This window comes from Pelecanus crispus, chromosome 16 (genome assembly GCF_030463565.1).
Source record: "Pelecanus crispus isolate bPelCri1 chromosome 16, bPelCri1.pri, whole genome shotgun sequence".
Lineage (NCBI taxonomy): Eukaryota > Metazoa > Chordata > Aves > Pelecaniformes > Pelecanidae > Pelecanus > Pelecanus crispus.
Genome location: NC_134658.1, coordinates 9,616,763 through 9,685,367, shown reverse-complemented (window position 1 = coordinate 9,685,367; position 68,605 = coordinate 9,616,763). Strand labels below are relative to the sequence as shown.

At 50.4% G+C, this 68,605-nt stretch overlaps 3 protein-coding genes across 4 annotated transcripts; 2 read left to right on the top strand and 1 right to left on the bottom strand.

The window, feature by feature from the left end:
* Positions 1 to 12,708: 12,708 nt before the first annotated feature.
* Positions 12,709 to 17,909, bottom strand: UTP11 (UTP11 small subunit processome component). The gene is made up of 8 exons (XM_075721972.1): positions 17,846 to 17,909; positions 17,669 to 17,730; positions 16,960 to 17,062; positions 16,597 to 16,710; positions 15,766 to 15,859; positions 15,330 to 15,460; positions 13,670 to 13,780; positions 12,709 to 13,030 (listed from the first exon to the last, which is right to left on the bottom strand). The coding sequence occupies exons 1-8, from the start codon at positions 17,906 to 17,908 to the stop codon at positions 12,947 to 12,949; spliced, it is 762 nt and encodes a 253-aa protein (XP_075578087.1). The 5' UTR covers position 17,909; the 3' UTR covers positions 12,709 to 12,946.
* Positions 17,910 to 19,262: 1,353 nt separating this feature from the next.
* Positions 19,263 to 49,163, top strand: FHL3 (four and a half LIM domains 3). Its single transcript, XM_075721848.1, has 6 exons — positions 19,263 to 19,290; positions 45,123 to 45,307; positions 45,388 to 45,562; positions 46,202 to 46,371; positions 46,553 to 46,739; positions 48,009 to 49,163. The coding sequence occupies exons 2-6, from the start codon at positions 45,152 to 45,154 to the stop codon at positions 48,158 to 48,160; spliced, it is 840 nt and encodes a 279-aa protein (XP_075577963.1). The 5' UTR covers positions 19,263 to 19,290; positions 45,123 to 45,151; the 3' UTR covers positions 48,161 to 49,163.
* Positions 49,164 to 56,909: 7,746 nt separating this feature from the next.
* SF3A3 (splicing factor 3a subunit 3) lies at positions 56,910 to 65,111 on the top strand. Of its 2 annotated transcripts, XM_075721846.1 has the most exons (17): positions 56,910 to 57,020; positions 57,120 to 57,167; positions 57,358 to 57,410; positions 57,894 to 57,999; positions 58,215 to 58,287; positions 58,689 to 58,780; positions 59,244 to 59,326; positions 59,709 to 59,847; positions 60,196 to 60,264; positions 60,632 to 60,699; positions 61,053 to 61,160; positions 61,482 to 61,551; positions 62,281 to 62,445; positions 62,557 to 62,667; positions 63,113 to 63,203; positions 64,138 to 64,193; positions 64,814 to 65,111. In XM_075721846.1, the coding sequence occupies exons 1-17, from the start codon at positions 56,925 to 56,927 to the stop codon at positions 64,889 to 64,891; spliced, it is 1,506 nt and encodes a 501-aa protein (XP_075577961.1). In that variant the 5' UTR covers positions 56,910 to 56,924; the 3' UTR covers positions 64,892 to 65,111. The 2 variants fall into 2 exon arrangements, with proteins under 2 accessions (XP_075577961.1, XP_075577962.1); XM_075721847.1 differs by lacking the exons at positions 57,358 to 57,410; positions 57,894 to 57,999.
* The last annotated feature ends 3,494 nt before the right edge of the window (positions 65,112 to 68,605 follow it).

The following is a 68,605-nucleotide window of genomic DNA, read 5'->3' as shown; positions in this document are numbered from 1 at the left end:
CACTACCCCTGGACCCACCATCGCTCGGCAGCCTGGCCCCCTCCTGGCCTTCCCCCAGTGACACCCCCCTGCTGTCCATGGGCATTTCCAGGCCCCTCATCCCTGCTGCTCAGCCCCATGGTTCTCTGCCCAGACTCCTCCAGCGGGTCCCTGCCCACTTGTCCTCCTCTCTCACGCGGTGCTCGGCTGGCACCAGCTGTGCCTCGTGCCAGGAATCTTTGAGTCACCTGGACTTTCCTGTTCGGTTCCCAAGATCCCTGCTGCTCCCCCGGTGCCAGCACTGCTGGCCCTGCCACAGCAGCCCAGGTGCCACCCCGCCGTGAGGGCACCTTCCCACCCAGCGCTCCAGCCACTGCAGCCGGTGTCGAGGGTGGGGAGCCAAACATCCCAGCCTTTTCCCCTGGGTTCAGCTGCAGAAATTGGAGCCGATTCCCTCTGAGCCCCTGTACGCTGATGGGCAATAGCGGGCAGGTACGCTGCTGGCAACACCTTTCGAGCCGGCAGACGCTGTCTGAGCAGTCTGGTCCCAGCCAGATCACAGCTGTCCCGCTGCCTGCCCCAGCACCGCCGTGCGTGAGCACGCCTGCAGTCCCTTCATCTTGATGCTCCCCCTCAGCTTTCCCAGTCACCCAACAAGACCAAGACCCACATGTGAGCGTCTGCGGGCTGTCCTTGAACAGCAGGCATTGGGGGTATTTCACAGGCTGCCAGTCTGTGACCACATGAAGGTCTGTCTGCTGCCGCTTCCCCTTCCCCAGCAGGAAGGGTTCAGCAGCCCTGCTCTCCCTGCAAGGCTAGAGCTCAGCCCCACTCTCAGCTCCTGCTCCGCATGTATTTTTCACCTTTTAATGAAAGCAACTGAACTGTCTGAAGTTGCCTCTCAACTCTTCTCTGGGGTTTGGATTGCCAAGAAATGATTGACGCATTTAATAGAGGCAGTGGGTGCAGAGGAATTTGGCAGGAGTCCAGCCTCATGATACACAAAGGACACTGCCGTTCCTGCTCAGGTTTTCTGAGCTCCTGCTGTCTTGGAACAAGCCGTCCTGTGCAGGGTTATTTCACACTCGCTGCATAGCTCTGTGAGCTCAGCAGCAGCCCTGGGAACAGGGCAGAGTCTGAGCGATGAGGATGGTGGGGGATAGCCGCGCATGTGCAAATGTTTTGGGCAGACAGGGGTTTGCAGGGGCCGCAGCACACAGACTGGGGAAGCCAAGCCTTTCTCAGTGCCTTTCTGGTTTTTTCACCGCTGCTTTGAGATGTAAACAATCTTATACCCATACTGAGCGTGAATGCGTATGGTGGATACTTGCATGTTTTTGCATATACATGCTCATGTGTGAACCTGCATGTGAGAGTGTTTTTTCTTACATTTCCTGGAGAGAAACCCCCCCCTGCCATGCATAGACTAGTTTGGGAACAGTCCGCACAGATTGCATTCAGCATACATACCTCTGCATGCATGTTCCTAAATATGCTTGCATGCACACAGATGTGCTCACGTATACATGCTCACCCTGCACCACCACGTCCCTACGGACTGAGCGGCTGGCATATGCTGTGTGACAGTTGCATGCAATGCAAATGTCAGTCTGAGCTAACCCATTACTTAGCAGTAAATAATAGTCATTTCTTGACTCAGCCAGCCTCCCCTTAGCAAAGGAACACTTTGTCAGCCAATTCCAAGGTTTGGGTGAATACAGTCTGAAGGCTTTCGTTTCTCCAGCCTTCCTGGGAGGTATCAGAGAGTGACCCTTAGCCATTTCTTAAGCTCAGGAGCAGAGTTAGGAACAAAGCCCCCTGTCAGTGCCTGACCACAGTATCTGACCTCGGCTTAGCTTGATCCCATTGAAAGGCACCATGAAGCCAGCGCTGACACTACTCATATCTCTCTACAGCAGAGGGAGCTCCCTTGGGTCTGTTCAGAGGGGCACCCATTTCAGGTATCCCTAGAGAGTGACTTCCAGGAGCAGACTAGATAATGGGTTTCTTGTGCATTCAATGTGTACATTGCTCATCCCCTGGAGCTTCCCATCTCCTACAGATATAAAGGGCAATTTGTGAAGCTTACACAGGCTTATTATAATATCATTGTGAAAGGGTGATGTAAGTACCTGAACAGAAAATAATAGAAAAGATTTGTCACGTTAACCAGAGACTTATAAGTCGTTTCCTCTTCCTTGTGTCCTCTTCCCATAGGAGTATAACAGTCATTCATTATCATGCATGGAAAAAAAGCCTTAGCTCTTTGGAGGATGTGCTGGTTTCTTGCAGGAGAGTAAAACCACTGTATCTGACTTGTGATCTGACGCAAGCAGGCTGGCAAAGTGAGCGGTGCCTGGTGCTCAGATGCCTGGCACATTCTTTCAAATAATGCCAAATGAGCAGCATTATCCTGAAAGCAGTGCAGCCTGAACCTTGTTTGTGTGGCCATGGCAAGTGTGGGCTGGAATACAGCTCGGGCTATTATCATGTAATGAACACAACAATTACTCTGTAAGGAGGGGGGAGAAAGGGCTAGGGCCAGATAGAGTCTTAAGAATAAAGGCTTGTTTGGGAGAATTATTCACTGGGTCCCTGCTGTAGGTGGACGGCAGCAGATTAGAAGGAAACATTATCTCTCTGGGCAAGTTCAGAAGGACAAATGAAGCTGAACTGGCACGGGCTGAGAGTCTCAATACATTATTCTCTTTGCTCTACAAATCTGTGAGAACAAAGTGCTCAGTGTAAATGCTCACCAGGGCCTTTTTTTCCCCTGTAGAACCACAAAAGTTCAGCATGAGTCGAAGGGCCACGTGTTGGCTATTAGTCCACTACAAAGAGCATTTGAGTTTAGAATTTAGAGTCTCATAAAAACATTATTGTCTGCATCCTGGGACATTTGTTTGTTAGGGCAACAGGGACCGAAAAAATGTGACCCTCTGCGCAGCTGTGTGCCTCACCGCTCTTGTCATCGCTGGCCCACCTAAGGGGCGACCTCAGGCCAGCCCCCCCCCAGCCTGGCTTCACCCTGCAGACAGCCCCTGCGCCCTCGCTACCCCAGCCCTCAGCAGGAGTCCCGCACCGGGGGAGCCTCCCCACTGGGCATGCCCCTCCTGGCCTCCCTAGCCCAGGCTCCTCTTTGCTGACCTGTCTCCGTCACAGGACTGCTCTGGCTCAGCTGCGCAGAGAGCCCCGAGGGGCCGTGCAGTCCCGCGGGCGCAGGCAGCGGAGCGGCTGGTGCTCCGTGCTGTAGGGACTGTCAGCGAGGAGCAGCTCCCCAGACCAGAGGGACACCCAACTGCTGGAGCAGCTCGCAGGAGAGGCTGAATTCGTCCTTCCTTGGACACCTCCTGAAACAGGTCTGACACCCGCTTCTGGAAGAGATGCACGGGGAAGGCTGACTGAACTCGAAGCAGTGCCACCTGGCCAGGGACCTCTGGTCATCCACCAGCTTTGCAGTGTTAGCAGGGAACAGGGAGGTTTGCATTGCCCTCAGCAGGCCTGTAATGCTTGCAGCTTATACAGGCTTATAATCAAATCTCCTGCTTTGGGTCTGTGTCCTGTCATCTGCAAAGGTGAAGAAGGATTTTTGTGCCAATGCTGGCCTGATGTATTTTGTTGGGGCAGGAGGTTGCACCTTACCCAGAGGCCTTTCACACTGTGCGGACTGAGGCACAGGACATGCACTACGGAGCAGAACCCTGAAGCCTCCATTGACATTTCTGGCTATGCTTTGCTCACATACATCTGTGGTTTGTATGTTCACCAGGTTTGAGGCGAGGAAGAAGTTTACATCCGAGTGAAAATACCAAGGACTATAGAGGTCTTGCCTTCCTCTGCTCCAGGGGTCACAATTTTGCTCCCGGGAACACCCAAGCATCTTTCCCCTCAGCACTTCTCTGCCATCACTGAAGCCCTGGGTGGGGGTGAACCTCCTGCCTGAGGCTGCTGTGGCTCAGCCTCCTGAGGACTGACATGCCAAAACCCAGCTGGAGCTGCTGGACTCAGTTTTGGCTCTCTGAGTGAAACGCAGTGGATGGCAGCATGCAGGCGATCAGAACACAGGATCCGACAGTCCCTCCTGGACTTGCAGTCTGGAATCAACAAAATTATGGACAAACATTTGCAAGTACAGCTATGACACTTCTGGGTTGTAAGCTGCTTGCTGCCTTCCTAGTTTAGAATGATTTTGACAAAACGCATCCGTATGATTTTGATACAGTTAAGCCCATGGCCAGGCTTTATAAGATGTTTGGCAATCTATGGGACAGTTTTTAGAAGCATTTTGTTTTGCATTTGGATTGTCTAGAACTAACAAGATGATCAGCTTTGGGCTTATCAGTACTGGGAGGAAGGGTTTAAGGACTGTCTCTCTTTTGCAGCAGGAGACATGGGACTCAGCAGGGCCACTCCAGGTCTGTGGCTGCCCTGGGATGCTCCCGGATGGTGCCGTGAGCTGCAGGCAGGCAAGTGAGTGTGGTTCAGAGCAATCTGCATTCCCCCCAGATACGTCTGTCCTCCTAGCCTTCCAAGGCAGCCTGCACGCAACAGCCACTGCTTCCTCCAACTGTGCTACAAGGAGCATGTGCTTTTAAAAGGCTAAAAAAAAGGTGGAATATATTATCTGTTCACAAAGTCAATGTAAATATTAAAGAGCCTGTGAGGGGAAACGTCTCTGGTGATGTCTTTTCAGGAGTGTGGGAGAAAAATCCATCCAAAGACTCTATTGAGGGGTATGGCCAAAAGGCAAGCAATGCTTTGAACTTGTTAAAAGCCACAGGTCAGCAGTCTTTCTGGGACTGCAATGGGAAGCAGCTGCCTACCTCTCCTCGGAGTCAGCTGAAAGGTCACTTCAGCAAAGCCACAATCTAAATAAAAGAAAGTGAATCCCAGAGAGCCATTTGAAAACGAAAGGCATCAAACGTGAAGATAGATGCAGTACGTCTGGGTGGCAGATGACCTGGAGAGCTCTGGCTGAAAGAGTGGGTGTCTGTGCGGTGCAGGGAGAGGACAGGTACCTTGGGTGCTTCTGCACGGTGCACCAGCGAGCACCTGCCCTGCAGGGACAGAAGGGGAGCCCCCATCCCCCTGTCCGCAGGGTGCAGAGCAGCCTGGGCCCTGGGAGACCCTCCTGCCCTGCCCACCAGTGCCCTCGGGCTGGGGAGCCTTGTCCGTGCTGTCGTGGGCCGGCATCACAGCCAGGCTGGAAGAGGCGTCTCCAGAGTCGTGGGGTTGGGGGGGGGGGGACTCGTTTCCTGTGCTCCCGAGCTGTACCAGGGAAGGAGGACAGCAGGTTATTAAAAACACCAAGGAGGTACTGAGATTGGTAAAGGCAAGCAAAACAGTCTGTGGTGTTATGTAATGCAGCTCTGTTGAAACAGTGCAGGAAGGTTGCCTTGTGCCAATAAATCAGCAGCGGCCACGGAGGAGCAGATGTGAATCACACCTTGCTTCATATGCCCTGCAGTGTTTTCACTTATTGTTCCAGTTTTAAAGATTAATGGCACTCAGAGATGAGTATTATCTACGCTTCCATTTCATACTTGTTATCAGAAAGGCTTTTTTCAGCATAATTAGCATGGATCAAATTTTCCAAGTGGCTCGGCAGACTTGCTGCTATACCTTGGCTGCCCAGGATGCCTGGGACATTCCGCTGCTGCCGCTGGGCACGCTGGACCCCAACTCCCCGCAGTGCCCTGACCCGTGCCAAGAGGAAAGCCGGGGCTGGGGGCACCCAACCGGGGTGCAGGTGAGCAGCCCCCCCCCGACCTGTGCTGCTGCCTCTCTCACTCACTGCTCCGGGACACACATCCTCATCAGAGGGGCAACAAGGCAGGTCAGGGCAGTTAACCGTGAGCGGTCCCCCTCTGCGCTGCCCAGCGGAGACAAGCAGCCTTGGGAAGCAGCTCCTGGGGAAGGACACAGCAGTCCCACCGGTGCTGGCCACGCTGCCCGCACCCTGCGCCACAGTCCCGAAGCCAAGCAGCTGCGGTGGGCACGCAGAGGGCTGTGCCCTGCCTGCCCGGCTGCTGCCCCGCAGCCCTCGGGAGCCCGCTGCTCCAGCTGACCCAGCGCAGGCTGGGCTCCAAATGCCAGCCACAGCAGTGCTGGTGTGGGCACCGCTCTGGGCCCTGCGCCAGGACATCCCTGTGGTCCTGGGGGACGAGAGATGGTGGCACATCTTGCCTTGGGTCTGAACAGGGTTTGTAGCCTTTAAACATGGAGAGAGAAAGGTCACTGCTGTCTCCTCCATCAAGCAGTGCTGCAGCTGTTGCAACCCAGAAACAAGGGTTGCCTGGCCTGCCAGGAACCTCCGCGGTCTGACACAGCACCCCTGCAGAGCACAGAGCTGCAAGGGGCTGACAGCCTCTCTGTTTCCAAACAGGAGGAGAAAAGGTTCTTGCGGCAGTGGATAGACCAGGGGCAGGTGCTGATACTCACCCTGCCTCTGGCTGGCCCAATCAGCAAAGGCAGCAGAAGGCTTAAAGCCCCTGCTGTGGCTGCTGGGGTGCAGGCAGATAGCTTTCCACTTTAGGCTCCTTTTTGTTATCTGGGACTGGTGCCTAGGTGATCAACAGAAGATTAGGGCATGGAGTATTTGATTCCTGGAGGGGTAGTGGAGCTGGTTCCTTGTCCCAGCAGCCCAGCCTGGCTGTGGGGCAGGAGGGTCAGGAGAGGGTGGAGGTGGCATGGGAGGGCTAGAGGAAATGGTGGCTAGGGAAGCCTGCTGGCATCTTCCACCTGGCTTATCTGGGGCTCCCAGGGCTCGTGCATGCTGCGAGTGCTGTGTCTTGCAGGTAGGTGTGTGAGGGATGTAGGGGTATGGGTTGGTGTGTGCTGTGTCTGCCTGAATGCAGAGGTATTGGCAGTGTGTTGGGGCAATCAGTGGGGAGCAGCTGGGCTGTGGGGTGCTTGTGTGGGGCTGCCACTGGGCTGGAGAAGCCCAGGGAGTACAGTGCTGAGCTCCCTGCTATGTACAATCAAGCCATGATCGTTTCTATCATGAAGATAAACTGGCCATTGTTGCCAAAAATAAATGTTAGTGTTCCAAATCCACACTTCAATAGCACCAGCTCATTAGAGATGCATATCATTTGGCTCCAGTCCCACACCTTCCAGCTCGTTATAAATATGCAGTTGCTGCTGGCTCTACCCCAATCATCTCTGCAATCAGAGCTTTTAATTAGGTTAATTAAATTGTATCAAACCTCGCAGGGACGCAGTTCACTGATGCTGATGAGGCAGCCAAAACAGACCTTAACTCTAGCTCTAATGAAGGCCCTGCTGCCTGCTGCAGCTAATGACAATGCATAATAAATTAGAGCTTCCCTAGAAAGGTGCATCAGGGCTTGTGCTTCAGTAAATTATGATCTATATGCACTAACTTACTACTTCAGTCTTTAGGTCTGCCAAGCCAGGGACATCCTGGGAATATGTTCTCACTAAGTAATGGGCTCCTACCTGCTCAAAGCAATGCTGCTCACCTTGGTTCTCTCAAGGCACTAAAAGCTTTGGGTATATAACCGTAGAGATGGCAAAGCAAATATCTGGTGCTTTCACCTTGCACAGCACTTGGTCTGCTCTGGTGCCTGGCTTCTCCCAACAGAAGCAGGAGTAGGTATTTATTTATTTGAAACCCTCTGTAATGGAACGTGGGCTGGAACATTCTGTTTGGAGGGAAATGGGGGGGCTGTGTCCAAGTGTGCGGGAGGGGGGATGATACCCTGTGCCCAGGCTGTTCCAGGCTGCTAGCAGCCCCTGTGCTGCTCCCAGCCGGGTGGGGAAAGGTCTGGGTGGCCAAGGAGCCCGTGGAAAAGAGAGGTTTAGGGTAGCCATGTTGAGCGACAATTAGTCATTCCTGATTTACATCCTGCTCTTTCACCTCCCTGCTGTGAAGCTGCTCTGGCTTGAGTAGAGGAACTCCACCAACCTTTTCTCCTTGGTGCCCTTGGGCAAGTCACCTTAGCTGAAGCTCGCTGTAAGGACAGCAGGGTCTTAGTGACAGTCAGAGCCAGGGCAGGCAGTCCTGCCAGCTGGAGACGCCTGTGATCCCACAGCCAGACCACGTCCTGCTGGCAACCCAGGACTGCAGCATCTGGGCGGCGAGCAGGAGCTGCTGGGACTCTGGGCCGTCCAGGGGCTGGGCGCACGGTGAGTGGCCTCACAACGCGCGGTGCAGCACCTACGGGCACGGGCGGTGGGATCAAAGCCTCCCTGCTCTGCTCTGCTGAAAGCAAGCAGCAAGGAGGGCTCTGGTGCTTCCAGGTGTCCTCCCGGCTGCCGCAGCGCACAGCCGCCGGTGCAGACCTGGCAGTGGCTGCCCATGGTGGGCTCCGGAGCCTCCCCTGGCATTTCGGCTTCTGTTGCTGTACCCCAGGGATGGGGTGAGAGATCCCACTGTGCTGGTCTCCAGTCTGGTTCAGGCTCGGAAAATGGGGCCTACAGGAAACCACTTGTGAAGCCTAAGGGCTGGTGATGTTTCTCCTGCTGGTACCACATTGTTGCAGTTGCCTGGAGATAATCCTGCAAGCGTTTTAATGTAGCCTGCTATTAACTTTTATAGACAGTCATTATCAATTGAGTTCTTCAGCTTGAAGAACAAATTACGTGAAATTATTATATGGCACAATATTATTCTGAGTCACCTGAAACCTGAGCTGTGAAGCTGTGGGGTATTTTGATATCTGTATCTTGCAAGCTGCAGGGAATCTCCTCGCTAAAGAACCTGTTGGTTCAGCCTTCGATACTATAATTATCACAAGCAGAAAATAGCTGTGGGCTGTTTCTCTCTGTCCTTCCCCATGAGGGCCCAGCTAGAGGATGACAGATCCCACCAATGTCTCGTTTCAAATTTTGCACTGCAGTCGAGTGGGCTGGGTGTTTTGTTCAGTTTTAAGATACTTGCAGAAACATTTCAGTGCTTTAGGATGAGAAAAAAGCTAAGGGCTTCGGGAGTCAAACCAAGAGCAAGGTCTGACAGACGGACCGAAGGGAAGGGTTTGGCCCTTTGCGATGTGCCCGGGAAGGAGCAGCTGGGTCCGGTGACAGACCCACAGGGACACTGCCCTGCGCCAGAGCCGTCCACTGCTCTACCGTGGCAACCATCTCCTAGAACCCTAGACACAAACAATGTTTGTTCTTAAATATCTCTTAGAGATACAGGCTTTTCCAGAACCTCCTGGAAAACATGATTTCCAGCCCAAATTTGTTCCTGGGCAGTTCATGCACAGTTGTGTCTGTGCCAGCACTTTTCTCTCACTTTTTTCATGTCGTTTGCCATCTGTAAGCTTTTTAAGGCACTTGTACAGCCTTTATCTTGCTAGGCTGAAGGAGCCAAGACCCAGTCCTGTTTGTAAGACTCTCAATTCCCTTCTGCATCTTAAAGGCTCTTTCATCTGTCCTGTTGTGAACTAATCTTTCCTGAGTCTTGATGACCTGCATAGGGTGTTCCAGGTAAAGTCTCATGACAGTCCTGTAAGATACTTCCAGTATTGCCTCCCTGATATGTTGGCTTTTTTCCTCTGGCAGCCTGAAGTCATTCTGTGATTGCACCCACAAATTTTGCCTTTTTTAAAAAAAATTCCAATTAGCATTAACAAGGATTTGTGCAAGTGCACACAGATAGCTGCTATATGCATAAGCACCCAACTTCCCTATTAAAGGTTAATTGTGAAGCTGAGGGGAAAGTCCAATGCTCTCCGTAAAACCCTCCTTGTCCTTGTTTACTGCCTCAGATCTTTGTTTTGGAGTGTGATGTTGAATGTGGGAAGCTGTTTTCAGATAGCTCCTGTCCACTTTTCTTTCAAGACGTGAAATGGGACTGGGGATCTTACCGAGAAATGGCCAAATAGAACCTGGGCACCATTTTTGCTCTCCACACTCAAAAATGCACTGGCTTGTCTGCCAAGGGAAAGCAAAACGGATTCTCCCTTCCAGCAGGCAGCCTGTTTCCCATTCATCTGCGCTGCAGGGAACTGGTCTTGGCACCAAAAGATAGTGTTTAACCTATGATGGCATTTTCAGCACGAGCTGCCTGAATGTTTCTCTGGACACTGAGCCACAGTAATACTGTGAAACACAGTGGATGTTGGTCAGATAAAAAGAACTTTGGTTTTGCTCTTTGAGATGGTACAATTTTTTTGCTGGTAGCCACTGGGAGCTCTGCAGGGCAGTGGGTGTTGAGTCAGCCCTATCTGCTAAGGTGGAAGTTCAGGGATCAACACCCACCAAATCCTTGAATGTCGCAGGCAGGAGTAGGTGAAATGTGTTTGTGCACGAGAGCTGGTACCTCATTTCAGTTTGTTGTGGCCACAAGATGATAAACCACTCCACAGCCAACTGGATTTGTACCTAGGCTTGTGGTCAGGGTCCAGTGAGATGTCTGCTCGATGTTACACCACAGATGTAACAGCGCTCCGGTTTCCCTCTGTTAAGACCTTCATGGTTTCCCAGGGAAAAGTAACTCAGAACAGGCACTGCTTTTAGTCCTCGTGTCCTGTACAGCGAACACGAAACTGTCGCATCTGCACTGAAAGCTTGCAGCTCCTGCATGTCAGCGGACAGATGAGAACTACCACTGGGAGAATAAGCGGTATGGCGTGCAACCTATAATTTTCCATGGTGAGAGCACTGACCGCTCAAAGCCTCACAGCTACCTACTGCATCCCATAATATCTTGCTCCTTTACTGGGAAGAGATGGCTCCCTTCCAGGGATTAGGTCATTTGCGCCCATTGCAACACTTGATCTACCAATGGGATCAGGGGCGCACCAGGCTTTTTGAGCATCAGGCTAATTAGCTGTTCTTGTTCAGGTTGTTACTTTTCAGCTCCTGCCAGACAGTAATTCCTTTAGGGTCTTCCAATGGAATTGCTGTTTTTCTTTCCCATCCTTTCCAGTAACTCTCTTGATGCAGGTAAAATTAATCAGGGATAAGGATCAAATATTTACCCATTTAAATCTCAATCTCAAAGAGATTTCACTTTAGAGAACCCAGCTAGTGTAGTGGGGACCTTGGTGTATGTTTTACAAACCATTAAAAGGTCCCCAAAAGCGTAGGCGAACTTGACAGCTTGCTGAAAACCCAGCTTGCATTTCATTCCTCTTGCTTTTCGTGTTACTCTGAATGTTGCCAACCTAAGCTTTCCAAGTCAAGGAATTATGCTTACAAACTCTCCAGGATTCATCCAAACCAGCGACGGGAGAGCCAGAGGCTGCTCGCCTGGCATCGGCCCCGGTCCCGCAAGGCAGCGGGATGCGGGTGCGCGTTGCCCCGCAGCCGCAGGGGCACGGGGCAGAGCCGCGGCCCACGCTGGGCCGTGCCGCCCTTCCCAGCCGCCGGCAGCGGGGAGCAGCGCTCGCCCTCGCGGCCCGGAGCGCTGCGGGTCCGGGCAGAGCCCCCCGGCCCCGGGCAGAGCCCCCCGGCCCCGGCTGCCCCCCGGCCCCGGCTGCCCCCGGCCCCGGCCCCGCCGCGGGGCGCTGCTGCCCCCTGCCGGCCCCGCCCGACAGCGGCCTCCCGAGGCCCCGGCTCCCGCCGCGGCCGGCGAAGCGCGCGGCGGCTGCCAGGCGTGCGCGCGCTGTCCCGCGGGCGAGGAGGAGGAGGAGGAGGAGGAGGAGGAGGAGGAAGAGGAGCAGGAGCCGCTTCCTCCATCCCCCCGCCGCCTGCTGCGGGGAGCTTCAGAGCGTGCGGCGAGCAGCGGGGCCGCAAAGCCCGCCTTCCGCAGGAGAGCACCGTGACCGCTCCTGGAGGCGCAAAGCGCGGCGCCCCCGTAATTCTTCCCAGAAAAGCTCAGCCCACCGTCGTTGCAATGGCAGAAACCGCCTGCAGCTGCACTTGAGCACGCGAAACAGTCGCGTTTCATCTAAGAGAAGCTAGGAAAACTCCCGAAGTGGGAAGAGCCTGAGAAGAGCATCTTTTTTTCCTCACCATCTTGCATGGGCATGTGCTTATTACTGGCAGACACAGTGCAAGTGAGAGAGATAAGAAAAGGAATGTTCACGCCCAGGCTCCCTTAACTTGCCTGAACGGCTCCAGGACACTCAAGGATGCATCTTCATTGTTCTCCGTTGAAACCCCCTTCCAACTACTGACAGTGCAGCAAGCATAGCATAAACGAAGAGGACAAACTTCTGTCCTGCAGCTGGCTTCTGTACTGCCTCTCCCTATATGGGAATTTCCTGTTCGAACTTGATAGGCAACACTGGAAGTTCGACATGGCATGGGCACTACCCCGTCGTACAGCACAAGACAGATTAAGCACCAACAGTTCCTCAGCTATGGAAATCATTCATAAAGGTCGAGTTTTTCTTTTTTTTCTGTACAGTGGAAGAAACAATCGCCCGCTGGTAGCACCATTCCAGAATAGTCTTTGGCTAAGGTGGTGCCTGAATTCAGCAATGCGCCCTTAGCAATGCCTTTCACCTTGTACGTTTTAAAGCTAAATACTTTGTGCAGATAAAGCAGAATGGGAAAATTAAGAGGGATTTGGGGGTGGTGGGGGAGAGTGATTAGAAAAACGATAATTCAACTTTAACCTGATTGAAAAGATAGCTAAAAAAGCTGACCCGAAGTCTCCTATGGTTTTGCACATGTCATGGTCACCAGCCACAGAGCTGAACGTCACAGTCCCAGAGCACCTCTGCTGTCCATGTGCCGTACACAACCCGTCTCCCGGTCTCTTAATTTTGACCTTGACTTTTCAAGGATTGTTTATGGTGCATATTACTAGGACATTCAGGCACCTCTTGTGGCTTCCCACTGTACATACCAAGAGAACAAACCCTCTGATTTATTAATCAATTAATTAGATACAATATATTTATGGCTACCGCAGGCCCACAGTAATTTGTTTTAACAAAGTGCTAGGCTGCAGTGAAAAACAAATTGATACAGTGGGTCAGTCCTTCTTCATAAGGAGAATCCTCTTTCTTTCTAAGCAAAAGGTGGTAACAATTATTTAATGTAATGACTAACGTTTCCGCTGAAATTTGAATTTGTAAATAGCTGGACCATTTGTTGTCTCTTTCTTCACCTTTACTTTATGAGTTTTATCCTGGAAAAAAGAACAAGAAAAAAAATATGTAAGAAGGAAAAAAAACCCAACCAACCCAAACCAGCCCACCCTCATATAAATAAGAAAGTCCCTGTCTGGGACTAACAAGGCATTAGTGATAAATGGTCACTTTCCACTGTTCAGGTGGGAATTATATTTCTGTCCGCTCTTTCCGCCTTTAGGTTGTCAGGCACAATCTGTTTTGTTCACAAGCACCAGTGAATGGTGAGTCCCATTGAGACAAATGATTTTTTTGGTCATGGGGATTTCTAACATCTTCTCGTAACCTACAGAAATGGTTCCTTGCCTCTGCTACTTGAAAGTATTAATTCAGTACTTGAGAGATAGCAACAGTATTTTAGAAAAGGCTTGTGAACACCATTTCAAAGTTGAGTCTTTGCCATTGCTGACATGGTAAGACTTGGACTATAGCAGGACTAAGCAGATATAATTTACTAGCCATGGCACAACTGGAATGCTTCATCTTCTTGCTTTTTCCTTACTAAAAGAGGATTACTTATTTTTAGGAGTTATCTGGAAGTGTCAGTTTAAAATCAGAGTGAAGAAATACATACATACAAAACTAGACCTAATAACAGTAACAAAACAGATTTGAAGAACCAGAATGAAATCCCTCACCAAAAGATCTTTACGTGTCTGGATTTTCTGTGCAATAACAAACATGGCCTTTTCTCTTTCAATGCGCTGCTTCAGGAGGTCATATTGATTCTTCCTTTGCTGGGCTAATTTCTGAAGGAAAAAAAAATAAAGAAGCATTTTTAAGACAGAGGAACAAGACACTATGGTCTGTAACTGACCTACTATGAGGCATTTGGACCTCACAAACTTTTTTTTACATTTTTAAATCATAATCATATTAAATGCTGCTGCTTTAATTATGTAGCTAGATTCCACAGAACCATTTTAACATCTTGATTCTCACACTAGAGGTTTTCTAGTTAGGACTTAACTCTCTGTGCTTGTTTTAATCTCCTAAATGCAAACATAAAAAAATCAAACTTCTTCTACCCTAGTTTAGATACTGTGTAACCTTGTTCAGTAAGTAGCTGGAATTTTGTCTTTCTGAATCCTCTGAATTTCAATGTTAAGTGCAAGATAACATTTAACTCCCTAACAAAAACCCAGTTTATCGGGGGGGGGGAAGGGGGGGAGAGAGTGAGAGAGAGACCAGAGACTAATTCCTGAAGTGCTTAGAAATTGCACAGAGGCCTCCCAAAATGCAACTTGTTTGGTCACGTTTACCTACTAAGAGTGGATGGCTTTCCCAGCACAAAAATGGTATTACTGCAGGTGTGATTTAAGTAATTAAATTAAGGAGAACAGATCCCAACATGCTTAAAATATGACTCAGACATTTAGATGAGAAAACTTGTCAGTCTACAACTTGTCCAACTGCTTTACTGACAAGCCAAACCGAGAAAGCTGGCAAGAAGAAAGGGACCACAGGGTGTTTGTTATCTGACATTTGATTCAGAAAACAACAGGTTACAAATTTACCAATTGGCAATTTTAGACAACTTTATTTTTACCTTACACATACCAACTCAAGCTTATAGGACTGTCCAATATATCTAAACTAATTAAGCATAACTAATTTACAGTGTTAAAGCTGAGTGTAGCTACTTCTAGGACAGAAGTGCTGTGATATTAAAACATCGGAATCGAAGTTTATTGTGTAAGCATCATGAAACACTTTAAATTAGGAAAGCCAGGAGCTGAGACTATAGCTTAAATGTCTTTAAGAAGAAACGGGAGGAGACAAATCCTGAATTTCAAACAACTTCAGGCTCAGAATCTAACTGAAAAATACCGTGAGATCAGAAACCAAACAATAGCTACATCTATGTTGGAATAAGCTTCTTCACATCACTGTTCAGGGGTGCAAGGGTTTTTGGGGAGGTGTGATGGGAGACTTAACAGTGGATGCTGCAAAAAATCACACTTAAAACTGCAGCAATCTAATGAAAAGATAGTCCCAGAGGTGTATGTTGTGTAACAGAGGAGAAATATATCCATTTTGCCAAGGAAACTGCCTAATCAGATCTATACCATTCCTTTCTGGCCCATATGTCACAATTCTTGATTTATAATCCACAGTAGAGTGAGATAGATAACAACTGAACAAGTTCTCCATGTCAGTCCAGGAGAAGATTTCACTGTGTAGGCTCCAGGCACTTCATGATTAAGTGACATCCAATGAATGCTTTTTAGGGCTTATTACATAAAAGATCTAAAACATTAAGAAAAGTATAATACAAATAGTGGCAGTACAAACTACCTTTAAGTGGGCAGGATCAGTAGCTCCTTTCAGTGTCTCTTTCTGCAACGTTGCAATGGTCGGTCGGTTATACACTCTATCTACAAGCTCTGGAACAGTATCCAGGTGAGTTGCAATATCAAACTCCTGAACTATAAATAAAAAGAAATTTAGCAATAAACTCACACGGACTTCTTGGACTAATGCTCAGCAAACCTTCCAAATGTGTAGCTTAAGTACAGTCAGTGATGGCAAGCCCCAGCAACATAGCTCCTGCAGAACTGAGGTCTTATCTAGTAATCGAAAATGATTTCTAGAGCACCTGAATTATTATTCCTGAAAAATAAAAATCTTTTTTTTTATGATAACGGCATAAAGAAAGCATCATACTATTCTAAACAGCCTGCAAGAAAACATCACAGTACAAGTTTTCTGATAAAACCCTTTTCAATCTTACCTTCTTTTTTGGTATCAAAAAAGAACACGTGCTTGTTGGGATTTTTCCCCTCAGCATCCAGCAGATGGAGCTCCGACTTCAGCCTCTCGATTTTCTGCAGGAAAGAAAAGTTTGTCTCTATTTTGCCAAACATCCGTAACAACGTAAGTCATGTCTCTCTGAAGTAAATTCTTGTTTGTTTCTCAAGCATACAAGCATCTGAACTCTTCCTTCCTTTTTAGTCTTTGAAATACATCTAGTCTATATTTATGCTATGCCTTCATGACCTTTTTGAGTAGAGGTTAACAGTAATTTCCAGTATTACCCAGCCAAATACATACAAATCAATCTTCAAAACATTATCTGTATGGCAGACAAAGTATGAATGATTACCATGAAATCACTAGCAAAAGTATGATGGAAAATTCAAAGCTGACTTTCTTTAATTTTTTATCTGCAGCGACGGTGTGTGGATCAACATCAGAGCATAAAACATTTTCAGAAGTGAGTCCTATTTCTGTTGATTGCCTGCATACCATATTCAGACAACACACTTCGGTAACAATAATTCTCAATTCTTTATAAATAACCAAGAGTACATGTTCAATGGCTGAAATTTACATAAGAAATTGCCGTGTTTTATAGTAATGCATAGTATAGTTTTCATTATTCAGTATACCTCTAGTTTCTATATACAGAGCGAGCTCTACTGATGTTTCCATCTATCACTTCCAGTATTACACAAATCAGATTTCACTAAACTTAAGCACAATAGCCAACAAAAACAAAAAAACCACAATAAAAAGAACAATTCTGAGCAAACTGCAAGCCACTAAAAAAGTGAAGTATTACCTTGGCTTCTGCCACTCTTTTCATTTCCACATACTTAATATCCTGTGTCCTCATCAATTTCACCTGTTCAGGGGTCACTTCATCCTTTGGCTGCTTTATTAGATGAACTCCATCCTAAAACCAGACAGAACATAGCACTTACAGACAGATACCATTCAAGCTATAGTGTACTATGGGTCCTAATAATAAAATCAAAAGAACCTTTTTGTCCTTTGCCCCTCATTTTCTTCAAAGCCTTCCACAGGCACCAAACCAAGTGTACAAATTTATTTACTAATTCATAAATTAAAAACAAAACGTATAAAAAAAAATTAGTTAGATAAACAGAGTGTAACCCTGCTTGAAGGCAATTTAGATTCTCACCTGGAGCTCTGCACGTATCATTTTAAAGTAGAACTCATCAGGATTCTTGTCCAGAGCTTTCTTTTGAAGTGCCCTGAGGGCATTCTGTTTCTTGTGATAGTCACTGGGGGGAAAGAAAAAAAAAAACAGTTGTTCAGCAGTTGCTCTATGTTCACACTCCCTGATGAGATGCCGAGTCCTTCAAAGTGGTGCTCAGAGCTTTGAGACAGCAGACGAGGCTCCACATATAGAGCTGGACACCAACAAACGACTTTAGTTTTACAGTTTATTCCTTAACAAAGCTGGAAATGAATAGTGTCCAACAGCAGAGTAATGGGAACAGGTTCACCCATTCTGCAAAGCTTAATGAGCTGCTTAGCACTCCTAGATCTTCTGCAGCATCAGCCACTGAAGACAGAAGGTAACACTTCTAAGATTTTTATCAATCACAATAATAACGACTTTGAGAGGCCTTCGCCCTCCACGCTCCCCTTCCCTCTGACTCAAGCAGAGCATATTTAACCGCCTGCCGGACGGGATCAGGCAGCCCGCCTCTGGCGCGGTCAGAAGGCTGGCTCCGCACACGGCCTCTGCATCCGGCACCGCGCTGCAGGAACCGCTCGGGCCAGAGGGCAACGCTCTGGAGCCCGCCGAGAGCCGTGGCCGCCGCCGGCGCCGGCCACCTCGCGTCCAGCCCGGGGCCGCCCTCCCCTCGCGGCGCCCGACTCACTGGGCGCGGAGCCTGTAGTCCTTCTTCTTCTCCAGCAAGCCCAGCTTCTTCCGGGCGGCGGGCTAGGAGGAAAGGCAGGGAACAGCATGGGCGCCCGCCGCCATCGGCGATCCGCGGCGGGGCCCGGCCCGGGACAGCCCGGCCGAGGCGGACGGCGGCCCGGCCCAGCGCACTGACCTGTGCCCGCTCGCGGTGCGGGCGCTGCCCGGACTTGGCGGCTTTCCTGAAGGCGGCCGACATGGCGGCGGCCTCCGCTCGCCTGACTCGGGCCTCGAGCCTTCAGCCCCGCCGCGATGCCGATGGCGACACCGACGCCGATGCCCCTGCTCTGCGATGCCCCGCCCCGCCCCGCCCCGCCCGCCCCGGCCCGCGGTGCCGGTGCCGGTGCCGGTGCCGGTGCCCGTGCCCGCTCCCGCTCCCGCTCCCGCTCCCGCCCGGCCCGGCCCGGTGCCGCCGCCGCGCTGCGCGAGGGCAGGCGCTGCGCTCTGGACCGGAAGGGGCGGGCCCTAGGGGGTCAGAGGTCGCGCGAGAGGCTCGCCGGGCGGTGGCGCCGTCTCCATGGCGACGGCGGGGCCCGTGCGCTCCGCCCGCCCGCCCGGGCCCCGTTAAGCCGCGGCCGCGCTGCGCGGGGGGGAGGCTGGGCCGATCCCCCTCCCCCGGGGCGGGGGCGTCTCTGCCAGCGCACGACCCTGTGGGTCCGGCCGGAGCGCGGGCACCCGGGGCCCTTCTCGGCCGCGCCCCAGGCGCTGCCTGCCGCCGCGGGCGGGTGCCGTTCGGTGGCCGAACCCGCTCGGGAGACTCGGCCCCGTCCGTCGGGCCCGGGCAGGAGGGGCGCCGGGAGGTCGCGGGCCCGCGGGTGGCCTGCACTTCGCTGTCGAAAGGACCCCGCCGCCGCTGGCCACTCCTGGGCTCTCGCTCGCCCTGCGCGGCCCGGGCCGGGCTTGTCTGCGCTTTCCCGGGGCGCGCAGGCCGGGGTCCGAGCCGCGGCCCCGGTGGGCGGTACGCCCGGCGCCCCCCGAGCCGCGGGGCTTTGCTGCGGGCCCGCGGCAGCCGGCGCTCCCGGGAGGGGGAGCCGCAGGGCAGGCGGCGGGGCCGGCTCCGCGGACTGCTCCGTGCCCAGCACCGGGAGCCGCCACCTGGACTCTCCCACGGGGCGAGAGCCGGTACGTTTCGCTGCCGCCCGTTCGGAGGCCGAGGAGCCCGCAGCCGGCCGGCTCTCCCGGGCCGCCGCCGCCGCTGCCCCCGTCCCGCGGAGGAGCCGAGTGGCGGGGCGGGCGGGCTCCGCGGTAGCCGGGCGCTGGGATGGCCGCTCGGAAGCGAACGGGGAGGCGCAGGGACTAGCGCCGGGCCGGCTGCCCCGGGGAGGGCTCCGCCGCGCACCGCTGCCCGACGGCGAGCACCGCGCGGGGGCCGGGCTGGCGGCGGCGTAACCCCCTCCCGGCCCCGGGAGCGAGCGATCGTGCGGGGCGGGCACCGGCCGGCCCAGCCCGCCGCCCCTCGGCCCCGCCCCGGGCTGGGCTCCGCGCCGCGCCGTGGGGCCGGGAGCCGCGCCGAGCCGCGCCGAGCCTGCCCGTCGCCGGGGCGAGCAGCGAGCGGGGCCGCGGCCCCGGGACGCCGAGCAGGTGGGTCGGGACAGGCCGGGGCGGCGGCGGGAGCCGGGGCGGCGGCGGGGATGGCCCCGGGCGCAGCGGGCCGGGGGCTGGCAGGGAGCGTGCCCGGCGCTGTGCGGGGACGGGGCGAGCCCCGGGACCCCGCCTGGCTTTACTTCGTCCTTACCGGGGATGCAGCTGGCTCGGAGCGCTGCGCTTCGCTTTCTCCTAGGAAGCACAGCTTACACCGTTTTCTAAAAGGGGGGGAAAAAAAAAAAAATCTTTCGGTCGCGTCTCTTTCCCAGACTGCAAAGTTGCAATGCTTAAGCTGTATTTTATTAAGAAAGCTCTGAAACTTTACCCAACCAATAAACTCGGAAGTAAACTTAAACCAAATGCTCAATTGTAATACAGAGAAACTTTGGACACATCCTAAGTGGTTGCTATGTTTTCAGCGAATCCCAGGGTAGGTACGGGGAAAGACGACTCGAAGCCTCGCTTTTTTTTGTGTGTGTGTGTGTGTTAAACAAAGACTCAAAAGTCACAGTTTGAATCTTGCTATTAAAAAATAGCTCAGCATCTTTTCAAAATGTTTTTTTACTGAACACGGCTTTGTTTCAGGTTGTTATGTTTTCTTACAGGTAATGTTTTGTTTTTTGGTTGCCAGTTTTGTTGGTATTTTGTACTTGTGGTTACATTAATCACTTTCACTCTTTCATGAGAACTCATGGAAATGTTGGATATACTTTATAGTTAGCCTGGGTGAAGCACGTTAGCAGGGGTTACTCTGTGCTGACTCCAAGCTCAAAGGGATGGCGTATGATGGTGGTTACTTATCTTCACCATGCAGGCTTTGATACAGAGGTCTCTATACTTAGATTTGAATTTAATATGTTCACTGTTTCCCAGTTTTGAAAATCATAAAGAAATCTTTCCAAAGTGGAAAACCTGTTGTAGGAGCACAGGGAAGGCCACCCTAGACCAGGCTGACGGTCTGATGAACGCAGCGGCTGCTGCAGCACAGGCCACTGGTGAACAGCTAGGGAAGAGTGCGGGGAGATTCCTCTTACTTTTCAGACTCCTCTACCAACCATTAGAAATCTGTGGTTTTTCTAGCTGCTATGAATGTGTGATTGTCAAATATTCCTTTACTGTTAATTTTTGAGAAGCTTTTTCTTGGATATTTCCTTAGGAGTCTCTCGTATTTAAATATCCGCCTTTGGCACGAGTAATATTTTTCTGGTGCGCACAAAGGTGTTGAAGCTGCCTCGTTTCCCCAGTTTGCTTTGTGAGCATGTGGTTTAACTTCCTGATAGGCAGGCTATCAGCAGGACAGCAGGAAAGGGGAAGGCTGTCGTTTCTCCTGTCTTTTTGTGCCATTTTCTTTCCTTTTTCCTAGGATGGAGATTGTATGGTTGCCACCTTCTCTTGCTGGCTCTTTCCTTAGAGGCACAGAGCTGTGAGCATTGGTTTAATTCTTACCCTGCTAGGTCTGTAATTTTGTATACTTTTAAGGCTGGTGGCATAGCACAGGAGACAAAAATATAGGCAATATAGTTACTTGTGGGCACTAATTATAGTGGATGCTCTACAGCAGAAAGTATGTTTTAGAATAAGAAACTCCTTAAACCTGTACATAGGGAGTGGTGGAAACACACTGAAGGCAGGGTGGTGTTTGGAAATATCCAGAATTCCCTAGCAGGAAGCCTTGTGAACAGTTCCATGGTCTCAACTACTGGAGCACCACTGTCTCTCCATGTTGGATGATTTTGAGGTGCCTCTTGGCAGAAAATCTGTGCATCTCCCCTGCCTGTGTAACAGCATCTGAAGAGCTGAGCGGTGACCAGTGTGCTGAAGATCAGGCTGGTTCCTTGGTCTTTGGGAGGACGGTAGGTCACTGCCATTACCTCTGCAGGATTTGCAGCCATCTGCAGCACGTCTGCTGTCAGCTCTGCTTCCTGTTTACACTGCAGTTCGTTTTAGAGCAGACTCTGAAACAGCCGTGCTGTCCGAGGACACAGCCGGCAGCTGGGTGGCTCGGCTCTCCGAGATCATCATGGGGAAGAAAGGCAGGAGTCTCTTTCCTGGCCTGTGTATTGTGGTTGCCCCGATCACACGTGCTTTTTTTTTTTTTTTTTTTTTCTGTAGAGTACCAGCCTTGTGTGGCTATGGGCAGTGTTCACTGGTCAATAGATTTCTGAGGGCTGTGAGCTCAGTGATGTTCTTTTGGGGTTTGGACGTAGCAGCTTTAAGATGGAGGTGAACCCTTAGCTGATGGAGCCAGGAAAAACTTCTCTGCGGGCAGGTTACTGAAATTCCCAGTGCATCAACTTTGGAAGCACTTGGTTCTTCTGTTCACAGCCAGGACTCGCTCTATTGCTTGCTCTACAAGATAAGATGCTTTCTACTGTGTTCCTAATTGCAGCTGAGCTGATGCTGTTACATAGCCTGCTGTTTTTTGAAATGCCAGCAGGAAAATGGAATAAATTGATTACTCTTAGTGCTCAAGTGATTCCCACCCCCTCTCCCTGGAAAAGGACTTTTATGGTAATCACAGCACTGATAGACAAGATTTGCATGGTGGCCTGCTGGGTTCCTCGTTCACGTCTGTGGGATGTTCTCTGTCCTTAGCTTGCATGAGGTCATGCTTGAAGAGCCCTAATTGCATCAGTAGCCTCAGGAGAGAGACATGAGCGTAAACCTTTTTGCCTCTGCCTCCCCTTTCATGTGAGAACGTTTCCACAGGCAAAGAAGGTGTTGACGGAAAACTGGGGACTGACTGGCTGGCTGATCTGAATAAAAGCCAAACTTCTTAACTAGACAAAAAGCTTCATAATTTCTTGTAATTGTTCAAGTAAGGAACCCATTTCTCCTCTGGTGTTCATTATTCGGTATCCCTGGTCAACATCTGCTGTTCTTGGATTGCCTGTGCCCACCATGGAACACCCAGCTTGGTCTGGCAAGAAGGTGGTGCGAATGACACTTGCAGTTTTGCTCAGCATTCGACTCCAGAGTGCAAGCTGCTACACCTCATTCCTTAGGGGACTTTGACTGTTTCTGCTGAAGTAGGGGTAGTTGCAATGGCCAAACTGGAAAATTCAGAGAGAACTTGACAATGTTTTGCCTGGTGATGTCATGAAAACAAATATAAGTGTTTTACTCTGTTTACAAAAAAAAAAAAAAAAAGGAAAGAAAAAAGGACAGCTGTAACAATAGGCACCAGCTGCATCTAGGGAAAGGAAAAGACCAGTTGTTAGGGGGCAGAGAAATGCTACCAGTATTATTTAATCTTCAGATTGCTACCAAGAGCTTAGAATCACTTCTGAAAGGTAGGACATTCAAGTATGAGGGCTGAGAGTTTGCAGGCAAAGGGGTTCGGCTGCATGTGCTTTGCTGGGTCCCAATGGGACTTGGGTCGCACAGCCAGACTTCACAGCTCTGACTGCTGTCTGTGAAGCAGCTGCCGTGAAGCTGCTGCAACGTTCTCCGTTCTGCAGTCACTTGACAGAGGGGAGGTGGCATTTCCCATGAAGGCTGATATGTAGTTACTAGACTTTGTCCATTAAGAAGTGGTGTGTCTTCAGCTACAGTTGGAAAGAAAAATGCTCCATTCTGCAGAGATGCAGTTGCTGAGAAAAGTCCTTGGTCTTTGTTTCTTCTCTTCCTTCCGTTTTGCATGGGTTTTGCCAGGTGTAAAATACAATTGTCAGCAGTTTACAGGGAGGGTGAGTGTCAGTTTTCCTGTTAAAGAAAATATCAAGGGTCTGATTGTGAAAGGAAAGGGGAAACTGAAGAATGCCACATGGCTTCTACCTTCCTGTATTTCATCCTAGCAGAATTGCCTCTGCTGAGTGACTCACTGTGTGTCTGTTGATATTTGATAAATGGAGAACAGTTTTAACAAATTATTCTGCCCTTACTCAACAGGAGCCCACTGAGAGGATAATATTACTCTGGGAGGAATCAGAAAGACATGTCCATTAGGGCTAAGTTAATCAATAATTATTTAGAAATGTGTTGACGCAGAATCCAAATAGCAATGGAATAAAAATCCTGAAATTTGTGTTCTTAGTGCAGTCTCACTTTGACTTTATTTGGCCTGTGGTCACCTGACTGTTAACATTAACTCCTATCATTTTTTATTTGGCTCTGAATATATTACTGCAGATTGTCCCAGGCTTGTAAGTTGCAGAGTTCTTTTTATGTGAAGTATTTTGAACTTCTCAAATAAAAAAAAAAATTTCTTAAATCAGTGCTATGGATAAATATTAACTCTAGACCCTTCTGATTGGTGTCACTGCTGGATGAAAGTTTGTTGATGCTTATGCCCAGCCTGCCCGGTGCCGGTTCTGTTCAGGAATATAAATTCTCTTCCAGCACCAACCTGGTGGCTGATGCCAAGGACATAATCTTAACTGCTTCCTAACTTAGTTTTGAATGTCTGAGCTATAAGCCAGAGGAATGTGCTGTATCTAACCTGGAGCTGTTAGCAGTCTCCAATGTCATAAATCCAGTGAGTGGAGAAGCCAGTGCAGGTGACTGGACAGCTGGGGCTGTTTTCTTTACACACGAGGGGGAAAGGGACCTCTGAATAGCTCAAGGAAATGCTCAGTGCTGTTGGAACGGCCACAGCTCTGCTTCCCTAGTGCTTCCTTCAGCACATGTTACACTTGACCCTGCCAGTACTAAACGCCAATAGGAGTCAAGTCATTGTCCCCAGTGGCAGTTTAAACTGCTTGGCCATTGTTGAGAGTCCAAGATTTTCCTCTCTCACCCTGTTTAAATGACTGCTTGGATGTGCAGCCAAAGTAAACATGAGCTAATAAAAAATGTAGAGATAACAGATACAGACTAGCTGTTGCGGACTAAGCAGGCGTGCTGTAGCACAAAGATGTCTGAGTGTTGCTTGCATCTTTTCTGCTTTAGTTTTGAAGCTCAATTACCTGAAAAAGAGGTGGTAGAGATCAAGTGTAACTTCCTTTCTATTGCATTAGGGGAACTGTATTTATGTGTGTCCTTTGAATAAGAAAGGGCTCTCTTAGGCTGCTGAGGATCTAGTACCTGCCTTGCAAGTGGTAGTGTGCAAACCCCAGGCTAGCACTTCCTCGCTTGAGAGCTGGAAGTGCTGTGGCAGACGTGCAGCTTTGGAAAACTTTCCTGTATTTCCCCACAGTCCATTCCATTGTTGGCAATAAATGCATTTTCAATTGACTTTTTTACTTTTTCATTTACCCAATACACAGCCTGTGAAGGCCCTTGCTGTAAGATAACACTGAAATTGGTAGTCTGCAGCGGGTTGTAAGGAGGTGAGGTATCTACACTGCTATCAGGAGTGCCTAAACTTATGGTAAGGGAAAGAATTAGACTGGGAGAGGATCGACAGTCTTTCCCTCTGTGAAGCCGCTGTGGAATGATAGCAGTTGACTGTCCCTGTATTCCTGTGATGCAGTGCTGTCGAATCCTGTGTTATAAAAGGTGCTGAAGTGAATAGATGGGGAGGTACTATAATTGTTTGGCTATTCAACTGTTTTAAGTGCTTGTATGTTGCTAGCATACGTAATTGCTGTGTGTCTGAAGATGGCTGACCTGCTGAAGTCCTGTTGCAGTGGCTTGCTTTGCTTTCCTCTTCCTGAGGCCTGGGTTGGCATGCCTTTGGCTCCGGTGGGATCGTGCAGCCTTGCACTCTGTCCTCCAGCCTCTTCCGTGGTGGAATGGCAAGCGGTGATCAAAAGGCTATAGAGGAACTGAGGGCTGAGAGCGTGATATGACATTAAAGGACTAAAGGCTGCTGGGCAATAATTACCATAAACGATGCAGACAAGTCCAGATCTAGGAACAGTTTTTCCTCTTTCATCCCAAGCCAGTCATGGCTCATGCTGACAGCACACCTGGAAATGAGGTAACTGAATACTCTGCCCACATTGTTCGGATTAGCTGGGGCTTGGGCACAGACGTAGCATGTGTTTTCTCTGCTCCTGGGCAACCTTTGTTCTCCTGCAGCCAGGAAGTCTTACTGATGAAATGAGACAAGACAGGGTGCTTCTCTTCCTTTCTCGGGAAAGACTCTCCTAAGCCACCTGTGGTGTGACTTTCCTGAGAAATACCCTTTCCAGATGTGGAGATCTTGCTGCTATTGAAGTATGAGGCAGAAATACTTCCAGTGCTGCCTGAACATGTTATTTAGGTCAATTGCAAGGAAGATGGCAACGTGAATCAGAACAGGAGTTGGACGAGGAGGCAAGTTATTAGACAGCACCTTGACACCCCCTGCCAACGCAGGATTTTTCTCTGCCAGCACAGAAGCACGGTTAGAGATCACATTCGTTGTCTTCTGTGCTCTCCGTACACTGCTGTAACCATCAGTAGCTGGACTGGAAATGAAAGAGAAGGCTGCAAACAAAAGCCTTGCCTCTGCATCGGTGTACCTATTTCCTGGTGTATTAACTACTCTCTCTGAAACAGAGAGACAGAGCGAGGTCTCCTCCTTATCCCTCTGGAAAACAAGATACGTCAGAGTAATTGCTCTAACTGCATCCATTTTGTGTGAATGAGTCTCCAGAAGATGCTTTTGTGGAGCCACAGTCATCGCATTTTTGTGGCAGTTGCTCGCTGGTGGAGTGCCGGCCGAAATAGCTCGGATGATTTTCCTACCAGGTAATCTTCGGGCTGTGCCCAGTCGCAGGAGCGCTGGGGGTGCGCAGGGAGCACAGCAAAGCCAACAGCCTGAGTGCGCTGGGCTGCCTGTTGAGCTGAAGGGATGTCAGCAGTGGTGGGAAACCTAAAAACGTCCCGTTGGGCTGGGCTTTGCCGAGCACTCTGTTTCCCTTCCCAGAGGAAACGGCCTGAATTTACCCATTGCTCTGTAGAGACCTGTAGGCTAAAACAAATTATTCTTACGCAGTAGAAAACATTGGGACCAACCTTAACTGATGAAGCAATTTGCCAGCTTTTAGCCTCAAGGTCCCTAGTCCCTCAGGGGTTTCCAGCGTAATAACTTGGGTCGGTTTCCCAGAAAGATTCTCTTGGATATGTGCTGTTGGCAATACTCTGGCTCATTACTGGCTGTTTTATTTTTCCAAGAGCCAGCTCTTGTTAGCTTCGTTCTCACAGTATTGTTTTCTTTCTAGAAGAAGCTTTTGCTGGCTCTCCTAAACTATCGCATGGGAATTGCTTACTAGCTTAGATTTTTGGGTTTTTTTTTTTGTTTTGTTTTGACCCAAAGCTGTGCTTTGCTCCCCTCTGTAACACTGCCAACATCATTTCCAGTCTCTTTTAAGCATATGTTTTGCAATAATATCTAAACTCTGGCTCCAAATAACTCCTTTACAGAGAGATTAGGATCTTTTAACGAAGGAATTGAGAAGCAAATAGTGAGAACAAAAGCAGTATCTTGAGAGGCTGTAAGACTATCCTGACCTTTCCCAAAGGCCTCAGCCTAGACTTCAGTGTTTAGCTAGCAGATGGCAGAAATCAGGGTGGACTTCAGTTTGCACAGCCCTCTGCCCGGTTACTGTGTTTGCTGGAAATGTGCTCTGCACATGGTTGCCATCTGGGCTTGACTGTACTATTCTTATAATCTCCAGGGAGCCTTCTCTAGCAGAGCTCATCTCTGATGGAAGTCCTCTTTGGCTGACCTTGCGCTGAGGCTAGTATTAGCAGCGTGGATTTTTGAGATTTGACAGCAGCATTCTTCATAGGAAGAAAACTGGCTTGGGACATGTTTTGTCCTGGCTGGGAAAGAAGGTATGCCACTTGCCAGCTGCATTCTCCAGGTATCAGCTGCGTACATGGTATTAAACTAGAGAGTGAGGAGGTCAATATTAACATTTTCAAAACTTCAGGAGAAAGTGCTACAGGAAAGCCCTTCAGAAAACCAACCAAAAAATTCCCTTTGCTTTAAATGGGAGAAGTAGATGTAGAGGTGGGAAGGAAGTTGCACGAGGCCATCCAGGAAATTAGCAGCAGTGGTGGGAGCTCCTCCTTGGTTTGCATCAGTGCATGTCTAGGAGGCTGTGTATCTGCAGAAATAAAGATTGATGGTTAGAGAACTGGCATCTTTGGAAGTTAAATTTCTCTCCTAATTAGCACATTGCTCAATTTGGGTTGCAGGTGAGTTGAGTTCCAGTCGCTCCATGCGTTTTTACACGTTCGTCGCTTGTTAGTGCGTATGACTAATACGAGCGCATGGATTTCAGTATCTCCGTAGGACTAATAGCTACAAAGTTTTGTGGCAGAATAGCAGAAGTGTGTAAAGCTGATGCTCTGGTGAATGTTAAATGGGACTATCTACACTTAGATTTCTATCTTCATTGAATCTTCCTTTATACTGTAGTAGTACCATAGATCTGGAGGTTGCGAATTTCAATTAAATTTGCACAAAATGGCTTTGGGGCAGTTTCTTCTTGGGAATCTGTGCTGTTGTCCTTGTAAATATAAAACCTGATGCACCAGATTAAAATAATGCAATCAGAACGGATTTTCTAGAAATGTTTTCTAATCCCTCTGAATTGTGATTCTTAAAATTTATATTCAAATGTTTTCTGCCACACAGGCAGAATGAGGGCTCCAAATGGTGTGAATAACTGCTCTTGGCAGCCCTATTTACCAAAATAGTAGCTAAGCTGGATCCTGTGTGTTCTGACCTGCCTGAGTTGCATGTCGTCCATTTGCACCAGCTGCTGCAGTGTCCCGGAGAATTTTCTGCATTGCTTTTTAAAGATTTATATATGCAGGGACAAAAAATAGATCAGAAGACTTGCATACACTATGAAGATCCTTTCCTGATGTTACATGCTGTAGAGCCACCTTTTCCTCCAAGCTCTTTCCCAGCTGGCCTCATCTCTCTGTGCTATCCAAGGTTTTTACCTTTATTTGCACGAGTGAGCCTGGGGTTGTGGTGGTCTCTTTTGCTCATCCTTGGTAGGGCAGGCAGTTGAGATGTGTTGAACCTGGAGCTGAGAGTCTCAGAATTGCAAGGGAGCTGACTAACAACTGGTTGTTACAGAGGGAGGTGAGAGTTGGCTGTGGGGGTCCTGACAGGAGGCAGAATCTTCATCTGAATCCAAGCAAATGGTCTGCTTTTCAGAGGAACTGGGCTGACTTTGCCTGAATTCAAAAGAATGGATAGGTGCTTAGCATCCCTGGAGTTGAGAGGCCAAGATACAGGCTGCCAAATACAAAAACAAGGCAAGAACAAAAGCAACCCCCTCCCAGCCTCCGTTCTGAGGCGGTAACTGCTCTGGCACAGATGCAGCGTTTCAGGTGTGGAAGGGTATGTCCCAGCTTGAGCAGCCGGTCCTGTGAGCTCCGCTGTCCCCTGGGAGCAGGGCGCCTGTGTTCCCGTTTGCCCTGTGTATCTTGCAATGTGCGTTCACAGACCTGTGTTCACTCCTAAATCACACCGCTCTGTACTCGTGACCCTTCTATGATGCATTGAACACTGAACCTCTGGCACCCATTTGCCTTCTGCTCCTTCCTGCCTGCCCCAGTCCATCCTTAATGAAAAGTCTCGGTCTTTCCTTGGCCTTCTGCACTCTCCAGCTGTGCACCGGTTGGAGCTCACTTGATGCTACTTGTGATACAAACTCCCAGGAGAATTTGTGTGATGGTCCCAAAGAGGCTCCTCTCCACGTCTGTCCTGCTGCAGCTTTGTCCCTTTGTTTCCCAGGCTCCTGCCTTGTGCAGCCGTCTCGGGCTCAGCTGGCCAGCCCTCCTTCAGCCACACTCTTGAGAAATCTTAGCGGAGAGTTAGACCTGGCAGATGGAGGCTGTTACCTCATTCCACAAAAATGCTTTGTTATTGAGAAAATGGAAACTGTCTGAGGTTTGGGAGCTGAATAGAGTCATTGGTGTCTGTTTTAACCACAGTTTGGTGGTGACTGCTGAAAGTTCCCCTCTCCGAGCATTCCCTTTTCCTACACCCATAATCTTCAAGTCATCAGAGAGCTGCAATGATTTAACTCGTTAGCTGAGAAAGTGCTGAATACTGTTGCATACTCTGCAGAAACTTTGCTAAAACTCAGCATCTTCCAGCAAAAGAAAAATGGCTAGCCAATAAATAACACTTTGCAAACTGTTGGCCAGAAAAGTGATCCCTATGGATACTAAGCCAAATTCAACTCTTTTTTACAATCTCAGCTGTGCCTCTTGTTTACTTGATTTTTAAAAAGCTGTATTAATATTATGCAGGAGCTTCTTGGAGAGAAAAGGCATGCATGGAGGCTTATGTTTCCTAATTCCTTAACACAGGTATCTGAATCCCCATTCTGAAGAGAAATTTCTTTTCATCCGTAATTTTTAAAAGTAGATTTCAGCACTGGGGATTTGGGAGCACAGGAGAAAGAATAAAAATAGGGATTGAACTATTTGCCAGCTGGTTTTCATATTGCTGTGAATAATGACTTGAGTTAGTCAGTACAGAAGAGCATTAACCTAAATACAAGACTTGTTTTAGTTAACAGATATTTGTATGCATTTGTGAAACTGTGGCATCTGATACATCCTGCTGAGAACATTGCATAAGCATTATTCACCAAGCACCCTAATAGAGCTGAAAGCAGCAGTGTTAGCTTTTTGGAAATAAAATGAACACTTTATTTATGTATTTTTAAACTAATGAATCTTAGCGGGCCAAATGAATGTCTTCCAGCTGCTACAGATGGGTTTTACATGACTAAATATTTTGGTGCATAGAAAAACCTAGAATACTGGAACCACAAGATATTATATATTTCATTATTACCCCAGAATATAAATATGACCTTCAGATTTTGAATTTGTTTACCCAAATTTCAAGTGTTCACTTAGAAATTCATCATTTAATACTGTTCTGATCTTGTTATCTGGGAAGAAGAGTGACTATTCAGCATCTCCAGATTTCTTTAAGTATCAGAGTGGGTTTCAGTAACAGGAATTTGCTTAACTGGAGAAATAATCCCAGCTGTTTCAGGCAGAACCCAGGATCAGTATTTTAGCTGTAATGAACTGTTTCCTTTCTAGATCCCTGCTTTCTGTGGGTTTACAGTGTAGCCATAAAAATCCTTTCCAGGCTGAGCTCTGCCTCATGAGGTCTTTGGGAGGTTTTTTAATATAAAATGCAAATTGTAAAAACAATTAGCAGTTGATTTTCAGACTGTATCTTACCAGTTTAGAGCCCATTCCAGGCACGTGTTGTTCCTGTAACCGTAAAGCAACCTTATTTCTTGAATGATCCAAGCCCACAGGATTTCCCTCATGTGAGTGTATCAGAGGTTAGGTAATTTCTGTGGTAGTTCAGATCTGTGTGGCTGCAGATCATGCCTTTTTCTGCTAAAACAGCATGTATACTAACTCAGTACTGGTGGTGAAACATGTCTGGGTTTTAAGGTTCTTCTAATGAAACAAAATAAATTGAATAATAATACAAAATGTCTATCTGAAAGGCCTAACTTCAGCATGGTTGAAGACAAAAATTCCTCTCTGAGGTCCACATCTGATGGCAGTATTCCTAGATATTGCTTAGGAGGTGAAGGTGGTCAAGAAAGAGCAGCAACAGAAAGTGGATCCTGAACTGTCTCCGAGTGCAAGGACTACTTTTGTCAGCATCGTGATCCCACGTACTAGCCCAAAGTGCTGACTTGCCAGGCTTTTGACCTCACCTTGGAATTCCACTACCCTCATTTAAGGAAAACATGGCTTTTTCTGTTCTTAAGAAATAACACAGTTTGAACTGGTGCGTAACTCCTGGTGCTGCACTACTCCAGTGCCTTCTTCCAGCTCGGTGTGCTCACTTCTAAAGCCTGAAGTTTAAATAGTAGGAGCAACTAGCAGAGGCATGGTGTTACTTGGTCGAAAGATCTGGAGTCTGGATTAACTGTACTCTGTAACTGCACAGTACGGTGTCTCTGTCATAGAATGGTTTGGACTGGAAGCGACATTAAAGATCGTGTCCTTCCTTCCTCCTTCCCCTGCTTCTCACAAAGAGTTCAGTTTGTGGAACCTGTTTGGATGTAGGTCTGTAACATGCATTAGTGGGTGTCACAGTTTCCAGTCTGATGGGATATGTGCTGCATCTCAGAAGGGGCAGAAAGATGGACAGGGACTTGGATCTCGGTTCCATTTTTAGTGCTGCCAGGCTTGCCTTGTGCCAAAACCCTCTGAGGTGCAAATCCCAGGAGGGAGATAAAATAACTCCCTGCCCTGCAGGTGTTATAAGGGTAAATAACATTTTTGCTGGTGACAGCTGTTAGGGAATTGAGGAAGCAACAATCCTATGAGAAGTACGGGATGTCAGTTCTGTGGAAACTGAGCGCTCTTGCATTTATGGTCTTGCACTGGATCATCATCTATATTTGTGTCATTTGCAGTAGGGAGTCACGTAGCTAAACTACTTTCCAAGTAAAGAAACTAATCTTTAGTTTCTGTCCTTAAATGTGGATTAGTTACTCTTATCTGCCTCTTTTCTCAGCACGTGGAAATTTTCAAATAGAATAGTCAGTGGTTAAATTTTAAGGCATTTCAGTGGCTACCTTTAACTCAGTGACCACTTCATATGAAGAAAACTGCTGCAATGCCTAACTCAGAGGGTTCTGGAATATGTCGAGTAATAGTGGTACTTACTGAAGAGTCATTAATAGCAAAAAGTACACAGTGTGTTGCGTGTAACTCAGCCAAGAGACGTTTTATTTCTAGTATTTCTCAACGCTATGCAAACATCGTGTAACTCACAGGAAGATTAAATGTGGCCCATTGCGCTTGTATAGAAGTCTTGGATGTGTTGCTTTTGGAGAGCCTGAAGAGCTGTGTGTGGAAAATCACAAATGCACTTCAGGTTGGTGAAGGTGTTAGACCATATGCACAGACTGTATCATGCTTCATGCTCTCTGAAACAGTGACCCAACTAAGGAATGATGGAATAAGTGCTTTCAGATCCTTCATAGCTTTGAGTTTCAATTTTAGAAGAACATGCAGAGCAGAACTTTGAATAAGAGCAGACGAGGGCAATCCAGAGATCTGGAACAACTGGGCCCTAAGTAGATCACGCTATTTGAATAACACTGACCCTTTCCAGTGGAATCAGTGAGTTCTGCTGCTCGCCTCATTAGCACCTAACTTGGTAAATCAGGCTAATACTGATGTTCATTAGCTTTTCACTTTCTGTTAGGAGTTTTGCTTGTTATCTTGGTTTTTTTCTGTCTTCATGACATTGAAAAATAGAAAGGGTTTGGAAGTGAGCTGTATCTACACAAAATTGGAACTGGAATTCTTAGGTCTCTTATGAAAATTTAGAGTAACTTGAATTGTAAGTGTCCAATTTCCAGTCACAAGTAATGACATTTAAACCTCTGTAGGAAATGCAATCCCTGTGCTGATGTCACCCTCTGGTTTATGATGTGACTGCTTTTGTTTCTGGGCAAGCACTTGAGTGTTTTGCTGGTGAAGCGATGATTTACTAGGGAGAGCCTCTCGCTGCTCGCACCTGCTCCGACCGTCTGCGGCGGGAGGCACTGGGAGAGCCGCCCTCGCGCCGCTTCCGACAGCGCTGCTGCCCTTGCGACTGCGGGGTTTATGCTGGTCCATCACATTCGACAATGCAAGGTAACGGAGAACTGGTCTGAATTTTTGTTTCCAGGGGTTTGCCAATTTGGGACAAACAGCTTGTAAACAGAGCATTTTTGTTCTGGCTAGGAGAACAGAGGGAGGGTTATTAGGGCGTTGGTGGTGTCTTGCTGCAGCGAAGCCCACGACCCTCGAAATGCCTGAGCATGCAAACAGCTTTGGAAAATCTTGCAGTCTAGTCGGAGAGCAGGTTGCTGTTGCTTTCTTCAGTGAACAAGTGTGGAGCATTCTCTCTGCAGCAAAGAAATGGCGCCTGGCTTCGGTTCTGCTGCTTTAGGGGCTGAAACATCATCTCTTCTTGGTCTTTACCTGAAAGTTATCAAGAGGGGAGCCTTTGTTGGTTAAAATTCTGACCTTTCGGTTCCTTTTTAATCTGTGACAAATCCATTTCATGTAGGTTTCCTTGTAAATCTCAGATTTGAATGAGAGAAGGAGGTTCTGTAAATGAGCCACAGACCTGGATCAGGAGCTCTCTAATATTGTTACTTCTTCTCTGTTCGTGTGGGGTTTTTTGGTAAAGGAGCAGTTTTCATCTCTCTGAGTTTTTGGGCACAGTAGCAGCAGTGCTCCGTGTTGCCCAGACTGGTGGGCAGCAGCAGTGCAGGGACAGACACATCTATGCCCCTGCATAGATGTTGGAAACTCAATGTGTGGCTGCGTGATATAAAGGCATTCATAAATTTTGTGAGCATTTGTGCCACTTAAAATAGCTGTTTCCACTTAGTCTGTTGGATGTGGCACCAGTTTTCCCTTTCATGGGTACCACCAAAGACTATCTCAAAGTGCGGCAGCACAGAGTGGCAGAAATTGGAAAGCATGCTGCATCTTGCAAATTTCTTTTTAGTGCTTGCAAGGAGTTATTTCTTAGAGATTTTATGTAAAATATGTGACAGTTACAACTGATGGCTTCTATTATTTAAAATGTGCAGTACTTAAGAGTAATTTTTAAACGTGCCAGTGAGAAATGCTTTAACAAGGAGACTGATTTGAAGATAGCCAGCTCTGTATAGTAAAAGTAAATGACACCTGATGACCGGATCCCCTAGCAGAGAAATCTTCAACCACAGAAGAAGGAAACTTGTTTCACTTCTATGTTGGCAAGGGAGTGGCTAAAAGAAGTGGCTATCTTCCTCTCTCAGCCATCCCCTGGCCGTCCCCGTTCCGTACTTTCTTGTACTCTTGCGGGCTCAGCTGTGCTGTCCTTGCAGGGCGCTACCTTTTTGTCAGGAGGGTTGCAGCTGGCACATACAGCATCTCCCAGGCAACAAATGATCTTAGTTTTGTTTCGGACCACAGGCAAGCAGTTCTCAGGATGGTAACCTGAGACAATTTGTCTTTGCCAGGATTCAGTCCTTCCCCAGATTTAGAAGCTGCTCACGTGCTGCGGGCTACAGAGCTGTAATTGCCTTTGCTTGCAAGGGACACCAGCAGCTGTAAAAAGTACTTTGGATGGAGAGTGTCCTTGCTTCTCGTGCAAATAGCCAGCACAGGTGGAGAGGCCCACGGTTAGTGCTCGGGACGGTGGGAGAGAGGCTGCTGGGCAAGAGCTTGTGTGGCACACGCGTGGCTTTGCAGTGTCTCCCCTGTCAGCTTTGTGGCTTTCTCTTCACTCTGCTGATTTTGCATGCAGGTGGAGAGCCCCAAAAGGCACAACACTGCCAGGGTTACAATGCAGGTTACCTTTCTCAGTCAGTATATCTGCTTATATGCAAGAAACCAAGGACAAATGCTCGTGTTTGGGAGACAAAGAATCAAATCGGAAAAGGGAATATTTTGACCAAATTTGGTGAAAAAATTCACTTTGCCCTTTAAGTAATAGGCATGCATTAAATAAAACATGTCTGGTTTATGTGTTTTTTCCTGCTACTGTAAGTCAAAGTTGCTGTGTTTATTAAAAAAAACCTGAAGTTGAGCAGAGCCTTAATCAGCAAAAGAGCTGCCAGACTTTCTGGAGAAGACAGTTAATAAGGGATTGGGCTCAGACCATGCAGGTTTGCTTTTCAGCATGTGAGCACAAAACATGCGCACCGTGACTGCATCCGTCCCCTGCAGCCAGTCTACAAGCTCATGTGCATGCTTGCAGAAGCAAGCTTGAAGCAGCCCCTTGATTGCCTTTATGTGCAAAATAGAGGTATAATCTCATAAGTACCTTTTATTCAGGGACTACAAACAGCTTTGTAAACACTAACTTCAATTATGTATCACCTCAGAAGTAAGAATGGTTTCATCCTCAATTTATAAAACAGCTGCCTCTAAGGGAAAGAAAAGTGAAAACTGTGGCATAAGGCTGGAATAGTAAGAGAACTTTAACAAAATAGAGTGGAGTTCCATTATTTTGCAGTGATATCTGTACTGAGATGCACAGACCCCAAGAACTAGCAGTCAGATTATTTTTTCTGCATATAGGCTGTGATGTCTGTTTGAATTGCAAGATTCTTGTGTGCTGAGCAGATCTGAGATGAAGGTAAACTGGCCTCGGTGTGCAGTTAGTCATTTCCTGTCATGCTTTCATGTTTGAATTCTAGTGTACTGGATATGATCATTATTTCATGGGGCAAAGAGATTTTGAAACACTACTGCCAGAGTCCTGGGTTTGTGCAGTTGGATAAGCAGTTAGGCATTTACATGGCTGTGAGCCAACCTGCTGGGTTACATGGGCATAAATCAATTCAGTCCAAAATTAAACTTTCATTGCTAGATTATAATCCTCAAACATGCTTACTCTTCGTGACTCCCTTTTTCTTTCTGTAATAGCCAGAGCATTATAAAGATCTCACTGGGTCTCTGTATTTGGAAGGTTTAGGACATCCTAGGCTCTGCGACAGAGTTGTGTCTCTTGAGTTTGGGGCATGGATGCGTTTTCCCATTTGATCTCTGTGGTCATATGTTTGTTTCTGGAGAATACTGACTTCATGCAGAGGCCCTGTACCTCGTGCAAGGTTGTAATTGCAATGATGTATGGTGTTAACGAGGCTATAGCACACAGAACAAGAAAACGTGCTACAACAGGCAGGTAACATGAAGCACCTTATCTACCAATTTGAAGTTTCATGTACATTTATATATACTCTCTTCATGACTTTCTTGACAAAACCTCCTCCAGTTATAATCCCTTCCCACCACCTTTTCTTGTCTATCAATCACTTCATAATGACACAGGCAAAGAAGGTTCACAGATAAATTATACTACTTCTAAGCAATGGGCGTTTCACTGTCCACATTAGCTTCTGCCTAGACCTGGTGTGAAACCTGGGGCGTGAAGGCCAGCCACTGCCCATTAATTTGTTTTATATGGTTGATGACTACCATTAGGGTTTGTTTTGTGTTCTTGCATTACTGTTTGTTGCCAGTAGGATGATGGTTAATGTACAGTCTGCTCAATATGGCTGAAAGGCCTGTTCAGCCACGCACAGGCAAAAAGTTCCTCGTTCTTGCCCAATTTTCCAGTTGAAAGAGGAAAACTAAGGGAATTTGTGGATTTGACATTGGCAGACTCTCGTGATGTCATTTGTGAAGCACCCACTAGCTGATGGCATTTTTGCCAGGGCTGTTGAAGCCGAGACACCACAAGCAGGTGGGAATTGTGTGCGTTCCCGTGTTGGGGATGTAGCGTGAGCTGATGGCGTCCCGCGCTGGCAGGCTCTTTGCAGTGGCACTGGAAGTGCTGCTGCTGGGCTGGTGTTATGCCCGCTGGCTGTCACAAACGAGGAAAGCTTGAAGATTGCGTGCACTCACTTTCAGTATGCTCTCCAATGGTTTTTATATCGCTTGTTACCATAATTGAATGGGACCGTATCCTTCTCTCTTAAATGGGATGACTAACATGCTTGAGAGGAGAAGGGAGCAGGAGTTCAGAAAGCAATTGCATGCCTGTTCCGTGCTCCTTTTTAAGAGTTGATACGAGCAGCCGTTTCCCTGGACTGTGACTCCTGCTCCTCTGATCACCCTGAAGCTCCTGTGATCAGTCACGCTGCCTGAAACTTGGCTCTAGCATCTTTCTTCCTATTATGGTCACCCTGGCCATGTCTGCAGCTGCTGCCCTACAGCCAGTTACGAGCTTCAGCAGCAGCCTTGCTTGGTGCAAGCTGTGGCTGCCAGCAGGCTCCTGCTTGGTCAGTATTGCACATGGCAGGGAGGCACCTGCAATGTGGAACTTGGGCCAGGCTGCCTTTCTCTTCTCCCAAGCCTCTTCAGAGACCGGCCAGAATCTCTTCTGGCATATTTTTAAGCCACAGGTTTCTTAACCATCTGGTGAAAGGGACTTCATTTGGCTGGGGAGAAGTTCCTGATGTGTTCATATCTTACGCCTCTGCTCTTGGACTTCCTCCGTCAGTGAAGTGCTCTGTTTGAATCACGACGGGTCCAAACTGCCCAAATGGTTTCAATTCCTGACTTCCTGTTGAGTAGGCAGAATTTGCTTACTTTGTGTACATTTTGAATAAGATTAAGAGCTGATCTCTTGAGCAAACATTCAGTTTTAATGCCAGCAGAATGACACAGGCTGCTGGTTCTGCATGTGTCCCAACAGCTCCGCTGCTGTTAGCTGCACCCTCGGTCCGAGGTGCCCTCTGAAGAGGGAGGATTTTGTTCAGAACCTGAAATAGTTAATTAACCCTTACAGGTGTTTAGTAATAAATTTTTAACTCTGAAATCATTCCTTCCTTTCTTACTGGCCAGAGTTTTTCATTTTATGGTTGCATAGTAGGGACTCCTAAGCTTCTTTCTCTTACCCTGGTAGAATTAACTTCCCCTAAAGAAAATAAGTCTAGAGCAAGGGCTGAATTGTCTGTAGCCTTTCTCCTTGTCAGCCTGCGCTCTGCTGTCCCCCTGTTGGAGTTTTGAAAGGTGGGTAGACGCAGTGAAGATAGGCACCCACGGGAAGCCTGGCATTTCTCTCTGGTGATATTTGAATAGATCTTGTGTTTCTCTTCCTCCAAACCACCTATCTTCATGCTCACTGTGTGGATGCTTCAGCTCACAGCTGGATTCAGGGACCTGCTCAGATAGGAAGGATGTGGGGAGGAAAGGGACAGAAGTAGCTGAAAAGCAAATGCAACGCAAGGTCTTGGTCACAAGAAATTACAATTTGAATCTCAGATGGGCAAACCCGCCTGGTTTTCCACTGTAGCATGGAAAATTGGATTCCCCTGCAACTGCGGCCTCATTAAAAAGAGAGTCTTTATTTAAAGGGTAGAGAAGGGACAAAAGTCCCAGTGTGCACAAATACTGGCTTAGAGCTTTGTCCCATTACCTTGTATGGGGATGCTGCCTTGTGAGAGCCTGACTTACTAGCAGCAGGTTTTCCTTTCACATAGGGAAAGTTTTGGTTTATGTTTCCTTATCTTAGGAGAAAGAATGAGGAGTTTAGTACTAGAGGAAAAAGGTCTATAAACTCTCTGGTTTCAAAACACCAATGCAGAGTTTTCGAGTTCCTTAGGACCCTGAACTTTCTGACAGCCCCGCACCCCCAGTCCACAGGCACAACAGCTCACAGCCTCAGGGTGTTGAGATTCTTGCAGACCCAGCCGTGTCCACTGGAGAGCCTGTAAGCACATCGAGGCCAAAACTATTTCCACGCGCAGATAGCGGACTGTGCATATGGACCCTCTAAGGTTTGTTGGCCTTCCTGGGAGACCTGGCCAATCATTAGGGTAGTTCAAAAATTTAATTTAAACTTTAAAAAAATCGTTGCTGCTTTCCAGATCTTCTGAATATATCTGGTCTGGCAGAATTCAGCAGGTACTTAGACCAGGCATCAGTGGTCATTTTCCTCCCAGAATTAGCATTGCTGGTGTTATAAGAAAGTGAGCCTGGCCTCCTGGAGATGGTGCCTCCTGGAGATGCATCCCGTCACCACCTCCTCTGTAGAATAATGCTGATGTAGAAAATAAATATTAGCATACACATTGTGCCATGTCACTAATGTATAAAGTGATAAAGATGCTTCCTGCCTCTTACTGTGTGTGTCAGCCTGTTGTTTGAGGCAGAGCGCACCTCTTACTGCACTTACCAGAGTCGGGCTTTGCCTCTGTTAGGTCTTCCAGTGCTCTCATGGCACTTTAACCTCACTCTTCAGCTTCTCCTCTCTGCAGGAAGCTGCCTCTGGGTAGGACTGGGCTCCGTGCACCTGCCCTTAGCGGCACGCTCCTGGAACCCTCTTGCTCCATGCAGGAGCGCTGTGTGCGAAGGCACTGCTCAGCTTTGGTGTGCCTGTGCCTCTGCCTGCGCTGCCGGGGCCTCATGCGAGTGCAGCATAGCAGCGGTGGCCGTGCCCTGCGCCGTGGTCATCTGCTGTTGCTCCCCTTGCAGCGGGTGTGATGTCTCGGTCACAGCCGCACAAACAGCGTGGGGTTTCCTGCAGGGCGCCTCTGGGCAGGCTGTGGGCTGACATCAGGTGAGATTTTCTTGGTTTAAGGGTAAGAGCAGACATTTGTGGGACAGTAGTGCTTGATTTATACGCAGAGCTGTCAGGAGGAGTCCATGTGATGTGGTTTTGCTCTTTGGATGGAGGGTACCTCAGATATCTCTTCTGAACAATAGGAAACCCTCAATTTGCCATTCTAAGACTGTACTAAAGTCGTGCAACAATCTAGGTCTACCTTGTGACTTGTCAGATGCTTTAACAGTTTCTGCTACTTCTTCCTGTCAAAGCTGTGGGCATTTTCAGGAAGCTGCCTACCTTGCTGAGCAAGGATGATTCTGACAGCACTTTTGAAGTGCAGGGTGTTTCCTTACAGCTGTGCCAGCTGTTTTGATAAATCTGTTGCAGAGCCCAGAGCAGCCCATGACTGCTCTGGGCAGGAGTTTGGCCTGCCCATGCTTGGGGAAACAACTGCGGTGCAGCTTGCTCAGCAGAACTCGTATATGCACGTGCGTAAGTGCAACAACCCAGTGGTGCAGGTCGGGGCCGTGTGGCCTTACACCCAGCTGATTCATTTGTCTCCTGCCTCCTCCTCTAAGGCCGACTGTAAGAACCAAATTTTTCCTACGTGTTGGAGAAATTACCTCCTCCCATTGTGCCCCAGCACGCGGGAGGGGGAGCTGCCAGGTGAGGTCCGTGGCTGTGCTGATGGTCCCTGCAAGGACTCTGCTCCTCGCCACACCAAAGCTCCTCGGAGTAGCCCTTCATACTTGAGATTTCCAAACTGTCCGTGGGGAAGCTCAGGCTGGAAGGCAGCTTGGAGGCGAGATCTGAAGGCAGGAAGTGACTCAGTGGTGCTACGGGCAGGCGGGTGAAGGCTTGATGCAGCACCGCTCCTGGGGAGCTCTGTGCAAGCTGGGTCCGGCTGGGTTACCCTGATGAAATACTCGGCACCTTTCTGGCAAGCTGCCTCTGGCCTCTCACCCAAAAGCAGGATCTCCTTCAACAGCAGATGGAGGATGTTGTTCCAACGGCGCCAGGTCTACAGTGGGCTTGGGAGCAGAGCAAGAGGGTACAGACAGAGGCAGCAGCATGAGGAGGCGCCGGGAAGCCCGCGCAGCGCCCCGGGGAGCCGGGCATGGCCATGCCAGCCCCTGGCTGGGGCACGCAGTGGCCCTGGGCGGATCTGCCGAAGTGGTGTCAGGAAACGTGGACTGAAAACGTTCCCAGCCCAACGGAGGGGCTGGAGCCGCTCCTCAGAGCGAGCAGCTGGTTTCCCTTTTAGGGTCGGCGGCAGGCAGAAACAATTTCGCGCAGATTCCAGGACCCATAATGGTTCTGGAAAGCCAACAGGAACAAAAAGCGTTCTTCTCCTCTTCTGACCTTGGAGCGCGTTGAGGACCGTCTTCCCAAAGCCTTGTCCCTGGACGGTTTCATCCTTACATGGGGAACACTCGCCTGTCCCAGCGAGACTGTGCTTTCCCTTCCGCCTGTCTGCGTAGGTACGAACCGCAGCTGCACGAGCTGTGCTCAGAGCAGCCTGGGGAAGATGAGAATAGGCAGGAACCTGACAGGCAGTCAAAGGCAGGTCTATTCCTGTGTCCTGGAAAGATTAAGTGTTTCCCTAGGAATAGCCTTATGGGTTGCTCTCGGATCACTTTGTGGAGCAGCTGGTTGTGACCTGACAACGAACAACAAACTGGTGTGAAGTTACACAGGGTTGTAGGTTCACCATTATACATGAGACCTCTCGCTGAAGGAGTTCAATTGTAGCAGGAATCATCTCAAAAGGGTGGTTAAACCCTTAAGTGACTGCGTGTAACAGAAAGCCTGGCCCTGGACAGTCTGTGCTGCCTCCTTTGCATAATAGGTCCCCAGTTTATAGACACTAAAATTAATGTAATAATCTCCTGGGGCTGTTGCTAAGCCATCTGCTGTGTTGCTGCGGACAATGACACCGGGGTGGTGGTAGGTGCATGTTACTCTCTAATTAGAAAGTAGACTCTGCTGTCCGTCCTTGACAAATTGCTGACCTTTCTCATATGTGAAGCTATTCTGAGCTCTGTTCCAGAGTGATCGGATTTGCATCCTGGAGCACTTTAAATCTTGTTTGTGAGAGGAGCTCTTGTTCCCAAAGCTGTTTCTTCATGGGCACAGGAGAGGAACTGAACTTCCTTTCCTCCATGAGCACAACTATATCTGTCAAAGGGAAAGGGTAGGCAGCTGGCAGGCATGTATCTGTTGTTTATTTTTGCCCTCAGCCAGCAAGACAGCTGAGAGAATACCCCACCTCCACCCTCCCCATGTACGAGGGACATGCTCCAGTAGACCTTGTCCCACAGAGACCACAGCCATCTGGTAATGGGCAAGCAAGCACTCTCTTTGCAATTGGAATCACATCATTTTAGGGCAACACCTTGGTTAGTATTTGAAGGCGTTACTTACATCAGCCTAGCACGCAACTAATGTGTACAGGGTGGTGCAGACTGCAGAGTATGAGCAGCTGCTAATTAGCACGCATAGTGACTGCCTATGTTGTGCCTTCGAAATCTGAGCCTCAATTAAAGTTTTTTTTTTTTTAATGCATTTTAAAACTCCACCTCTTTTTTTCATGAATGGAGACAATTTCCAGGTTCCTCATTACAATCGCAGTAAAAATTGTGGACTTTTGTACTATTTCTTCTACTCCATTTCTTTTGTCCCACCTTCCTCTTCTCCATGAACTTGGTCTCCAGCAGTGCCATGTTCTCAGGGCTGAAGATGCAGAGTTTGCTTTGGCATTGCATAGGGCTTTGACACCCCTGCCCAGCACTGCGTGTGAGACCGGAACAAAGAGAGCAAACAGCTTATCTAATACAAATAACCCTGAGCAAACTTCCTGGGCCTGTTCTTTTTTCTGTGGAAAAGGCAGCGCAGTCTGATCCCGTACGCTCTCACAGCAGTCTCAGCCACATGATGCTCTTGGGGCTTGCTCTGCTGGCAGTCCGTGCATCTGCCAGCCCACTTGGACTCTGCAGCCTGGAGAGCAGGAGCTCGGTTCACGCAGCAGGCAACAGACATAGGTAGACCTTGGGGAGAAGCTACTCAAAGCGGAGGCAAGCATGGCACCTTGCTTGAAGGTCTTCCTCGGTATACCATTTTCAGAGGGTTTATATGGTTTTCACTTCCTCTTCTGTGGTCGCCCTGCAGTGCGCATCCCACAGTGAACGCGGCACTGCAGGGCACGCGTGGCACTGCCGGTGAGTGCCGGCTGAGAGCGTCGGCCAGCACAAGGCTAGCTGGGGGTCCTGGTGGGCTCGGGAGTGCCAGCTGCCCTCAGTAGTGGAGGAGAGGAGGACTGGCACTGCCAGGGGCCTGGGTGACAAACAGCATTTGGGACCGAAATGTTCCTGTCCTGCCGCTTTTGTTTTAGTCCCTGTTTCGATCATGCTGACAGCTCAGCTGCCCTGGGAGCAGAGCTTGCTCTGGCCACGCCACGGCCCGGAGCTCTTGCTGTGGAGCTGGTGCTCACACCCTGTAGCTCTCCTGTGGTTTGCTGGCTGGCACCGGGTCCCAAGGGTACGTGCGCGGCCAGGGGACGGGCAGCAGTCCTTGGTGGGTTTGTCCTGCCCATCTCCTGCCCCTGCGACAGGGGGAAATGCTGTCCCTTGGTTTGGGTTTGGGGACTGGGGCTCATGGACGGACAGTGTCTGGGTCAGGCACAGCAGTGCTCAGGAGGCTGAGTCCATGTCATCGGTAAAACCCAAGGCTTGTCCCATCAAGTTGTTTTTCCTTCCCTTGCCTTTTCTGATGTCCTCTGACCCTGTATTACAGGACCACAGAGATAAAGCGCAGCCATTGAGCAAACACCGCAGCTCCCTGCTCTGGCAGTACCGTGGCTCCCAGGGTAGGAGTGCTCGTTAGAGGCCCTTTTATTACAGACACACCTTGGAAAGTTCCCTTCAACAGGGCTGGGAGGAGGAGGGATGTTAATTTGATTTTCATTCTTTGCCAGAGAGCAAGGTCCCAGGTGGCTGCAAGGAGTGAAGGCAAGTGGGGCAGCAGCGGAGGCGGCGGCGGGTGACAAGCAGCCAGGAGCCGTGTGGGTGCCGGGGGGGTGCGGGAGCTGCTGCCTGGCTGGCTGAGCACCTCATGGCCCCCCCAGAGGGAGGGGGCACTGGGGGGCCAGACCAGGCTGGGGACAGAGCTGGGGTAGCAGGTCCATTTTGGCTCTCTGGCCCTGGCACCCATCCGGCTCCGCTGTGCAAACCCCAAGCGCCTGCCCTGTCTCCGGTACCGGCTGGAAATTGCCCAGCCCGGCCCAAGCTGCCTTGTCCCGTGGGCAGTGAGTCTGGGGCTGCCGGCTGGGGCTCTGCAAGACAGGCTCAGCGGAGCGGTGGCCCCAAGCCCGTGCTGCTCACCGGGGCACGCCATGGAGCTGCTCCCGTGGCCACAGCCACGCGCACCAGCCTGCCGTGCTGGAGGGCACAGAGCGGTCAGCAGAGCAGGCAACGGCCGGGGCAGCAGCTGGGTAACGAGAGTGTCTGAAAAGGGACTTTGTTCCCCCTCTGTTGGTCACGTAGCCATGTGGGAACACTAGATTTATTCACCGGCAGTCCTATCAGTGCATACCAGGCTTGACAACAGCTGGGAGCTGCGTGGCTTGACCAAGAATAGCCCTGGGGAGCTCGCTGCCCTGAGTCAGAGCTGTCTCCATCGGCTCCTGCCCTGGAGGCTGCCTCCCAGAGTAAGGGAGATGGCCGCCGCGGCTGGGGAGCCCGCGAGGAGGGAGGCGCAGAGGGAGGTGGTGAGCTCCCTGCCCCATTAAATGCTAAACTGTAGATTGAGCCGTAACAGCTCTTTCTGAAGTGAGTGGGTTCATGAAGAAAACTGCAGCGTGCGGCACTCTGCAGCTGACTGCTCAGATGTAATTCCGTGGGCTTGTCTACACTTGATAGCAACCTGTATTAAAGAAGGGTGTGATTTTGCAAGTGGAAAACTCCATATTTAGGAATAACCAGGTTAAACCAAACAGAAGGAAGATAGTCTTGTTCTGGAATTAGCGCTCCAAAGAAAGCAAAATAGTTCCACAAGCCTCTTGTCTGAGAGGGAGACAAGGGGCGGCGAGAAGTGTCTGGTCTCCTGCGTGCAAAACCCCAACACCTCTATTGCTTGTAAAACACCCACCCTCCCCGACACTTTCTCTCTGAAGAGTGCTTGTAGTTGGAGCAACATGTGCAAAATAGTTTGCTGCGATGTGGCTTCAGAGCTGGGTACAGTGTGGGGTGCCTGATTTCTGCTTCCCTGTGGAGCAGCAGGTTCTGGAGAAGTTCCAGAATTTGAAACGCTGACAGCTCCATGAGGCAGAGTGTCAGCTCACAAGCCGTCAGGAGGAATCTTGCTGTTGGGCCAGGGCCATGCTGGTGGCTGGGCGTGGGTCTCTGAAGGGCTGCTTGGTAGACCTCCCTCGAGGTGGCTGACTCTCTCATGTGACAGTGGATGTGCACCCACACAGTGTGTGCATGGTCCTATTTTGGGTGCCAAATCAAAACTTTCCATGCAAAAAAGTTCCTTTGGTCATCATTTACACTTTGCTTCCCAGCAAGAAGGCAGACAGTAAGAAGCTCAGCTGCATGCTCATGTGTCTAGGTTGCTCTGAATGGTGCCCAAGGGCTCCAACTGTTGATCTTGAGTATAAACCTGAAGCAAGATTCATCCCAGGTCCTGAATGTGTGCAGGCTTTTTTGGAAGTGCGTACAGCCACAGAGCAGGTGCAGCAGCTCAGGTCTGTGTCCTGTCCTGACAGCGGCTGTTTGTTGGCTCAGCGCAGGGTTTTGCGGTCCTTGCCCTCCGGAGATGGCAGAGCTGTGCAGGGACATCTCGGGCAGTGTAAGCTGATACTGACCCAGCATCTCTGCTGATCTCTTAGCAGGTGAAGGAGGCCCTCAGACTGGCACCATGACAGAGTGCTTTGACTGCGACAACTGCAAGGAGTCCTTGTATGGGCGCAAGTACATCCAGATGGACAATGGCCCATACTGCATCCCCTGCTATGACGCCCACTTTGCCAACACCTGCGATGAGTGCAAAGAGCTGATCGGCCACGACTGCAGAGTGAGTATGGGACCCGGCAACCGGGAAGGGCGGTTCCCTGGGGCGATCGGTCCCCTCCTCATCTTAGCTGTCCTCCCCAGGAGCTGTACTACGAGGATCGCCATTACCACGAGCACTGTTTTCGTTGCTTCCGCTGTGACCGTTCTCTGGCCGATGAGCCGTTCACTTGCCAAGGGGAGGAGCTGCTGTGCAATGACTGCTACTGCAGCGAGTTCTCCTCCAAATGCATTGCCTGCGAGAAGACAGTCATGCCAGGTAGGAGCCGGCAGGCTGGAGCACTGCAGTTTGTTCCTGGTCCCAGTGGCATCGGCCAGGGCTGCAGGGTCCAACACTAGGGCAGCAAGAAAGAGAGCTGAATTTCTGCTCTCCTGCTCCACTGTCACTGCATAGAGTGGGGCTGGCACTTTGCTTGTCTGGCAAGACAGCAGGATCCCAGGCTGCGATCACTACAGCAGCTGTCTGTCTGTTCCCCTTTTTCATCGGGAAGTGAGCTGGGGAGGAGATAACAAAGGGTTTCCTGGGCATTTGCTGGTGTGTGCTGACAAGAAGAGAAGGAATGACTGAAGGCGTGTGAGTGTCTCTGGAGATGGCCTGAGGCAAGGGAGTGTCTTTGCTTGGCCATTCTGGCACCACCTTCAGATGTAGGTTACAACAGGCGTCTCTGCCGCGGCCTGTGTGCCGGTGCTGGGGGCATGTTCCCGCAGCCCTCCCCTTGCAGCTGTGGGGTGGCCTGGGGCTCCCCTCTCCAGCTGCCTGTGGTCCTGCGCTGCCACGGGGAGGGCACGCACAGAGCCGGGCGTGCAGGACCTCAGTTTATCCTGCACGGCCTCCCGTGTCCCTTACGCGTGCGTGTGCTGCTCCCTCCTGTCACACTGTCAACGGCTCTCTCTGCAGGATCCCGCAAGCTGGAGTACAACGGACAGACCTGGCATGAGCATTGCTTCATATGCAGCAGCTGCCAGCAGCCCATTGGGTCACGATCCTTCATCCCAGACAAGAAGGATTATTACTGTGTCCCCTGTTACGAGAGCAAGTTCGCTCCTCGCTGCACCCGTTGCAAAAAGGTATGTCTGGCCTGACAGCCCAAAGCCTCCCAGTCCTCTGATCCAGGGACATGCTCCCCACTCCTGTCCGAGCCCCACCAGAGAAGGGTTCAGGCGTCAGCACCCTGGCTAGCTGCTGGTTGTGTGCTGCGGCCCGTTTCTCCATGCCCATGTGTCACCAGTGTGTGCTCTCTTCCCGCAGACCCTGACCAAGGGAGGAGTGACTTACCGGGATGAGCCGTGGCACAAGGAGTGTTTCGTCTGCACAGGCTGCAAGACCCCTCTGGCTGGCCAGCAATTCACCTCCCAGGATGACAACCCATACTGCATCAAGTGCTTTGGGAACCTCTATGCCAAGAAGTGCAGCGCCTGCACAAAGCCCATCACAGGTGAGCAGAATGGCCCTGGTTACAGGGCGCTTCTGCAGGGCAGGACATGACATGACCTACCTGCCCTGTTTCCAGATATGCAGTGACTTCTCTGGGTGAAGCTGCCCTCTCGAGTGCACGTGTGACGCAGTCGCATATGATGTTCATACATGTCTCCACCGTGCAGTCTCCAGGCTCTTCAGGCCTCCTGGGGACAAATGCTGGGGAGTGCAAGGTGCCCTCAGGCACGTCCCCCACAGAAACAATGGTAGCTGCTTTCCGAGGAACCCCATGAGAGAGGATCTCTTTGTTGCAGTGTCCTAAGGCCGCTTGTGTCCCTTCATGCACATCTTTCACAGCATTGAACTGTGCCCCTTGGGAGGAATTCCCTCTGCCCAGGGATAAAGGCTCCCAAAATGACCCCTCACAGCATGATCCTGTGTCTCTAGCTTGCCTTGTTTGAGGCTGGCTGCCACACCCTGTGGAAAGATTGCTCACAGACAGGGAAAGCCAGAGACTTCCAGCCTTAGCTGGAGCAGCAGCTGCTGCAGGGGAGTCTGGACCTGTCGTACTTGCCCAAGACAGGGGAAGCAGGGGGTCCTCTTCTGCAGTAACCCCTGAGAGGGTCTGGCCTCCTCCCTGCCCTCCCCCACTTGACCTTTCCCTTTGCAATTCGTGTCTCTTGCTGCTGGGAAGGCAAGCAAAGCCATGAATCAGCTGGTGACTCAGAGGATGACTCTGGCTGAGGACAGGGCAGCTCCTGGGCACCCCACTTCCCCTCTGGTCCTTATCAGTTTGTCGCAGTCCTGGGGAGAAGGGGGTCACAGCCCACAAGTCCTTCCACTGCCGGCAGAGGAAGGAAGCTGCCCACGGAGCCTCTGCAGGAGCCCGGGCCTGGGCTTGTGGCAGGAGGGCTCTTCCCAGGATTCCACTAGCAGTCTCCTGGGAAGGAGCTGCTCCAGGCAGTGCTGCCAGGAGCTCCTGACAGCCCCCTCCTTCGCTGTGATGGTGCAGCTCCGCTCCCTGCTCCTCTCTGGGGAGAAAATGGTGATTCTGGTTTGAGGATCCCAACCCTGCAAAATCTGGTGTGGAATCATTTTGGTCCTCTTCCCCCCAAGAGCAGAGATCGGTTATTTCAGATGTCTTCAATACTGGGGGTGCTTGGGTGCCACAGTGCAGCACTGCGTGTGAAGACCCGACTCAGAGATGAGCAGGCCAAGACTCGGTCTGTACGGGAGCTCGTCCCGGTTTCCCCAGGGGTTCTAACACTGCACTCTGTCCCTCCCGTAGGCTTTGGCGGTGGTAAATATGTCTCCTTTGAGGACCGTCACTGGCACCATAATTGCTTTAACTGCGCCCGCTGCAACACCTCGCTGGTCGGGAAAGGCTTCATCCCTGACAACGATGAGATCCTGTGCCGTGACTGCAGCAGTGACCTATGAGCCTCCGAGGACACCGTGGGGCAGGGGCTTTCTCTATTCTTCAGGGTCTTTGTGCCAGATACCCCAGCAACATTTCAGGGGCAGGGCACAAGGCACAGGAGATGGGGGCTGACCCTGAACCGCGGTGTGTTCCACGGGTTCCTGTGCCCCTCCCTGAAGGCTAGAGTATGCTATGCTATGGCTCTGTGCAGAGTCAAAGCTAAATAAAGTTGAAAAAGGAGCTTCAAGACACCCCCCCTTATTTTCTCTTTCCTTTTGCTTCCTGTCTGACCAGGCACGAGCTGAGCCCAGGGCCCCAGCTGAGCAAAGGGCAGCAGCAGCAGCTTCAGCATTGGGCTGCTGGATCTGCACGCTGGCAGCATGTATTTGCTCCCCGTGGCACAGTGCTGATTTTTCTCTTTCCCCATGTGTTTCCCTTGCTCTGCGTGATATAAGGCAGCAGCTCCTGGTCCATGCGGCTTGGCCGTGCTGGCCTGCGTAGCGGACGGCTTTGCAGCACAGCCTTTTCCGTATGCGCGGCTGGCTTGAGGCACTGCTTGACCCAGGCATGAAGGGCGCTCTCTGCCCTGTTTGGGGGGTTTGGGGACACCAGGCTGTGTGTCACCAGGAGAAGAGCATGTGTCTGCCAGATGGGATCCACCTCCGGATTTCTGTAGCCACCTCACCGTTTGCGGGCCAGATCCTTTGCTCTGCACATCTCCGTGGAGGTGCTGTCACTCAGCTGTGGATGAGGCACTCAAGTCGCTTACAGGTACGGGGCATTCTGCCCCCACCACCTCCCTGCCCAATTCCCATCCACCTGTGCTGTGATCTCCCGCAGCTGCCTCTGCGGTGTCTGAGCTGGGGCTGGTGGGTATTGGCCCGCTGGTGGTCCCCCCTGAGATGCACCTGGCTGAACCCCGGAGAAGGGCGTGCTGAAGGCTGAGAGCACCGAGGGCTTTATTCCTGCTCCATCCCTCTCATGGGAAACCGTGGGACGGGAACTGCCCTACTGAGCCCAGCTGCCAGCCAATTCGGGGAGGGGAGCGTTGCCCACAGGCTGTGGCTGCACTCGGTGGCTGCTGGAGGGGAGGGCCTGCGGGAGCGCAGGGCTCCAGCACAGAGGTCAGCCGAGGGGGCAGTCGGGATGTCCACAACGTGCTCCTGCCAGGGCTGAGTGTCCCCCCTGCAGCGGGCAGCCACGCTCATCCCTCGCTGTGTCCCAAACAAGAAGCAAAGCAAAGGTGCCACCTGGGCTGCCCTGAGGAGGGGCTTTGCATCTCCCAAGTCCCTGTGTTGTCCCTAACTGTGCAAAATAGGACATCTTGAGCCATCCCAGATTCACATGAGGGCTCGAGCCATCCTTGCCCGATGGCTGAGCTGGCCCTGGGCCCCACTAAGGCCCCTCTGCAGTGGGATGCTCATGCCTGCTTTGTCTCTACATCCCTTTTGCTTCTGTCTTACTGGGGCACTTATGCTGACCCTGCTTTCCTGCTTACACAGCCACGTGCTTTTCTGAAAGCATCTTCTTGTGTTTTTTTTTCCCTTTTGTACTCATTTGTCATGAATATCTGTCATTTTGTAACCAACTGCAGGATGAAGGGGCTAGCCCCCCCCTCCCTGGCTTCACTTAGGAACAGAAAATGTTATGCATGTTGAAGTGTTATTAACTCTGTATTCACATCCTTGTTGAACTCTCGTTTGAAAGCTTTGATGCAGGCAAATCAGAGTTTGTGTGTTTGCTATTCTGAGGAGCTTGGAGCAGTCTCTAGAAGGAAGTGTCCTAAACCTCAGCCCCCTGTGTATTTCCTACGGCTTTATGTAATAAACTGTTTTAGTGATGCTTGCTCTCATGTGTTTCTCGAACAGCAGGCACAGGGCAGAGTGCTGTCTGAATCAGTGTTGCAGCTCTGTGCTCAGCCTTGTCCTCACCCCTAACCCTGTACTGGGGACCGCTGATCCCCCCAGTGCTTGCGCCTCCCCAAACCACACTATCGGCATCAGCTGTACCAGTCCCCTGGGTTACAGGCAGAGGAAGAGCAGCTCCCTCTTCCTGCTGTGGGGCTGCAGTGGGTTCCTGGTGCCAGGGCTGCCTGTCTGTCCGTGGCTGCTCTCTGTCCGGGCAGGCTGTTCTGCAGGATGGGCCTGAGCAGGACTCAGCTGGTGCCGGTGCTGCACGGGTGCGATGCCTCTGGCTGGCTGTCGGGTCGGGCTCAGCAGCAGCCAGGATGCTGCGCTGCTGCGGGAGCTGGTCTGGATCACTATGATACCGAATCGTATCCCACCGTGCAAACAAGCTTCCTTCCCCCTGTGATAGAGGTTTGGTGGGGAAGTTGCTGTAGTCTCCAGTCGGGTAATGGTGGTCTCCTTCTGGCAGCCTTCCCCAAAGCGGTGCATGCTCATTACTCATTTTTATCAGCCGGGGAGCCATTTATTCCCCTAACATCTGAAACTATTTTCCACAGATTCCCTTACATTTACTAACAGCTGCCACAACTTCCCCTGGGCTTGCCTGCCCTAGCCCCCAGCACCCCGCTCCGTTCCCCCTGCACGGTGCTCAGCTCCTACGGGTGCTGCTCTGGCGGCACGACAGGCATGACCCGTGGGGCCTGCGTGGGACCGCGGCACTGGCTCCGTGCGTGCATATTCCTGGCTGCTTCAAAGGCTCCTGCTCTGGCAGCTAGCGGGGTTTTTAAAGTAGAATTTTTGTTGCTGTTGCTGCCCTGTGACCTGCGCCCGGCTCTGGTTTTGCTGCTGCTCGGCCTCAAAGGGTGAGCGAGCAGCTCCAGCCCGGGAGGTTTCCAGCTGAGCCTGTCCTCCAGCAGGAGCACCACAAACCCTTGTTTCTGCAGCGCTGTTTCCAGGGATTAACCACAAAAGGTTTCTGTACAAAGGGCCCCCGGGCTCCTCTTTCAGTCAGCCTCAAGAGCCTCACGTTTTTAGCCAAAAAAGGAAATGACCCAGCTGCACGTAGCACTGGAACATCTGGATTTTATCCCTGTCATGAATGGGTCATGGCTATGCACGGCCCAGTGCCTGATTTACGGGAGGGGGAGGGTGATGTCATGCACAAACATCCCCCGAGACTCCCAGAGTGTGGGTCTGAAACAGTCATGAAAATATTATTAAGCGCAGGCGAATAGTGCAGGGGGGAGGGCAGGGCCGGGGCTGCTGCACGGGGTGAGGTGGGAGCAGGGAAACTCGCCGGCAGCCCAGGGCAGCACTGGGGGTGTAGAAAGAGGCCCTGGCATTAACCAAATGTGCCCAAGCTGCGCTCGCCTGCGCCGTCGGCACGGGATCAGTGACTGCACTCGCAGCCCTGATGGGCAGAGCCAGGTCGAAGCCACTGCCTGCCCCAGCCCCAGCGAGGTGTCCCGAAAGAGCTGCTTGCTCTGGGCCAGGGCAAGTGCCAGGGTGAGAGCAGGGCCCTGCCATGGGCTTGCTGGTGCAGCCGCAGGGCTTGGGCCGGGGTGGGGATGGGGATGGGGACATGATGCTCCTCGGTGCCTGGAAGCAGCCTTGTGTCATGGCCCAGGGCACCAGAAGCAGCTTAGCTCAGTGGCGATGACAGCTGCTCTCTGCTGGCCGTGCAGCGGTGCCCGTGCTGGGCATGTGCCGGCTGTGTGCTTCCTCCCCTGGAGACGGACATGGCTGCTCCTGGCTCAGGCTTGCCACAGGCAGCGGTTTCACTTCCCAGGGGTTCTCCTTGCAGCCACAGTTCCCCCAGAGGAGAGCTGACCCGCTGGTGTGTTGGATACGGTCTGCGCAGCAGCGTGTGCCCGTGTCCCAGAGCTGACGGGAGCGGCACGGCTGGGGAGTGAGCTCTGCCTGCTCCTGCCTGCGGCTGGGCAGGAGGGAAGGGCTAATTTCAGCTCCCAGCTGCCTGCTGGCGTTTGCCCCTTTTCCAGCTGTAGCTGCACACAAGTTCAGACAGCGTGTCAGATTACTGTGCTGGTAATGCCTTGTCTGAGCTCCCCAAACCAAGCATGGATCTGTGTCGGCTGCTCCTGCGTCCCTCCGGTCAGGACACTGCACCAGTGCTGGATGAAGCTGGAGGCTCGGGCTTGGCCCCACAAGAGTAACAAGCAGGTCTCCAGGGCAATCCCAGCACATCCCAGGGCTGGTGGGAGAGCCAGTGTTAAAGGGTGAATAGCTCTCCCTTGTCTCTAGTGTTAGAAGGTAAGGATGTGGTTACAGCCAGGCTGAATCCTGCAGGCTTCTTGTGAATACTCCCCCAGGTCTTTTTTGTTGTCCCTTTGCCCCCACCCTGCCAGGGCAGTGCCTAGGGAAGGTCCTGGGAAGGTGGGGAAGGAGCAGTAGCTCAGCACAAGTAGGTTTGCTCCCATCATCCCACCTTTCCTTCCAAGAAAACCGTGTGGTATCCCTCCCTGGTCTGTCCTGCAGCCATGGGCACAAAGGCTGCTGCTGCGGCACCGAGGGGATGCAGGGGCTGCGCTGCTGCCCCAGGACAGAATGGCACCTCCTGGAGCAACCTTCTCCCACCAGAGCAAACCTCCTCCCAGGTGCACTGCCATTCGTGGGGTGAGAAGGAGGGAGCCCATGCCGGGACCGGTCTTGTCCCACCTCGACCGTCCCAATGCCAGCAGCCCAAAATAAAGAGGCCATGTGGCTGGATGGGACATTGCTAGATTTCAACTCCTTCCCTTTCCAGGGATGAAGTTTCATGCAAAGGGAAATGGAAGAACACTAAGTTCAGAATCTTATCTCCGTTTTTATTTTTAGACAGGCATTCATGAGGAAGAAATGACGTACTTTGGGGCAGCCTGTAGTGCAAGAATAATTAAAGACAATATTCTTACCTTCAGTATTAGTCTCTCCTCCGTGAATTGGCTGTTCCCAGGGCAGGATCATGTTTGTCTGCCATAATTAAGCCCAATTTTTTTGTTGTTGTTGTTGCTTTTGGCTTTAAGTAATTTATCATGCATGGTAGAGAAATATTAATAATTTATTTGCGAGTTAAATTTTAATTATAGCTTTGCATTTGGCAAAGTGGGGGCAAAGCACTGGCATGATCTCTCCTTGGCATTTAGGGTGGATCTGAAGAAGGCAATTAAAATCCAAGTGAAAGTGGAAGGTTGCAGCCACGGTTTCTGTGGGAGGACTTCCCCGGGATCGTGTCACTCAAGTGCAGTCATGTTGTTGAAAGCCCGTCGGGCAACAAGAGTCTGCACTTCCCAGGTACCAAGGGCAACAGCCCTGACCCATGAGAGACAGCATGAGGGCTGCATACCAGATCCTACATGCTTATTTCTTTCAGGCATGTTCCAGTTTGGACTCTGATTCATGGCCGTGTAATGCTGCTGGAGCCTGTCAACTCTCCCAGCCGCTGGCATCCCACCTGCGTGGGATGGGGAGGGTTAGGGTTTTCTCCCCCAGCCGCAGGGGTGCGGGGGCTTGTACTGGGGTGGGTGCACGGTGCTGGCCATGGGTCCAGGAGCTCTGCCTGGGTGGCTGGGCTGAGCACAGGTGACAGGGACAGCCAGCCGTGCCAAGCCTGGGCATTGCCTCCCTGCCCTGCCTTCAGCCCTTACCTCAAGCCCAGCTGCAGGAGGTGATTTTTACAAGCTGTGTGCTATGGATAACAACCGTGTCTGGGCTAAGTGACTGTGCCTGCAACACCCTGTCTGTCCCGCTCCCTGGGGCTCAAGAGGTTTCTCAGGAAGACAAGGTGGAGGCAGGCTTGCAGGTAGCTCAGAGTTACAGCACGCTCTGCCTTGGCTCTTGGCACCCAGTGCTGCGTGGGCTGCACACCCATGCTGCCCACCCTGTCCCCAAGCAAGCACTGAGGAGCAGTGCTCCCCAAAAGGCAGGCCTGCTGGGGCCCTAATGCTGCATGAAGGCTGCCTTCTGCTTCCAGACAGGTCCTGGAACATGCAGGGTGAATGTTTACTTAAGCAAGCTCACAATAATTTTGATAAGGGTAATTAAAGCCATGACATTTTCTAAGTACTTCTTCCTGTTTTCTTTGTCCTTGTTGCATATGTTCTGCAGCAATGCCACGGCAGAGGGGAAGAGCGCGTGTGTGTGGCAGGCAACGTGTGGGTGCATGGCTGAAGGACGCTGTGTGGGGTGGAGCTGCTGTGTGGCTGGGAGCGGGTGTTGTCTGCACGCCCTGAGCTTGCACGGGGGATATGAGCAGGTTTTGGAGCACTTGTGCATGGTTAGGAGGACTTCAGGCACGTGTGCTACCAGGTCGAATGCTGTGCTGAGTTTCCGGGAGATGCCAAGGCTGTTTTGGAGTGCACACACAGTTGCATTTGTGCATGCATAATACTATGGAAAGCCACCATGCTAGCAGTGTGAGGAACAGGACTTTTGGGTATCTATTTAGCTTTCCCCTCCTCCATTCCCCTCTCTCCCACCTTCTGACACCAGTCCAGCCCCTTCCCACCCCTCAAGATTGCTCCAAGGCTGCTGCCTGCTGAGTTGGGAATGGTTTCTCCTGCCTTCTCCTCTTTGCTGCTGCTTCTCGAGAAAGGTCATAGTGCCTCCAGGCTGGGGTCAGTCCTGATCCCACATCCGATGCCAGCATCTCGGGGCAGCCTGTGCCACCAAATATGGTCAGCGCTGGGGAGAGCCATGGGCAGGCCTGGAGGGGCTTGGAAGGCAGCCACCGGGAGGGCTCCTGCCTGCAGAAACCCCCAGGCGCTGTGCCCAGCGGGGCTGGGCTGGGCTGCTGCCGTGCCGGGGTCCAGCTGCTGCCGCAGAGGGACGGGCAGGACTCCTGGCAGGCAGTCAGGGCTGCGCAGCATCGCAGCTCTCCGGGGCATGAGGCTTTCCCTCCTCTCCTGGCAGCGACTGTCGCACACCCACCCCAGCTCTCTGCACAGCCTGGACTGCATGGAGCCCAGCTGCTCTGCATAAACCAGCATTTTCTGCTAACCATTTGAGTATAATTTAAGCGAATGGCCTCATACAACACCACACTCTCCTTCACTCTGATTTACTAGACTAGGAAGCATAAGCAGTCACCACGGTGGCAACCCTTTCCTCTGCTGAAAGCCATTTACGGAGGGCCTTGTGCGTGCAGCCAGCCCACTCCTGGCCACAGGGGTCTGCCTGCCCCTTGCTGGGGTTCCCTCTCCAGCCCTTTTTCTCTCTCAACCATCAGACTTGCGTCCCCTCCTGCAGAGAGGGCAGCTGCAGGGCCTGGCCCTGGGCTGGAGTGCAGGGGACCCCGGGAGGCGAGGGGGGCCACCGCTGCCACACCGGTCCCCTGCTCCCAGGCTGACACTCGCAGGCTCTCGGCGAGACGCCCTCACCACAGCCACCGTCGCAGGGAGCCATGCTCTGCAGCAGAGGAGTCCGGCGGCGGAGCCGGGGCATGGCCCACACCCCCCCACCTGGATGGGGCTCCGGGGTCCTGGCCAGCGCGCCCCTGTGCCCTCGGCAGCGAGGGGCACGCAGTGTGCAGCCAGGCCTGTGCCAGAGCAGGACGTTGAGCCTGTTAAGAACAGCACCGGTGGAAATGGTGGAAAAAGGGGTGCCGGGGAGCTTTACAAGGCCCTCTGCGGGCTCCAGTGCCCAGATTCTGTCCAGGTCATGCTGTCGGCACCTTTGGTTTTGTTGTTGCTTTTCTGGCACTTGCGCAATGATCTGTCTCTCCCTGGCAACAGAATGACTAAATAGCTGCTTGCAGCTGAGGCACTGGGGAGCTGAGACCACAGAAATGCCAGGGACCTGCTCCAAGGGGACTCCACCTCCTCAGGCCTCCTCTGAGGTGGGGTTTGCCCTAGCGCTGCCTCCACCCCTGCTCTGACCCTGCTGCCTGGCTGCAGTGTGCGGGTGGCTACCACCGCGGCCTTCAGGCCTGTGATTTCCTCCGGCCGTGGCTCTTGGCACTCAAACACCTCTCCTGCTGGCCTCAGACCCTGCTGCTGTTTTCTTGAGCGGGCAGACGGGACAGAAAACAGCAAGCTGCTCCTTTGGGTGTGCTGTCACGTTAGCAGCCTTCCTGTGCCTTATCACCGTGCCTGAAACTGCAGTGCGGGTCACTTGCGTGAAGGAACAAATGCTGATGGCAGAAATCCCTTCCCTCCAGCTCCCCAGCTGCAGAGAAAGCGCCGGGGCCACTGCCAGGTCTCTGCGGGCTTCTCCCCGTGGCACATCTCACCGCCATGCCAGGACCACCAGCGCCCGCCCACCGCCCCGCACTGCGGCTCTGCGCGGGCAGCTCCCGTGGCACCGGGCCAGTTCTCCACAGGCAGCTGGACGCCCCCAGAGCCCCCCACCCGCGGGGCTTCGCCCGGCAGCCGCCGTGCTGGCAGGGATCCCGCGCCCGGCCTGCAGCACCGGGGCCGGGGGCCGAGGCGGGCTCGGGCCGGGCGGTGACGCCCGGGGCTCGTCGTGAGGGTGCCCGGAGCAACCGAGAGGAACCGGCCCGGTCCTGCCCGGGGGACGGGGACCGGTCGGCCTGAGGTGGCTCCGGGCCGCGGGGGCACGGCCGGGCCGGAGCCGCCTCCTGCCGGCGGCCCCGAGGCGGCCGAAGCCGCGCCGCTGCGGGCCGACTCTGGCAGCCCGGCACCGGGCCTGGCCCCTCTCCCCCCGACGCCGGGCGCCGGGCACCGGGGCTGCCCCCGCTCCGCTCCTCCCCGCCCCGCCAGCACCGCCGGGCCGGAACCTCCGCGCCGGGCCGGAACCTTCGCGCCGGGCGCGGGCGGGGCCGGAGCCTTTCCGCGGGACACAGGCCGGGCCGGAACCTTTCGGGCGGGGCGCAGGCGGGACCGGAAGGGGAGAGCGGCGGCTTCCGGGCGGGCGCGGGACGATGGAGACCATCCTGGAGCAGCAGCGGCGTTACCATGAGGAGCGGGAGCGGCTTATGGACGTGATGGTGAAGGAGATGCTCACCAAGAAGTCCACGGTGGGTCCGGGGCGGCGGGGAGCGGGGGTGGCCGCGGCCTCGGCCCGTGCCGTGCCGTGCCGTGCCGTGCCCGTGCTAACCCTGCTCCTCTCCCTGCAGCTCCGCGACCAGATCAACTCGGACCACCGGACGCGGGCCATGCAGGACGTGAGTGTGCCGGGACCGGGGGCGGGCGGCGGCCCCGGCGTGGGCTTTGACGGCGGCCCCGGGAGCAGCGCGGGCCGGGCCGGGCCAGGCCAGGCCTCTGTTTTGTGCTGCCGGAGCGCCCGGGAGCGAGCGGGTCTTGTCCCTGGTAACGTCCTCTGCGGCATTTGGGGTTTTCTGGGTTTTTTTTTAGAGGTACATGGAAGTGAGTGGCAACCTGAGAGACTTGTATGACGACAAGGACGGGTAAGTGCTTGTACAAACATCTCGTCTGGCGTGTGTGCACCTGAACGTCTGATGAATGTGTTTTACAGATGAAGAACCTGGGGACTCTTTTAAGTCAGTTTTAAATATATGAGGAATAATGCTGGTATGTGAGACCAGGAATCAAGTTTTGGAGACTAAACCTGCTAGAGCAGGACTCGACACATTGGATATGTACATGCTGGATATATGTATTTTGTTATTTTCTTGCTTTAAGTCATGGGGGGAGGCTGTGAGTTGCCTTGATGGTGGAGACTACAGCATGTTCAGTGGGAGACTTGACCAGGAGCCTCAAACCGTAAGCCTGGCAGACTGTGAGATCTGATGTGACTTTCAGAGGTTTGCAGCCAGTCTTACTGGAGCTTTGTGCGATCAAAATGCAACACTAGACCTGGAAAAAGATTGTATCAGTGTCAACGTGTTTTCCTTTCCAGTTGTAATCTGTTCTTTTTCATGAACTTATAGCTTACGGAAAGAAGAACTCAGTGCCATTTCAGGGCCAAATGAATTTGCAGAATTCTACAACAGACTGAAACAAATTAAGGAATTTCACCGGAAGCACCCAAATGAGGTAAATAGTTATCTACTTCATAAGAATAGCTGATTTGTGATCTGTTGGACCTCATCCCTACAATAAACAGACTTTTTTTCCAGTTTAATTGCCTTAATATGCAAGTATTAAGTACACTAAAATGCCACTTGAGAAAAGAAAACGTTCAAGGTTAGGTAGTGCTTCAGAGGCAGTATGTAAGCTTCTGTGAGAGTAACTTTTCTGTGTTCTTGAAGATCTGCGTTCCGATGTCAGTGGAGTTTGAGGAACTGTTGAAGGCCAGAGACAACCCAAGTGAAGAAGCTCAAAGTAGGTTTATAGTTTTTCTCTGAGGCCAGTTTAAGTGAAAAGACGGTGCTTGCTTGAGAGGCGTTGTTTAATGAGTTGTTTGATCTGTTTTGCATGTTTCAGAGTTCCACCTCCCTTTTACTAAATGACTTCTGAAAATTGTTCTTTTGTCATGTAAATTATTCTAAACTGCAGCCCCCTGGAATATTTCACAGTTTCGGTGCTCCCCTTGAGTAACGTTCTAGCGTGCTTAGACAGAGCAGCAGTGAGGTGCCTGATCGATGAGTATCCCACTTGCATTGTAAACATCTTTCTTAAGCATAAATTAGTCCACAGTTAATCCTTTTCAAGTTCTAAAGCATGTGTATAATAAGCAGGGAAGATTAAGCTCATAATAAAGCTCTTCGTGATCTTTTCTGCAGATTTGGTGGAGTTCACAGATGAGGAAGGGTATGGACGATACTTAGATCTGCATGATTGTTATCTCAAGTACATTAATCTAAAATCATCAGAGGTAAGTGGCTGCATGTGTCTGGGCAACTTCAGTGCTTAAGGCTGAGGGGTTTTTCTTTGGTTGGTTCATGGTTATCTGGGGTTTTTTTTTTTGTGGTGTTGTCTTTTTCTTTTTTTTTTTTATTATATAAACAAGTTCATTTCCAAATAGCTATTTCAAAGTCACTTTGTTGCACGTACAGCTTGACAGCATCTGAATGCTGCTTCACGACTTTCCTCTTTTTTTCTCTTCAGTTGATACTCTCTATCATTAATGTAGCGATGGCCTGTAAAAAGCCTCTGTTATCTGCTACCAAGTACTGATAGGTGTCTCGGGCAACGTGTTACCGCACAGAGAACCTCGGGCCTCTGCGGTCCAGAATAATGGCATAAGCTAGTGCTTTTCTTCTGGTGGGGTAACTGGAAGCTGGATGTTAATTTGGCTGCATGTGTATAAAGTCTGACTCAAAGTTCTTTGTTCTTAGAAATTGGATTATATCACTTACTTATCCACATTTGACCAACTCTTTGATATTCCCAAGGAGAGGAAAAATGCTGAATATAAGAGGTGAGCCTTGTTGCCTACCTGCTTCTTTTTATGACAGCTGATGAGAAGGAATTTGCTGCTTAAGTACAGCTGCTAAGAATATAATTAACAGTCAAACTTAACTCATGTAAATTAAGTAACTGAGCTATAGTAACTCAGTTGTGTGTCTGAGCCCTGAAAAAACATGCAGTGTGGCAAAAATGTGGAAAGCCACATTCTACTTTGTGGAAGGACCTTACTTTATCCTTGTAACTGCTGCATCTAGAAATTGTGTGTTGAAAACTGTCATAATCTTGATGACTTCCCTTTGGAGTACTAGAAGGTAATTACTTCCAAAGATGTGGTTAGAGAAATGTGTTAGAGGTTGATACTGAATTACCTGTGCTCGTGATTACTCTGCCAGGTACCTTGAAATGCTTCTTGAGTACCTACAGGATTACACAGATCGAGTGAAACCGTTACTGGACCAGAACGAACTTTTTGGGAAAATTCAGACTGAGTTTGAAAAGAAGTGGGAAAATGGAACCTTCCCTGGCTGGCCGGTGAGTAGTTGTTGAGCCGGTGTGAATGCCTCTGTATTTGTGATAGGTTTTCCGTGAATCATTTCTGTAAAGTAATCACTGAGGTTAAGTCTAATAGCAAGGTGTGTAGTTGTGTATCACAAAGATGCAATTTAATACTAACTTGAATTTGAAAACCAATGTAACTGGTTTGAAACAAACCTTTTTTTAAAGTTTGCTTATTTTGTATCTTTTCTATTGTTCCATTACTCAGTTTAGTGAGAGAATTTTCCTCTGTGAAAAGAACTGCTTTTCTTGAAGTTAGAATATTGTATTGCCTGAAGTGTTGTAGGATGTCACAAAGATGTTGCATGTGTTTTTTCTCGGCAGAAAGAGACCAGCAGTGCACTCACTCATGCTGGAGCCCACCTGGATCTCTCAGCATTTTCCTCTTGGGAGGTATGTTTTCAGTGCTCTGTACTTAGTGATAAATTTTGAGCTGGTAGAACCTTAGTATTTTTGTTTCTTTCCGTAATTTTACTTGCTGTGCTTTTGCCTCTGGCTTTGTGCTCTCTGAATAAAACTTTGATTATGCTGATGACTTAATTTCTACCATTAGAGGGATGTAACTTGGAAGATCTGCTTAGATTTGTCACATTCTTCATTTTTCAGTGAGAAGTGGTGCACCCTTGACAGTCCTTTCTTGAATGCTGTTTGTTGTTTGTTTGGGTTTTTTTTTTCTTTTTAGTGAGTTAAAATGGACATACATCCGTATTGTATTTGTTTAATAGCTTCTCTCTTACTGTGATTTACTGTAATTGAACAGGAATTGGCCTCCCTGGGACTGGACAGATTAAAATCAGCTTTACTGGCCCTGGGACTAAAATGTGGCGGGTAAGGTGCAGTCTTTTTATAGTTCCTTTGCAGTTTTTGAGGTCTTCCTGTCTTGCATTCCTTTATGGAATACTTGTTTTGTCGTCTGTATTGTACAAGAATTACTTTAAGGATGTTTGAAAGACAAAGCATTGAGAACCCATCAGGGAATACTGCAGTCTACTGTTTTGAAAAGTGTCCTGTACTGAAGTCTCTTGTATAGAATAATTTGGCTTAAGGAATGAAGACAAGGATCATAGGAAATCTCATGATCTCTTAAAAGCTAAATTTAGAATTTGGTTGCATGAATTCAAATAGTTCTTGGGAAATACAAAACTATGGTTTGGATTCATCTACTTCCTGCTTCTCCGTAGGACTCTGGAAGAGCGTGCTCAGAGACTTTTTAGCACTAAGGGCAAATCCCTAGAGTCACTTGATCCTTCCTTGTTTGCTAAGAATCCAAAGACAAAAGGAAGCAAAAGGTGAGTTCCTAAAGGTCATTCTCAGGTTGGTGGTGTTTTCTTCACTGGGATGAGAAGTATTCTGTAGACATCACTCATATAGTTGTGACAGAGAGATTCCTGGAGTATTAGAAGCTTTTCATGTTGGACCAAATAGTTCTGAACCAAATGGAAGATATCAGGGCTGAATGGTTTGTGTGTAGTTTAGATTACGTGAGCTGTTTGGTACTTGTTTCTGTTTTCTTGCTGTCTACAAGTCAAATATGTCTTTAGGAGTTCAGTGTACACATGATGTTTGCAGTTCTAGAATGGACTTCATAAAGTTTCTTTATCTGTTTCCAGAGACACTGAAAGAAATAAAGATCTTGCATTCCTGGAAGCTCAGATTTATGAGTATGTAGAAGTTCTTGGGGTAAGGATTTAATTTTGTCTTTGAGCTTTTTATTTTAAAGTTGTCAAATAGAGACTGGAAGGTCATCCACATCTTTACCCAGAGCTTTTGTAGACAACATGCCCAGAAAAGTTATTTTCATGTCCAGAGTCTTAATGTTTTAAAGTGCATGTTAGCAGATGGCTTTTTCTGTCAGTAAGTAGAATATGATGGATTACACTTATATTTCCATTAGCTAATTATTTGGCAGGTTTTTGTGAACAGACGCAGATACAGAGGCTGCATGTTCCCTTGGGGAAGCCTGTCTTGTCTTTTTTTTTTTTCTTTCTTTCTTTCTTTCTTTCTTCTTTCTTTCTTTCTTCTCTTTGTCTAGGCACCATATCAATGCAGGTAATATCTATTTTATGCCTAAGTCACAGGGTATTGCAGATCTTTACTTGTTCTGCCTTGATGCTTGCCTTAAGTCCTTGCTTCAGTTTGGAGCAATTGCTTTTAGCAGGGTGGCTGTTGCTGTTAGCTTGTCATCTTGGAAGTGCTGATGGTAGTACAAGTTTTTCATTCTTTGGAAGTAGGAAATGTTATACTAAAAACTTAAGTTGGTGGGCTAAATAAAATGAGAGTTCTGTTTTGTACTGGTCTTCCATTCCCCTCCCTCTGTATGTTGAGAAAGTGTTTCACACTGCAAGAGTTTGCCTTATTTTGTTGCTGTCATGTTGTGTGAACAATTCCTTCTCTTTTCTCACACTCCAGGAACAGAGACACCTCACTCACGAGAATGTGCAGCGTAAACAAGCACGGACAGGGGAAGAGAGGGAGGAGGAGGAGGAAGAGCAGATCAGTGAAAGTGAGAGTGAAGATGAAGAAAATGAAATAATTTATAATCCTAAAAATCTGCCTCTTGGTTGGGATGGCAAGGTAACTGAGATTGTCAGGTCTGGAGAAGTGGGAGATGTCACTGACTCCACACTACTCTGTTTGAACCTGCCTTGCCATTTGGCCTAATCTTTGTTTCTCTTTGCTTGTCAGCCAATCCCATACTGGTTATATAAGTTACATGGTTTAAACATCAACTACAATTGTGAGATTTGTGGTAACTACACCTACCGAGGGCCCAAAGCTTTTCAGCGTCACTTTGCAGTAAGTAATGTTTTGCTACAAAAACATCAGTATGCTACGTTCCGGTAATCTTTAAGATAAGTAACTAGTAAATCACTGGAGTGCCCCAGTGGCACTTCTTCTAAAATGTGGGTCTGGGTTGATGCTGCAGGGCCATGCGATTGGAAATATAAATTATGTAGGGCATACTAAGATCTCTTATGCAAATTTCTGTACGGTTGCTTCTTGTTTGAACACTAATTCCAGTATCCAGGTCTGATTGGTGCAGAGTGCCTATTGGCTGCCAGTGTATTGTTACTGTCTAAAATACAGAAAAAATATTTTTATAGAGGTTTTTAGGACTGGTAGATTTGTATTTCGATAGTATTTGTTTCACCCTGTCCAGATGTTAATGTGTTTTTTAGTCTTTGGCATTGTGGATGAAGCGGCATTCCTTCTCATCCACTGACCTCTTGCCTCTTCACAGGAGTGGCGACATGCTCACGGGATGAGATGCCTGGGCATTCCCAATACTGCACATTTTGCCAATGTCACACAGATTGAGGATGCAGTCTCGTGTAAGTAGTGATGGCAGAACAGGGAACATGTGGCATAAGAAGGCTCATATTAGCTCTCGCCAAAAATTTGTCTTACCCTATGACCACCAACTAGTTTTGGGAAAGAGGGTAAGAAACATGGCATGTGGGGTGGTCCTTCCTTGGACCATCCCTCCCAGCTCTTAAAAGGAGAGTGACTTTTTTTCTTTGTTGGGTACCCAACAAGAGTAGATGCTTGCTGGGATTGCCAGCAAAGTGTTCATTTGTTGCCAGCTGTTTTTTGTCTGTGATGCTTGGTATATGAAGTCTCAGCCAGGTGTAATGGGCCACCATTTCTTTAGGCAGAGTGTGGCTACATCATCCCATGTAACTCTTACTTAATTGATGTTCGTCAGCATCTTCATGGGGAAGCCAGAAAAACCTTCAGAAATGGTAGAGCCTATAGGCAGATTTTGAAAGCCTAAAGTACTTAGGACTTACAGTGATTGTAATTTAATGCGGCTAATCTGTGCTGATGTTTTGAGGAGGCTACCTCATGCAGAGGTTGTTTCTTGAATCTGCCCCACTTAGGTTAACGGATACAGGTTATGGTTCCTGGAGGTAAATTAATTCTTGCCTAGAAGAAACCAAACGGGTAAAGCCTTGATTTTCCAAACAAGGTATTATTACCTTTGGAGCTATATCTCTGAAGTAGTGTTTTTGGACCTTTGTCTCTTGTGTCCCATCCTGAATGATCACTTCAAAGCCTTGTTTGCTTTAGTTCTTGTGCCTTTCAGCAAACCGTACAGGGGAATGATATGTTTGTAATGGATATTAGATACATTCCTGGGCTGCTGAAGTGACAGTGTTTTAAAAGACAGGGGGGGAAAAAAAGCTTATGTGTATATTTTACTAGGTTAAAAACTAGTATCTCAAGGGAAATGGCATCAGATCCTGTATGACTTTGTATTTACAGTGTGGGCAAAGCTGAAACAACAGAAGGCTTCAGAGAGATGGCAGCCCGACACAGAGGTGAGATGTTACAGAGGCATTTCGGTGTCTCTAGTCCTGTGTACATGGGAACCCCCCATTTACCTTGCATGAACTGTCTGGGTCTGTCAAAAGAATTTCTAAGAGAGTCCCCTGCATGCTGGAGAGATAAGCAGGAACCTACGCTGCTGGTTGCACAGCTCCTGTTAGTGGTGATGCATGAAAAGCATTTCTTGTGCTGTATTGGCAAGTAGTCCTCATAGGACAGACTCAGCCCTTTGTGTAAAAATTGTTTAATATACTGCTTTACGGTGCCAATGTCATCTTTGCTTTGTGAGAAGAAAAAGGAACTGTTGTGAGCAGTGTGTTCACTTACACTAGTGGTTTTTCTTCTGTCTCAAACCATTTTTCAACAGTATGCAGGACAACTGTGGGAAATACAGCCTGTAGTAATTGTTTTGTAACAGCTTGTAATCATTTTGACTCTGGATAAGCTCTTCTCATGGAGCCTGCTGGTAGATCCACTGCATGCGTGCATGTAGAGAGGTTCTTGGCAGGATGGTCGTGTTCAGTAGGTGCTGCTGGAGCTAAAATTCAAATGCTGTAGTACAACCCGAGTCAGGCTGTGTTCAGGTGTCTCTAAACTGTTCATTCCATTCTAGGAGGAATATGAGGATTCCAGCGGGAACGTGGTGAATAAAAAGACCTATGAAGACTTGAAACGTCAAGGGCTGCTGTAGCTTTTCCCAAGTGAAGGATTTCACATCTGAAAAGCAAGTGGAGATGTGTCAGCAGCTCTGACTCCTCTTCGGTTTCTGGATTTTCTATGTGCATGAATATAGATTTCAAGGATACTTTATAGAATCACTTTCTAGTAAGCCCCTTGTGAAAAGCAGACTTGTGATGTTATTTTATATGAAAAAAAAAAAAACCCTTGACAAATAAACTGGTTTTAATTTAGGAAGTTCTGAGAAACTTGTCTCCTTTAGTACGCTGGAAGGAACAGATTTGATTATGGTATTTTTAAAATACTTTTTACGCAGTTTTAATTGTCAGAAACAATTGCTTCTCTCTTATTCCTGTTCTGATGATGAGGATTGACTTTCTAAAGCACCCATGAACATTGCATGCTGGCAACAAGTAATGGCCCTATACTATATCTTGCTGTAAGCATAGGGTTTTCTTTGGGCTCCTTTGCAAAACAAATTTATTTGGCTTGCATTGCTGCTTTTACCTCAGGTCTGTCTCCCTGTGGAGGTTTGGCTACTGGGATTTTTTCAAGGAATTAATAATAGAGCTTGATTTAGGTTGGGCTGTGTGGACAGTTTGTGGTAATTTCTCCAGCACTGTGGCAGTCCTTGTGCCCCCTCTAGCCCTTCAGGTGGGGTTTCTTTTTGGTACAGAGTGGGCTTGTGTGACATCTCTAGCCTCAAAAAAACCCTTTTTTTCTTGTCGCTGTGCAGGGCCGTTTGCATCTTGAGATGCCGTGGAGCAGCAGGTAACAAACACTTCCCCTGGGTGATGGTTTGCGCAGCCGGTGGTTGGCAGGGGTGGGGCTGGTCGCTGGCACCAGGGTGCCAGCCTGTGCGGGAGGTACCGCAGCTGCTGTCGGTGCTCGGAGACACTCCACCGCTAGCAGTGGCTACAGGCTTTTGCTGGTGCGCCAGGGCTTCGGGGAGCAGACGGACAGGGTGAGTCAATGCCGTGGGCTCTTTCCTTTCCCTGCCCTGGGGGACAGTTGTTCTCCTTGGGATGCGGCTGTGTCTGGTGGGCGTTCATTCCTAGCCTGCCCTGGAGCTGGGTTGGGCTGTGCTGGAGTGGCACCTTGCTCAGTAAGATTGTCCAAACCTGGCCTGGCTGGTTGTCGCCCTGGTTTGGAAGGTGAGAGACACCAGCCTGCATTGCCTTCTCTGTCACTCTGAACGAACAGCCTCAGCAGCCTCTACGCAAGCTTCAGCCATTCCAGGTCCTTGGGGAACACTAACTGGGCCTAAATCATAAGGCAGGAGAGGAGTGTTATAGTTCTCCTTGGAGAACTTGGCCATGGAGCCTGTTTGGAGTCACATCTCCGCTGTTTCCTTAGCTAAACAGGTAAGAATTTTGAATGAAAGCAGAGAAATTTCTACAATGGAGAGCTGGGTGTCATGGGAAGCACCAAAGCAGGTAGAATTTTCCAAACCATGGGGGTGAGCAGCAGGGCAAGGGACTGGGCGGTGAGAAGCTGTGCAGACACCTCTTTGTCATCAGGACTTGACAGCAGCGTGGAGACACATGCAAGGACGGAACCAGGAGCTTTACAGCAGAAAAGCTCTGTCCATGGAACCCGCTCCGTCATGAAGCCTAGCCATTGTTGGCAAACCCCTGTGCTCCCTGCCATGAAGCAGTGGTGGCTCCTGTGCCCACCCTCAGGAGTAAGCTCCTGCAGCAGCTTTGCCAGGCAGCTCTCGTCACAGCAGACCTGCCTCCTGCCTATTTTGCTTTCTCAAAGGTGCTGCCTGGTTTCCTCACTTAGTCTGGGCAGCGAGCTGCTCGCAGCCTGAGGGCCGTGGTGCCCAGGCTTGGCAGGTGGGAAATCCTGCGTGAAAGGGATGTGTGTGCCACCGTCCTGGGCTGGGGGGCTGTGGGGTGGGCTGGCAGGGGTGGAGACACGTGGAGATGGACAGGTGGGAAGGATGTGACTGTTTATTGTGAGTTAACCAGAAATACTTGAGCACTGGCAGTGCAATGGCTCTTTATGATCGAGAGCATTTCCACCTCTCACTAGGGAAAGCTACTTTAGCTGTAAATGTTCCTGTTTATGTTCCACATGAGCTGTGTGCCAGAACTAATAGGCCTGTGTTTCGCTCTTTGCCAGGTCCTGAGGGCCTGCTGCATAGGCATGTCTGGAAATGGGCATTTCTCGCACCAGACTTTCTTTGTCCGCCCACAGCAAGCACTGCTATGGAGGGTCTCTTACTGCCCTGAGTTCTGAGGGCTGGTGGGCTTGGGCCCTCCCATGATGGGTGCTGCTGCTGGTGGGTCACATCTTCATGTGCAACAGCATCAGCAAACCCCTGCATGGTGCCAAGTGTCATCTGTAACTACCCTGCCTTCATGCGCCTGGCAGCTGCCTGCAGCTCTGCGCATTGTCTGCGAGCACCGGTGGAGGGTTACCACACCAACGGGAGCGTGTGGCTCCCCGGGGGGCTCCTGCTTGCCAGCAGCCTTGCTGTGCCCCTGGGCCCCGTCAGCAGCAGGTGGCTGCGGCAGCCTCGGTGGTTTTGGAGAGCCTCTCGGGAGGGAGCGACTGTGGACGTCCTGGGGCTGAGCCTGCGTGGCTGAGCACCGCTCCTGCGAGCATGTGGCCGCATGCAGCTCTGCTGCGGCCCTGGGGCTCATACTGGAGGTAGAGTGCAGACCTGTGCTGGGGTGTCTGCCCAGCACCTCTGCAGGGGCAGCTCCCTGCACCCTCCAGCAGCCAACCATGGCGCTCAGCAGCCAGGCAGGCAGGAGCCAGGCAAGCCCCCAGCAGCTGCCTTCTCTCCCCAGCGATGCTTGCAGCTGGTGTCCTAAGGGAGCTCTGGGCCTCCTGCGCAGCCCAGGCACAAACACTCCCTGGGGAGAGCCCGTGCTCCAGCTCAGCGATGCAGCTGTGCCCTGTGCTGGGTGCACTGCTGCTGGCGCAAGAGCTGGAGATTGTGCTGGGCTGAGTTGCAGGGCAGAGGCAGCTGCCCCTCGGGAGCAGGCACCCGGCACTGCTGGGGTGCGTGGCTGTGCTGGCCAGCACTGCGCTGGTGGCGTGGGGGTTTCAGTCTGGGGTAGGCAGCTCCCAGGCCCCCTCTGTGCTTGTTCAGCTGCCTCCTGCTGCAACTGTGGCTGAACGGGCCTGACTGCTGCTCCCTAAAGTTCAGGCAAGCACAGTGACAAGGGTGTTGAATTATTTGGTTATTTGTATGTTAGATGATTTCTGGGTTGAGAGCCTGTTGAGATGACCTGGACAGCAGTTTTCAGAGGTGCTGTTGGTGGGTGGTGTTATTGCCAGGCACTTATTCCTGCCTGAAAAGCATGTCCTGCTACTACAGGGACCAAAACCAGAGTGCTGAACAACCTGGATTTCTCTGGTGTCCCATGGTGTGCAGAATAAAGGCTGTAGCATTTCCTAGGAGCAAGGTTTCTTAAAAAAAAAAAAAGAAAACCTCAACAGGAAAAGTCTCTTTTATGTAACTTGTCCTGATATTGTTTCTGCCACCTCATCCCAAGCCGTGCGCCGGCCAGCCTCGGGGAGCACACGCTGCTGTGACCGTGGCAGCGACCGCTGGACTGTCCCCTCCTGCTGCCCAGCTCTGACCGGGCCTTTTCCTGCCAGGTCCCAGGTGAAGCTGCTGGCGGATGAAGATGGCAGGTTGCCAATGGCTCGTCCCCCCTGTTCAAGGTAACGGGGGCTCCGCTGCAGGATGGAGAGCGGCGTCTGTCCC

Bases quoted from the DNA above. Each gene is read 5' to 3' on its own strand.
- UTP11 (XM_075721972.1), bottom strand. From the start codon at position 17,908: ATGTCGGCCGCCTTCAGGAAAGCCGCCAAGTCCGGGCAGCGCCCGCAC. The intron at 17,063-17,668 runs GTGAGTCGGGCG...CTTTCCCCCCAG, and splicing joins GACTACAGGCTCCGCGCCCA to TGACTATCACAAGAAACAGA. The intron at 15,461-15,765 runs GTAAGATTGAAA...TTTTATTTATAG, and splicing joins TTTTGATACCAAAAAAGAAG to TTCAGGAGTTTGATATTGCA.
- FHL3 (XM_075721848.1), top strand. From the start codon at position 45,152: ATGACAGAGTGCTTTGACTGCGACAACTGCAAGGAGTCCTTGTATGGG. The intron at 45,308-45,387 runs GTGAGTATGGGA...TGTCCTCCCCAG, and splicing joins TGATCGGCCACGACTGCAGA to GAGCTGTACTACGAGGATCG. The intron at 46,740-48,008 runs GTGAGCAGAATG...TCCCTCCCGTAG, and splicing joins CTGCACAAAGCCCATCACAG to GCTTTGGCGGTGGTAAATAT.
- SF3A3 (XM_075721846.1), top strand. From the start codon at position 56,925: ATGGAGACCATCCTGGAGCAGCAGCGGCGTTACCATGAGGAGCGGGAG. The intron at 61,161-61,481 runs GTGAGTTCCTAA...ATCTGTTTCCAG, and splicing joins AAGACAAAAGGAAGCAAAAG to AGACACTGAAAGAAATAAAG. The intron at 63,204-64,137 runs GTAAGTAGTGAT...TTGTATTTACAG, and splicing joins GATTGAGGATGCAGTCTCGT to TGTGGGCAAAGCTGAAACAA.